This window comes from Zea mays, chromosome 10 (genome assembly GCF_902167145.1).
Source record: "Zea mays cultivar B73 chromosome 10, Zm-B73-REFERENCE-NAM-5.0, whole genome shotgun sequence".
Classification (NCBI taxonomy): Eukaryota; Viridiplantae; Streptophyta; class Magnoliopsida; order Poales; family Poaceae; genus Zea; species Zea mays.
This window is the reverse complement of record NC_050105.1, coordinates 141,296,277-141,357,224: the sequence shown is the minus strand read 5'-3', so window position 1 is coordinate 141,357,224 and position 60,948 is coordinate 141,296,277. Positions and strand designations below refer to the sequence as shown.

General features: G+C 45.2%; 4 protein-coding genes across 28 annotated transcripts; 1 reads left to right on the top strand and 3 right to left on the bottom strand.

Moving 5' to 3' along the window:
* Positions 1 to 22,650: 22,650 nt before the first annotated feature.
* On the top strand, positions 22,651 to 25,052 carry LOC100280060 (glutathione peroxidase). 2 transcript variants are annotated; one of them, XM_008663606.4, is made up of 6 exons: positions 22,651 to 22,906; positions 23,240 to 23,316; positions 23,471 to 23,532; positions 23,708 to 23,826; positions 24,118 to 24,285; positions 24,619 to 25,052. In XM_008663606.4, exons 1-6 carry the CDS (start codon positions 22,859 to 22,861, stop codon positions 24,631 to 24,633), a joined length of 489 nt encoding a protein of 162 aa, XP_008661828.1. In that variant the 5' UTR covers positions 22,651 to 22,858; the 3' UTR covers positions 24,634 to 25,052. The 2 variants fall into 2 exon arrangements, with proteins under 2 accessions (XP_008661828.1, NP_001146472.1); NM_001153000.2 differs by lacking the exon at positions 24,619 to 25,052 and adding an exon at positions 24,381 to 24,608 and having other exon boundaries at positions 22,734 to 22,906.
* Positions 25,053 to 26,257: 1,205 nt separating this feature from the next.
* LOC100280195 (uncharacterized) lies at positions 26,258 to 29,096 on the bottom strand. Of its 2 annotated transcripts, NM_001402116.1 has the most exons (4): positions 28,907 to 29,096; positions 28,747 to 28,824; positions 28,310 to 28,408; positions 26,258 to 28,000 (listed from the first exon to the last, which is right to left on the bottom strand). In NM_001402116.1, exon 4 carries the CDS (start codon positions 26,640 to 26,642, stop codon positions 26,328 to 26,330), a length of 315 nt encoding a protein of 104 aa, NP_001389045.1. In that variant the 5' UTR covers positions 26,643 to 28,000; positions 28,310 to 28,408; positions 28,747 to 28,824; positions 28,907 to 29,096; the 3' UTR covers positions 26,258 to 26,327. The 2 variants fall into 2 exon arrangements, with proteins under 2 accessions (NP_001389045.1, NP_001146599.1); NM_001153127.2 differs by having other exon boundaries at positions 26,258 to 28,014; positions 28,310 to 28,824; positions 28,907 to 28,930.
* On the bottom strand, positions 27,446 to 35,693 carry LOC103641991 (uncharacterized). Of its 23 annotated transcripts, none has more exons than XR_004853422.1 (13): positions 35,392 to 35,693; positions 35,003 to 35,074; positions 32,541 to 32,782; positions 31,989 to 32,109; positions 31,835 to 31,909; positions 31,616 to 31,742; positions 30,732 to 31,528; positions 30,456 to 30,577; positions 30,168 to 30,257; positions 28,903 to 29,960; positions 28,310 to 28,824; positions 27,844 to 28,000; positions 27,446 to 27,729 (listed from the first exon to the last, which is right to left on the bottom strand). XR_004853422.1 is itself a non-coding variant. In XM_035963525.1 (11 exons), exons 3-11 carry the CDS (start codon positions 34,671 to 34,673, stop codon positions 29,855 to 29,857), a joined length of 1,695 nt encoding a protein of 564 aa, XP_035819418.1. In that variant the 5' UTR covers positions 34,674 to 34,722; positions 35,003 to 35,074; positions 35,392 to 35,693; the 3' UTR covers positions 27,446 to 29,854. The 23 variants fall into 23 exon arrangements, 4 of the variants coding, with proteins under 4 accessions (XP_035819418.1, XP_008663523.1, XP_008663521.1 ...); XR_004853414.1 differs by having other exon boundaries at positions 27,446 to 28,000; positions 28,310 to 28,408; positions 28,747 to 28,824; XR_004853421.1 differs by having other exon boundaries at positions 28,907 to 29,960.
* Positions 35,694 to 36,282: 589 nt separating this feature from the next.
* Positions 36,283 to 39,159, bottom strand: LOC100279635 (uncharacterized). Its single transcript, NM_001152630.1, is given in 3 exon segments — positions 36,283 to 37,265; positions 38,040 to 38,094; positions 38,919 to 39,159. Coding segments are annotated over 3 exon segments (732 nt in total). The 5' UTR covers positions 39,129 to 39,159; the 3' UTR covers positions 36,283 to 36,798.
* Positions 39,160 to 60,948: the final 21,789 nt, after the last annotated feature.

Sequence of the window (60,948 nt, the reverse complement as noted above, 5' to 3'; positions counted from 1 at the left end):
TGATGATATAGATGAAGAAGATGTTCCGACGGCCGCTATACGAACCATGGCGATTGGAGAAGTGCGGCCACAGGAACAAGATAAACGAGATCAACCATCTTCCTCAACTATGGTGCTACCCCCAACTCAAGACGATGAACAGGTTCATCATCAGGAGGCGTGTGATCAAGGGGGAGCACAAGATGATCATGTGATGGAGGAAGAAGCACAACCGGCACCTCAAACCCAAGTTCGAGCGATGATTCAAAGGGATCATCCCGTCGATCAAATTCTGGGTGACATTAGCAAGGGAGTAACTACTCGTTCTCGATTAGTTAATTTTTGTGAGCATTACTCCTTTGTCTCTTCTATTGAGCCTTTCAGGGTAGAGGAGGCCTTGCTAGATCCGGACTGGGTGCTGGCCATGCAGGAGGCGCTCAACAACTTCAAGCGCAATGAAGTTTGGACACTTGTGCCTCGTCCGAAGCAAAATGTTATGGGAACCAAGTGGGTATTCCGCAACAAACAGGACGAGCACGGGGTGGTGACGAGGAACAAGGCTCGACTTGTGGCAAAAGGTTATGCCCAAGTCGCAGGTTTGGACTTTGAGGAGACTTTCGCTCCTGTGGCTAGGCTAGAGTCCATTCGTATCTTGCTAGCATATGCCGCTCACCATTCTTTCAGGTTGTACCAAATGGATGTGAAGAGCGCTTTCCTCAACGGGCCAATCAAGGAGGAGGTGTACGTGGAGCAACCCCCTGGCTTCGAGGATGAACGGTACCCCGACCACGTGTGTAAGCTCTCTAAGGCGCTCTATGGACTTAAGCAAGCCCCAAGAGCATGGTATGAATGCCTTAGAGACTTTCTAATTGCTAATGATTTCAAGGTTGGGAAAGCCGATCCAACTCTTTTTACTAAGACTTGTAATGGTGATTTGTTTGTGTGCCAAATTTATGTCGATGACATAATATTTGGTTCTACTAACCAAAAGTCCTGTGAAGAGTTTAGCAGGGTGATGACGCAAAAATTCGAGATGTCGATGATGGGTGAGTTGAACTACTTCCTTGGATTCCAAGTGAAGCAACTCAAGGACGGCACTTTCATCTCCCAAACGAAGTACACGCAAGACTTGCTAAAGAGGTTTGGGATGAAGGACGCCAAGCCCGCAAAGACGCCGATGGGAACCGACGGACACACAGACCTCAACAAAGGAGGTAAGTCCGTTGATCAAAAAGCATACCGGTCAATGATAGGGTCTTTACTTTATTTATGTGCTAGTAGACCGGATATTATGCTTAGCGTATGCATGTGTGCTAGATTTCAATCCGATCCTAAGGAATGTCACTTAGTGGCGGTGAAGCGAATTCTTAGATATTTAGTTGCTACGCCTTGCTTCGGGCTCTGGTATCCAAAGGGGTCTACCTTTGACTTGGTTGGATACTCAGACTCCGATTATGCTGGATGTAAGGTCGATAGGAAGAGTACATCGGGGACGTGCCAATTCTTAGGAAGGTCCCTGGTGTCATGGAATTCTAAGAAACAAACCTCTGTTGCCCTATCCACCGCTGAGGCCGAGTATGTTGCCGCAGGACAGTGTTGCGCGCAACTACTTTGGATGAGGCAAACCCTCCGGGACTTTGGCTACAGTCTGAGCAAAGTCCCACTCCTATGTGATAATGAGAGTGCTATCCGCATGGCGGAGAATCCTGTTGAGCACAGCCGCACAAAGCACATAGATATCCGGCATCACTTTTTGAGAGACCACCAGCAAAAGGGAGATATCGAAGTGTTTCATGTTAGCACCGAGAACCAGCTAGCCGATATCTTCACTAAGCCTCTAGATGAGAAGACCTTTTGCAGGTTACGTAGTGAGCTAAATGTCTTAGATTCGCGGAACCTGGATTGAATTGTAGCATACATGTGTTTATGCATTTGATCAGGTTCATTCTGCATTTTGTTGCTTACTGTGGTGCTCAAGTTGTACAAACACTCCCTGGACCTCACAAGTCTGTTGCAAAGTGATGCACATGTTTAGGGGGAGATGTGTTACAACTTGACCCTTTGAGACTAACCATATGCTTGAGTTTGATTGATTTAGTCTCGAAGGAGAATTGAAAGGGAAAAGGTGGACTTGGACCATGAAAGACTTCCACTGCACTCCGATGAGAGGGTAACTTATTCCAAGTTCATCTCTATGATCTTATTGCCTTCGTACTCTTACTTGAAGATTTTGGTGAGGCAATGGGGTTACAGGGCCAAGATTGATCCCGTTTTGGTGCTTGATGCCAAAGGGGGAGAAAATAAAGGCCAAAGCAATAAATGGATCAGCTACCACTTGAGAGATTTTGAAAACAGAAGAATAGAGCTTTTGTTTTGTCAAAACTCTTTCATTGTGTCTCTTGTCAAAAGTTGGCTTCTTGTGGGGAGAAGTGGTGATTATGGGAATTAGAGGGAGTTTTTGAAATCTTTGATCAATCTCAATCTCTTTTGGAATAACTCTCTTTATGCTTCAACATGTGTGTTTGACTTAGAGATAGAGATTTGAGTTTGATTTGCAAAAACAAACCAAGTGGTGGCAAAGGATGATCCATATATGCCAAAATTGAATCAAAATCAATTTGAGTTTCATTTGAAGTGTTTTTGCACTTGTTCTAGTTGCTTTATGTTGTGTTGGCATAAATCACCAAAAAGGGGGAGATTGAAAGGGAAATGTGCCCTTGGGCCATTTCTAAGTATTTTGGTGATTGAGTGCCAACTCAAGTGCTTAAAATGTGAATTTATGCAATGGATGAACAAAGTGCAAATCAAGAGCAAAGGTATGTTTCTAAGTCTTAGTACATTGGTTTTGTGTACTAATATATTTGTCTAAGTGGTAGAAACAGAAAGAAGAAGAGAAGAGAAGACATGGCTGTGTACAGCCAAGGGGCTGTCTCGGTCTGGGGCACCGGACTGTCCGGTGGTGCACCGGACAGTGTCCGGTGCGCCAGGCTGCCTCGGCCAAAGTGGCCACTCTCGGGAATTCGCCGACGGCGTACGGCTAAAATTCACCGGACTGTCCGGTGTGCACCGGACTGTCCGGTGAGCCAACGGTCGGCTAGGGCCAACGGTCGGCCGCGGAATCTGCGCGCGACACGTGGTCTGGCCAACGGTCGGAAAGCGGCACCGGACTGTCCGGTGTGCACCGGACTGTCCGGTGCGCCAGATCTGCTACGGTCGGCAACGGTCGGCTGCGCTGTTTAAGGAAATAAATCGGGCACCGGACAGTGTCCGGTGTGCACCGGACTGTCCGGTGCACTCGACGGCAGAAGGCAAGGATGGCCTTCCAGATTTATTCTCAACGGCTCCTAGCTGCCTTGGGGCTATAAAAGGGACCCCTAGGCGCATGAAGGACAACACCAAGCAACCTTAGAGCATTCTTGATCATCCACACTCAGTCTTTGCGCATTCGTTTGTCATTCTCAGCGATTCGAGCTCGTTCTAGTGTGAACTTTGAGATAGTCTCTTGAGCTCGTTTCTTGGCCGTGTGTGTGCGCATTCTGCTGTGGATTTGTGTGTGTTGCTTCCCTCCCTTACTCCGTGCTTCTTTGTGAAATCCAATTGTAAGGGCGAGAGACTCCAAGTTGTGGAGATTCCTCGCAAACGGGATTGAGAAAAGAAAAGCAAGAACACCGTGGTATTCAAGTTGATCATTGGATCACTTGAGAGGAGTTGAGTGCAACTCTCGTCCATTGGGACGCCACAACGTGGAGTAGGCAAGTTTTGTACTTGGCCGAACCACGGGATAACCACCGTGTCATCTCTGTGATTGATTTCTTGTGTTTTGACTCCTCTCTAGCCACTTGGCCATACTTGTGCTAACACTTAACAAGTTTTTGTGGCTTAAGTTTTTGAAGTTTACAGGGTCACCTATTCACCCCCCCCTCTAGGTGCTCTCAGTTTCTCACCAGGCCACTCACTCCCTTCCCAGATGATGAGGAAGACCCTGGCTATGAGGGTGGAGCAGCTCCTAATGTTGAGGGACAGCAGATGCCTCCTCCTCCACCTCCTCCTCAGCCTCAGCACTATTGGGAGCCTGCTCCAGGATACTTTGATCCTTATTTTCACAACATGCAGCAAGGGCTTGAGACTCATATTGATACTCGCTTTGAGGGCCTGATGACACATGTGGATCACCGCCTCGATGACATGCAGTCTCGCTTTGACAGTAACTGGGATGCGCTCAACTCTGAATTTTCTGAGTTTCGTGATCAGATTCACACTAATGTCACTGATCCCATCATGTCCAGGCTGAACAATATGCAACAGAGTTTTCAAGATAACATGGGTGCTCTCTCCAGTCAATTTGACAATCTTTCTACAAATGACAACATGCATGATATAAGTCAGAGGCAGCAGCAGCTCCAGCAGGATTTTAGCCAGTTCTCCTCCCTGTTTGACACCTTCAGCACTCACTACTACAACATGCATCCTCCGCCTGGTGATCAGTGAGGCCTCTCCTTTGTGGCAATTGATGCCAAAGGGGGAGAGAAGTGGAAGAGAAGTTGTTGGCGTCTCCTTCAGGGGGAGTTGGTGGTTCTATGTGGACATTAAGACCATGCATATGCATTTTACCTTTTCATGCCGCTTGCATTAGTTTATGTCTTACGCATTTGGAACTGTTTGATCTATTAATTGTCATGTGGACTATTATCTGTAATATTCTGTGGGATGAACTATGTTTTTAGTTCAAATTACTCTGTGTGTGGTTTATCGAGGTATGATTATAATTGCTGCGCTCACTCTACGGATCATCTCTTGTATGCCTCGATAACCATGATTGTAGGAAAGTCTCCATCAAACTCCAATATATTATGTGTGTGTTATATCTTCAGCTTCAAATAATCCTGCACACACTTAGGGGGAGCCTTTCTTACATACTGAGTTTTTATTGGGATTTGTCTATCTCTCGGACAGAACTTCAAATCAAGATAAGTCCTATGAAACTCATCTCCAAGATCTATCTTATACCTTAGGTATGAGAGAGACTTGGAGAAACTAAACTTCTCTTTAAAATACTATGTGGTGTTGTCATCAATTACCAAAAAGGGGGAGATTGTGAATCATCTAGGCCCCTTTGGTAATGTTTTGGTAATTAATGACAACTGTTTGTGGACTAACGATTCTTGGAGAAATAAGAATGCAGGGTTGGACCACATAGAACAGGAAATGTTGAAGAATCATACGCATTGGTTGTGGATCAGATGAAGGGAAAGGTATTATATAGGTTTCATTTTTGCCGGTCTTAAGGAGTTTAGAGAAGATACCTGACCGGATTAGTAGACTAGATAGCCGTACTATTAAGAGGGGTCAATGACTTAGATCTGTGTAAGACTTAGTGCCTCATAGAGCATCAAGTAGTTGCATTTGCATGAGGACTAACAGCGCTTCACATTTCGCGAGTCAAAAGTTCTTTCAAAAGCATGTTTGAAAAATTGCGAAGTCATGAACGCGCGGACTGTCCGGGCCTTAGGGGCGGACCGTCCGCGATCCACCAGAAGGGTCCGAAGTCTGACCATTTGTATTGACACTGTGTTCTATTGCACTGCAGACCGTCCGGGCCTTAGGGCCGGACCGTCCGCAGTCATGACCAGAGGAGGGTGGCTTCGGGCCAGTCCCTGAATTATAGGTGGACGGTCCAGCTGTGAGGGGCGGACGGTCCACAAGTGTCAAACTCGTTTTTGGACAGGGACTGTGTGTTTTTATAGATTTGTACTACGGACTGTCCGGGGGACCAGTCCGGACAGTACTGTCTCAGGTCGCGGACCGTCCGGGATTTATAGCCGGACGGTCCGCGTGTGCTAACTTCTGTTGATCCGAGACTCGGGTGTTTCATTCTGCCAGGTCGCGGACGGTCCGGCCTTGAAGGGCGGACTGTCCGGACCCACCTTTTGAGTCAACTCTGACATGTTTCAAACGGTCATTATAGCCGTTATATGTACGGCGGACCGTCCGGCCCTAGGGCGCGGACGGTCCGCGTGTGCGCAGAATTGCCCCCTTTTGCACATAACGGTTGGTTTTAGATGGGGGACTATAAATAGAAGGGTAGCTCGTGTGAGAGACCCCTCTTGGCCATTCCTTGCACACATTGAGCTCATTTGTGATCCTCCAACTCACTCTCTCACACTCTTTGCTTGAGATTGCATTCTAGTGAGAGATTGAGGGTTCCTAGTGCATTTGCATCATTTGGTGATTCTTGAGGCACTAGGTGGTACACCGAGCAAGCGTCGTTGGCTTGTTACTCTTGGAGGTTGCCGCCTCCTAGACGGCTCGGGTGATTGTCTCTGTCGAGCTCTCCAAGAAGATTGTGGAGAAGTCGCGGTGTTGATTGTGAGGGGTTCACGCCTACCTCGCCGGAGCGGCAAAGGTGACATTAGTGGAATCGAGGTATTGAGTGATTTCTTGTCCACTTGGCTCAAAGATCAAGTCGTGTCTTGATAGAGGAGCAAGTGAGAGCTTGAAGTCCACCTCAACGTGGATTAGGGGTGATCGGCAAATCACCGATACCACGGGATAAATTTCGGTGTCTATTCCTTCTAGCATTACTTATTGCCTTGCAATTGATTAGTGATTTGCTTATTGTTCTTCAAATATTCAATCTCCGTAGTTGTTTTTCATACATTGTTTACTTATTGACACTAGAGAATTTATTCCTCTTGTTGTATTGATTAAATTTATTTAATATTGTTGATTTTAGTCAAAACCGTCTATTCACCCCCCTCTAGCCGGTGTCCTAGATCCTACAGCCAGACGTCATGGTAAACTATCAGTCTTAAAATTAAGGAATTCTGGTATGCATAGCATACACCAATAGATCCTTCTTCCAGTATAAATCCATAAGCAGTAGAATTGAAAGGGCCACATAATCTGCATGACATGAGGGGAATAAGGCATCCAATGGGCCCAACAAGAAAAATGCAAAGAGAACCCACATAAAAAATAACCGAACCTCCAGCCATCAAAATTAACCATTTCAGGCAGCAAAGAGTCATTGACTCCATCAGAGTTAATTGTATCAAACAGGAAATAAACCTCGATTCCATCAGAGTAAGTTTCAGAAAAATCAAAGAGCGCCACATGCGCGCCAGCACCAACCGTTAACCAACAAAATAGTTGCCAAGCAGTGTACCAAAAACACCAAACGACCCAAAAGGGGGAGGCCAAAGCCTTACAACCCCGCCGAGGTATTGGCTTCATCATCATTGTCATTATTGAAGTAAGGGTCCCCCACCTGTTCATCAGAGAAGTCAGATTCCTCATCCTTGCTGTCGGTGGAAGCAACCGGCCTCTGAATGGCAGTACCAGTGGCCTTGGATCTGTTCAAGTCCTCCGGACTTAGCTTGGAAGGGGTCATTTTACAGAACTCAGCACCCAATTTCTTGATGACGTCAAGATGCATAGAAGGAGGGGTATATTGAGTGCAGCATGAGCAATTTTTCTTGCCAATCCCAGTGCAATTTTTGAAGCCCTTGGCCTTTGCCCTAAGCCTGGCACTCCTTCTGACTGTCGTGTCGACTGAGATAGGCTGCCTTTTTCTGGGAGTTGCCTCTGACTGGGGAGAGAGTTGAGGCTTAGCAGGGGAATCCTGACTGGGTGGAGGGGGAATTCTGATTGAAATGGTGTCCATGCTGGGTGCGACGAATGCCGAGATAGCTCTCGACAAAAGGAATTTCCTGGCCCAATCAAACGAATCTGGCCTCATTAAAAGGCCCATGAAGAAAGCAGCCCAAATCTTTGGAACAGAAACTGAGCCGTCATTGTCAGGGAACAAATCAGCCCAAGAGGAGGAACGCTTTCTGGCCAAGAAATCTTCAAAAGCAGGATCAAGGATGGTTCGATCCAAGTGCAACATGAGGCCCACATTGATGTTATCTTCAATTTGCATGTTGTCCTGTCCCTCGACATTGTTTCCCTCCAAATTTATGTTGTCAGAAGGGAAAGCAGGCAAGGCAAGAACCGCTTCAACCGGCGCCGGGGCTTCCTCCTGCTGGAGCTAAACTCCCTGAGGGATAATGATGTCGTTAAAATAGCCCACCGAATTGTCAGAAGGGAGATTGAAAGGGAATTAGGCTTACACCTAGTTCCTAAATAATTTTGGTGGTTGAATTGCCCAACACAAATATTGGACTAACTAGTTTGCTCTAGTGTATAAGTTATACAGGTGCAAAAAGGTTCACACTTAGCCAATAAAAAGACCAAGTATTGGGTTCAAATAAAGGAGCAAGGGTCAACCGAAGGCACCTCTGGTCTGGCGCACCGGACTGTCCGGTGTGCCACTGGACATGTCCGGTGCACCACAGGACTCCAACTCCGAACTGCTCACCTTCGGGAAATTCCAGAGGCAACTCCGCTATAATTCACCGGACTGTTTGGTGTACACCGGACATGTCCGGTGCTCCAAGGAAGAGCGGCCTCCGGAACTCGTCAGCCTTAGGAATTCACTTCGGCCCTCCGCTATAATTCACCGGACTGTCCGGTGTACACTGGACTGTCCGGTGTAACAGCGGGGCAACGGCTATTTCGGCGCCAACGGCTACCTGCGACGCATTTAATGCGCGCCAGAAGCGCGCAGTCGTCAGGCATGCGGGAGCAGGCGCACCGGACAATCTACAGTTCATGTCCGGTGCGCCACCGGACATCAAGGCGGGCCCAGAGACAGAGCTCCAACGGTCGAATCCCAACGGCTTTGGTGACGTGGCTGTCGCACCGGACATGTCCGGTGTGCACCGGACTGTCCGGTGCGCCATCGAACAGACAGCCTCACCAAACGGCTAGTTTGGTGGTTGGGGCTATAAATACCCCCAACCACCCACCATTCATTGTATCCAAGTTTTCAACATCCCAACTACTTACAAGAGCTCTAGCATTCAATTCTAGACACACCAAAGAGATCAAATCCTCTCCAAATTCCACACAACGCCCTAGTGATTAGAGAGAGAGATTTGCTTGTGTTCTTTCGAGCTCTTGCGCTTGGATTGCTTTCTTCTTTCTTGATTCTTTCTTGCGATCAAACTCACTTGTAATTGAGGCAAGAGACACCAATCTTGTGGTGGTCCTTGTGGGAACTTTGTGTTCCAAGTGATTGAGAAGAGAAAGCTCACTCGGTCCGAGGGACCGTTTGAGAGAGGGTAAGGGTTGAAAGAGACCCGGCCTTTGTGGCCTCCTCAACGGGGAGTAGGTTTGAGAGAACCGAACCTCGGTAAAACAAATCCGCGTGTCTCACTTCATTATTCGCTTGCGATTTGTTTTGCACCCTCTCTCGCGGACTCTATTATATTTCTAACGCTAACCCGACTTGTAGTTGTGATTATTTTTGAGAATTTCAGTTTCGTCCTATTCACCCCCCTCTAGGCGACTTTCAATTGGTATCGGAGCCCGGTGCTTCATTAGAGCCTAACCGCTCAAAGTGATGTCGGAAGATCACACCAAGAGGGAGATGGAGACCGGCGACAAGCCCACTACGAGCCAAGGGAGCACTTCATCGGAAGAATCCCGCACCAAGAGGAAGGAGAAGAAGAAGGACTCCTCCAAACGGAAGGAGAAAAGATCTTCTTCCTCACACCACAAAGAGAAGAAGGAAAAATCTTCTTCCCACAAGTCGCATCGGAAAGGCGACAAGCACAAGAGGATGAGGAAGGTGGTCTACTACGAGACCGACACTTCATCAACATCAACCTCCGACTCCGATGCGTCGTCCGTAACTTCTAAGCGCCAAGAGCGCAAGAAGTTTAGTAAGATCCCCTTACACTATCCTCGTACACCTAGACATACTCCATTACTTTCCGTTCCATTAGGCAAACCGCCAACTTTTGATGGCGAAGATTATGCTAGGTGGAGTGATTTAATGAAATTTCATCTAACCTCACTCCACAAAAGTATATGGAATGTTGTTGAGTTTGGAGCACAGGTACCATCCGTAGGGGATGAAGACTATGATACGGACGAAGTGGCCCAAATCGAGCACTTCAACTCTCAAGCTACAACCATACTCCTCGCCTCTCTAAGCAAGGAGGAATACAACAAGGTGCAAGGGTTGAAGAATGCAAAGGAGATTTGGGACCTTCTCAAGACCGCGCACGAGGGTGATGAACTCACCAAGATCACCAAGCGGGAAACGATCGAGGGGGAGCTCGGTCGCTTCCGTATTTGCCAAGGGGAGGAGCCACAAGATATGTACAACCGGCTCAAAACCTTGGTGAACCAAGTGCGCAACCTCGGGAGCAAGAAGTGGGATGACCACGAGGTGGTTAAGGTTATTTTGAGATCACTTATTTTCCTTAACCCCACTCAAGTTCAATTAATTCGTGGTAATCCTAGATACACACTAATGACTCCCGAGGAAGTAATCGGGAATTTTGTGAGCTTTGAATGCATGATTAAAGGATCAAAGAAGATCAACGAGCTTGACGAACCCTCCACGTCCGAAGCACAACCGGTGGCTTTTAAGGCGACGGAGGAGAAGAAGGAGGAGTCTACACCAAGTAGACAACCAATTGACGCCTCCAAGCTCGACAATGAGGAGATGGCTTTAATCATCAAAAGCTTTCGCCAAATCCTCAAGCAACGGAGGGGGAAGGACTACAAACCCCGCTCCAAGAAAGTGTGCTACAAATGTGGTAAGCCCGGTCATTTCATTGCAAAATGTCCTATGTCTAGTGACAGTGACAGGGGCGACGACAAGAAGGGAAAGAGGAGAGAAAAGAAGAAGTACTACAAGAAGAAGGGCGGCGATGCCCATGTTTGCCGGGAGTGGGACTCCGACGAGAGCTCCAGCGAGTCCTCTTCCGACGAGGACGCCGCCAACATCGCCGTCACCAAGGGACTCCTCTTCCCCAACGTCGGCCACAAGTGCCTCATGGCAAAGGACGGCAAAAGGAAGAAGGTTAAATCTAAATCCTCCACTAAATATGAATCCTCTAGTGATGATAATGATAGTGATGAGGAAAATAATCTTACCCTTTTTGCCGACCTAAACATGCAACAAAAAGAAAAATTAAATGAATTGATTAGTTCCATCCATGAGAAGGATGATCTCTTGGACTCCCAAGAGGACTTCCTAATCAAGGAAAATAAAAGGCATGTTAAGGTTAAAAATGCTTATGCTCTAGAAGTTGAAAAATGTGAAAAATTGTCTAGTGAGCTAAGCACTTGCCATGAGACCATTAACAACCTTAGAAATGAAAATGCTAAACTAATTGCTAAGGTTGATTCTCATGTTTGTATTGATTCAACTTCCAATCCTAGAAATAATAATATTGATTTACTTGCTAGGATTGATGAGTTGAATGTCTCTATTGCTAGCCTTAGAAATGAGAATGAGAAATCAATTGCTAAGGCTAAAGAATTAGATGTTTGCAATGTTACAATTTCCGACCTTAGAACTAAGAATGATATGTTGCATGCTAAGGTTGTAGAATTAAAATCTTGCAAACCCTCTACATCTACCGTTGAGCACACTTCTATTTGTACTAGATGTAGAGATGTAATATCAATGCTATTCATGATCACATGGCTTTAATTAAACAACAAAATGATCATATAGCAATATTAGATGCTAAAATTGCCGAGCATAACTTAGAAAATGAAAAGTTTAAATTTGCTAGAAGTATGCTCTACAATGGGAGACGCCCTAGCATCAAGGATGGCATTGGCTTCCAAAGGGGAGACAATGTCAAACTTAATGCCCCTCCAAAGAATTTATCTAACTTTGTTAAGGGCAAGGCTCCCATGCCTCAAGATAACGAGGGTTACATTTTATACCCTGCCGGTTATCCTGAGAGCAAAATTAGAAAAATTCATTCTAGGAAGTCTCACTCTGGCCCTAATCATGCTTTTATGTATAAGGGTGAGACATCTAGTTCTAGGCAACCAACCCGTGCTAAGTTGCCTAAAAGGAAAACTCCTAATGCATCAAATGAGCATGACATTTCATTTAAGACTTTTGATGCATCTTATGTGCTTACTAACAAATCCGGCAAGGTAGTTGCCAAGTTTGTTGGGGGCAAACACAAGGGCTCCAAGACTTGTGTTTGGGTACCCAAAGTTCTTGTTTCTAATGCCAAAGGACCCAAAACCGTTTGGGTACCTAAAGTCAAGAACTAAAATTGTTTTGTAGGTTTATGCATCCGGGGGCTCAAGTTGGATACTCGACAGCGGATGCACAAACCACATGACAGGGGAGAAGAAGATGTTCTCCTCATATGAGAAAAACCAAGATCCACAACGAGCCATCACATTCGGGGATGGAAATCAAGGTTTGGTCAAAGGATTGGGTAAAATTGCTATATCACCTGACCATACTATTTCCAATGTTTTTCTTGTAGATTCTTTAGATTACAATTTGCTTTCCGTATCCCAATTATGTCAAATGGGCTACAACTGTCTATTTACTGATATAGGTGTTACTGTCTTTAGAAGAAGTGATGATTCAATAGCATTTAAGGGAGTGCTAGAGGGTCAGCTATACTTGGTAGACTTTGATAGAGCTGAACTCGACACTTGCTTGGTTGCTAAGACTAACTTGGGTTGGCTCTGGCACCGCCGACTAGCCCATGTTGGAATGAAGAATCTTCATAAGCTTCTAAAGGGAGAACACATTTTGGGACTAACCAATGTTCATTTTGAGAAAGACAGGATTTGTAGCGTATGCCAAGCAGGGAAGCAAGTTGGCACTCATCATCCACACAAGAACATCATGACAAGTGACAGGCCACTGGAGCTCCTACACATGGATTTATTCGGTCCGATTGCTTACATAAGCATCGGCGGGAGTAAGTACTGTCTAGTTATTGTGGATGATTATTCTCGCTTCACTTGGGTGTTCTTTTTGCAGGAAAAATCTCATACCCAAGAAACCTTAAAGGGATTCTTGAGACGAGCTCAAAATGAGTTCTGCTTAAGGATCAAGAAAATTAGAAGCGACAATGGGACGGAGTTCAAGAACTCTCAAATTGAAGGCTTCCTTGAGGAGGAGGGCATCAAGCATGAGTTCTCTTCTCCCTACACCCCTCAACAAAATGGTGTAGTGGAGAGGAAGAATCGAACTCTATTGGACATGGCAAGAACCATGCTTGATGAGTACAAGACACCGGATCGGTTTTGGGCCGAGGCGGTCAACACCGCCTGCTACGCCATCAACCGGTTATATCTACACCGAATCCTCAAGAAGACATCCTATGAACTCCTAACCGGTAAAAAGCCAAACATTTCATATTTTAGAGTTTTTGGTAGCAAATGCTTTATTCTTGTCAAGAGAGGTAGAAAATCTAAATTTGCTCCTAAAACTGTAGAAGGCTTTTTACTAGGATATGACTCAAACACAAGGGCATATAGAGTCTTTAACAAGTCCTCAGGACTAGTTGAAGTATCTTGTGACGTTGTGTTTGATGAGGCTAACGGCTCTCAAGTAGAGCAAGTTGATCTTGATGAGATAGGTGAAGAACAGGCTCCGTGCATCGCGCTAAGGAACATGTCCATTGGGGATGTGTGTCCTAAGGAACCCGAAGAGCCTCCACATGCACAAGATCAACCATCCTCCTCCACGCAAGCATCTCCACCAACCCAAAATGAGGACGAGGCTCAAGTTGATGAAGGAGAAGACCAAAGAGATGAGCCCCCTCAAGATGACGACAACGATCAAGGGGGAGATGCAAATGATCAAGACAAGGAGGATGAACAACCAAGGCCGCCACACCCAAGAGTCCACCAAGCAATACAACGAGATCACCCCGTCGACACCATCCTAGGCGACATTCATAAGGGGGTAACCACTCGATCTCGTGTTGCACATTTTTGTGAGCATTACTCTTTTGTTTCCTCTATTGAGCCACACAGGGTAGAGGAAGCACTACAAGATTCGGATTGGGTGATGGCGATGCAAGAGGAGCTCAACAATTTCACGAGGAACGAGGTATGGCATTTAGTTCCACGTCCTAATCAAAATGTTGTAGGAACCAAGTGGGTCTTCCGCAACAAGCAAGACGAGCATGGTGTGGTGACAAGGAACAAAGCTCGACTCGTGGCCAAGGGGTATTCACAAGTCGAAGGTTTGGATTTTGGTGAAACCTATGCACCCGTAGCTAGGCTTGAGTCAATTCGTATATTATTGGCCTATGCTACTTACCATGGCTTCAAGCTTTACCAAATGGACGTGAAGAGTGCCTTCCTCAACGGACCGATCAAGGAGGAGGTCTATGTTGAGCAACCTCCCAGCTTTGAAGATAGTGAGTACCCTAACCATGTTTATAGGCTCTCTAAGGCGCTTTATGGGCTCAAGCAAGCCCCAAGAGCGTGGTATGAATGCCTTAGAGATTTCCTTATTGCAAATGGCTTCAAAGTCGGTAAGGCCGATCCTACTTTATTCACTAAAACTCTTGACAATGATTTGTTTGTATGCCAAATTTATGTTGATGATATCATATTTGGGTCTACTAACGAATCTACATGTAAAGAATTTAGTAGGATCATGACACAAAAATTCGAGATGTCTATGATGGGGGAGTTGAAATATTTTCTAGGATTCCAAGTCAAACAACTCCAAGAGGGCACTTTCATTAGCCAAACGAAGTATACTCAAGACATTCTAAGCAAGTTTGGAATGAAGGATGTCAAGCCCATCAAGACTCCCATGGGAACAAATGGGCATCTCGACCTCAACACGGGAGGTAAGTCCGTGGATCAAAAGGTATACCGGTCGATGATTGGTTCATTGCTTTATTTATGTGCATCTCGACCGGACACTATGCTTTCCGTTTGCATGTGTGCAAGATTTCAAGCCGACCCTAAGGAATCACACCTTACGGCCGTAAAACGAATCTTGAGATATTTGGCTTATACACCTAAGTTTGGGCTTTGGTACCCTCGGGGATCCACATTTTATTTGATTGGTTATTCGGATGCCGATTGGGCGGGGTGTAAGATTAATAGAAAGAGCACATCGGGGACTTGCCAGTTCTTGGGAAGATCCTTGGTGTCTTGGGCTTCAAAGAAGCAAAATTCGGTCGCTCTTTCTACCGCCGAAGCCGAGTATATTGCCGCAGGCCATTGTTGCGCGCAATTGCTTTGGATGAGGCAAACCCTGCGGGACTACGGTTACAAACTAACCAAAGTTCATCTTCTATGTGATAATGAGAGTGCAATCCGCATGGCGGATAATCCCGTTGAGCATAGCCGCACTAAACACATAGCCATTCGGTATCATTTTCTTCGGGATCACCAACAAAAGGGGGATATCGAGATTTCATACATTAACACTAAAGATCAATTAGCCGATATTTTTACCAAGCCACTTGATGAACAATCTTTTACCAGACTTAGGCATGAGCTCAATATTCTTGATTCTAGGAATTTCTTTTGCTGATTTGCACACATAGCACACAAGTATACCTTTGATCATATCTCTTTTATATATGCTATGACTAATGTGTTTTCAAGTGTATTTGAAACCAAGTCATAGGTATATTGAAAGGGAATTGGAGTCTTCGGCGAAGACAAAGGCTTCCACTCCACTCTACTACTCATCCTTCGCCGTCACTCCGAGCATCTCTCCATCTTTGGTATAATCTTTACTCATATGTTTTATTTATGACCAAAGGGGGAGAAAGTACTTCTAAGGGCTTATATCTCACTCAAGGTATCCGCTTTTGGCGATTCATGCCAAAGGGGGAGAAAGTATGAGCCCAAAGCAAAAGGACCGCACCACCGCCCTAATTTTAAAATTTAATGTTTTTCAATTGGAAAATTTCAAATTAGTATCTCTTTGTGTTCTAAAGGGGGAGCAAGTAGTATTTTCAAAACTTGATATCTTAAAACCCTCTTGAACACTAAGAGGAGAATTTATTTGAGGGGGAGTTTTGTTTAGTCAAAGAAAAAGCATTTGGAACAAGGGGAGAAAATTTCAAATCTTGAAAATGCTTTGCAAAAATCTTATTCATTTACCTTTGACTATCTTGCAAAAAGATTTTAAGAAGAATTTACAAAAAGATTTGCAAAAACAAAACATGTGGTGCAAATGTGGTCCAATATGTTAAAAACAAAGAAACAATCCATGCACATCATGTAAGTATTTATATTGGCTCAATTCCAAGCAACCTTTGCACTTACATTATGCAAACTAGTTCAAATTATGCACTTTTTACATTTGCTTTGGTTTGTGTTGGCATCAATCACCAAAAAGGAGGAGATTGAAAGGGAATTAGGCTTACACCTAGTTCCTAAATAATTTTGGTGGTTGAATTGCCCAACACAAATATTGGACTAACTAGTTTGCTCTAGTGTATAAGTTATACAGGTGCAAAAGGTTCACACTTAGCCAATAAAAAGACCAAGTATTGGGTTCAAATAAAGGAGCAAGGGTCAACCGAAGGCACCTCTGGTCTGGCGCACCGGACTGTCCGGTGTGCCACCGGACATGTCCGGTGCACCAGAGGACTCCAACTCCGAACTGCTCACCTTCGGGAAATTCCAGAGGCAACTCCGCTATAATTCACCGGACTGTCCGGTGTACACCGGACATGTCCGGTGCTCCAAGGAAGAGCGGCCTCCGGAACTCGCCAGCCTCGGGAATTCACTTCGGCCCTCCGCTATAATTCACCGGACTGTCCGGTGTACACCGGACTGTCCGGTGTAACAGCGGGGCAACGGCTATTTCGGCGCCAATGGCTACCTGCGACACATTTAATGCGCGCTAGAAGCGCGCAGTCGTCAGGCACGCGGGAGCAGGCGCACCGGACAATCTACAGTTCATGTCCGGTGCGCCACCGGACATCAAGGCGGGCCCAGAGACAGAGCTCCAATGGTCGAATCCCAACGGCTTTGGTGACGTGGCTATCGCACCGGACATGTTCGGTGTGCACCGGACTGTCCGGTGCGCCATCGAACAGATAGCCTCACCAAACGGCTAGTTTGGTGGTTGGGGCTATAAATACCCCCAACCACCCACCATTCATTGTATCCAAGTTTTCAACATCCCAACTACTTACAAGAGCTCTAGCATTCAATTCTAGACACACCAAAGAGATCAAATCCTCTCCACTTCCACACAACGCCCTAGTGATTAGAGAGAGAGATTTGCTTGTGTTCTTTCGAGCTCTTGCGCTTGGATTGCTTTCTTCTTTCTTGATTCTTTCTTGCGATCAAACTCACTTGTAATTGAGGCAAGAGACACCAATCTTGTGGTGGTCCTTGTGGGACTTTGTGTTCCAAGTGATTGAGAAGAGAAAGCTCACTCGGTCCGAGGGACCGTTTGAGAGAGGGTAAGGGTTGAAAGAGACCCGGCCTTTGTGGCCTCCTCAACGGGGAGTAGGTTTGAGAGAACCGAACCTCGGTAAAACAAATCCGCGTGTCTCACTTCATTATTCGCTTGCGATTTGTTTTGCACCCTCTCTCGCGGACTCTATTATATTTCTAACGCTAACTCGGCTTGTAGTTGTGATTATTTTTGAGAACTTCAGTTTTGCCCTATTCACCCCCCCTCTAGGCGACTTTCAGAGATCCTCAAGACCTGAAAGCTGGTAGCTGAACTGCTCTTCTTCATTGATCGCAGCGTTAACATTATTTGGTACAACCTCTGGCACAGGGGGTTGAGCCTGCTCAACAGGCCAAGGGTCCCAGTCATCATCAGCATTGGCAGCAACATTTTCCTCAGCATTGATTCCATCTTCAGGAGGAATATTGAGGTCGAACTGAAAATGGAAGTTGGGCATCGGCTGTCCCATACCAAAAAACTCAATAGGGAGCTGGTGACCATCATGGGGGTAGGGAGGCACGGGGTCCTCATCCTGAGGTTGGGCGCCAAGCATGAACTGTTGCACAATGTCACATTGAACCGTCCAAGAGACACCCTGAAAACCATCAGCCACCGAGAAGACTATGAAATGTGGCACTTCCTGCAAAGAAGTCACCCTTGCTCGGACCAACAGCCTAGTAGCATTGTTAGGATCAGGGTCCCACATGAGAACCCTTCCAAAGGCACCAACCGCATTCTGAATGTGTTCATGAGTCCAGAAATCCATAGGAAAACCAAGCAGAATCAGCCAACATTCGTGATTAAAGGTTAGGGCACGCTGGTTCCAGCCCTCATTGTGACGAATGACAGTAAAAGAAAATCCCAGGGCTTGCTGGGGGCCCAAAGCCACTAAGTTATCTCTGTCAAACGCGAACCTGAATCGCACCAAAGCCTGTCCCAGATGAGAGCGCTGGATGCTCCGGACTTGGACCCGCCGGACTTCCACCAAATACTCACGGATGATATCATCGAAGATATGGAAGTTGACCTCATGCTCCGGTAAAGGGTGAACAAGCACAATGCCCCAATCTTCATGCCCCGAAGGTTGAGGACGAGTAACGGTACGTACCATTATCTCGCGATGATCAACTTGCTGCGCCACGAAGCCATGGGGGAGGAACGGCGTAGGATCAACTCTGCGAAAAGCCATTTCTTTAGCAGCACCAAGAATGCTGGAAGGCGAAGGTGGCGGAGGCCCCACACTCGCAAGGGAGCACAACGACGACGGATTCTTCCAGGGCAGTGGAGCGGAGTGGGGTTTTGTGAACAGTGCAAGTTCCGTGGAAGGCGAAGCGTCGGCACTCGAAAGAACCGCCTGAGAGAACTCACCAAAGTTGTAAAAGAGGGCGGGTGATGGGGCCCACCTGTAAGCGAAAGCAGGGGAGGCCGAAACCATAAGCGCGGAGGAAACCCCCAGGAGGCATTCTCGAACTTATCGGGAAAAGAGTCAACCGGTCGATTACACTTCTAACCCGAGATACCAAATATGTGAGAATTATTTCCAGAGAGAGAAAGATCCCGGGAATGCTGGTCACCCGACGCCGCAGGGACAGAAGAGCCATTAATGCCGGGGGCAGAATCTTGTCCAAAATTCTCCGGGCACTGTTCCAAAATCTTCTTGCGCCTCCAAACCAACATTCGCGGGGCCCATGGGGAAACGCGAGGGGTCTCCAAAGAAGACCGAAATCCTGAGCGAACCATGCGTCCAATCCTGCGATTTGAATAATTTTGAAAATGCGGACGAGCAGCAGCTTCATGATCACGGATAGAACGACGGGGGAAGGAAATCCGATCAAAAACCGAATGCCGCTGCATCTGCATCAATCCTTCGGGAGCACGAACAGACCTCTTTCAATGACCTAAAGGGACCAAATTTGCACCTGACAGAGCTGGTTTACGAGACATAGTAGCAAACGGAGCCGGGGAAGAACGGCGATGAGAAACCAGTTTCCAGAAATTGGATTCCTCCGCAGAATAACGCTGCCACTCAATGAACCAATTAGGGCCGCCAGAATTCCACAGGTGCAAATACGCCTTGAAGACGGAGCAGGAATAGGAGCGTAGCTGATAAACTGCAAAACCAACAACTTTGCAAGAGATCGAAAAGCGGAACACCCGGTCCGCCAGCTGAGAAACTCTGAATAAGCCAGCCTCGCCACCAACAAACGATTGAAGCAGAAGACCCACAGAATCTGGGCACAAACGCATGGAACATCTGCCAAAGGAGACGACTAAAAAGAACTCATGACGATCAAATTTACCCGGAATGGGGTTGATCGGACGGTTAAACTTGTTGAAAATCCAATCCTAAAAGCGGAGACCGTCGGAGAAGACCAAGGACGAAACAGACGAACCCCCCAGGGGGCCCCATGGCCACGAGCAGGGGGCGCGCCAAGTGATGGCGCACCGGAAGACGCCGGGGCGACCAGCGCCACGTTTTCCACCTCTTGTGCCGTGCGTGCTTACCATTACCATTATTATTATTATTATTATTATTATTATTATTATTATTATTATTATTATTATTATTATTATTTATCTATGCATGTATTGCCGAATTGCACGCAGCTACCAACTTGAAAAAAAAAGAAGTTAACGATCTAACCTTGGCGGCCGACGCCCGAGTACCCGACGATCATCTCTGCATGCTGGTCGACGGAAGCCGTGTGGCGACGTGGCTGCACATGATGGGCCGGGGTAGGTGCGAGCGAGATTGAAGAGGGAATCGACAAATTCCGCAAGCGTCCAAGCGCGGCCGGTGACCATGCACGAACAGGTTACGGAGAGGAGAGCTTCCTCCGTCCGCCGCATGCACGGAAGGAGGGAGGAGAGTCCGGCCCGGAGCGGAGGAGCGCGCCATTGCTGGGAGAGAGAATAGTGAACGGCCAGCAGGTAAACACGAGAGGAAACGAACACAGCAGCTTTTGGCTATTTATTATTGTGTATATATACGGACAGGCGAGAGAGAGAGAGTACTGACGGTTTTCTATTGTCGGTTGATTATATTTATTCGCATTCGTAAATAAATAAAAGAACGTCGGTTTTGTCTATGTAATATTGTCGGTTGCAGAGCGAAGTTTAAAATATAGAATGTACTAGAGGATATGATATGAGAGATGTTGGGATTGCCTAAGGTTGGTTCTAATTCAGGGTATTACCCTCCGATGATACCGTGGACGGGCCTACGGTTGGCAGGGCTATCCATCGGTTGATAGGGTCAATATTGATCGTGTTGAGATGTGTGTCCATCGATATTTATGTGCCACTGAGTGACATATAGATACATTTTTTTTTGTGTGTGTGATATATGAAATCAGTGGCACTTAAAGAACGAGTATATTTTTTCAATGGCATACAGAAAATTGACCCGTAAATAATATAGTCTATAATATAAAATGAGATTTTGTATATCATCCTACACACGATATGGTGTCCGCAGCCTAATCCGCTGGCGGCGCGGAGACGCTACCGTCGCCGTCAGCATACCTCCTTGGCGTTCTGCACTGCGCACTGCCCACGGCGGAGCCCGTGCGCGGCTACCGGCCTCTCCGCGTCGTCGGCCACAAGTTATCTACGCGTTTCGTAGGGGCGCGATCGTGTGGCGCGCGGGGGCCGGCAAGCAAAACAACTCTTGGACGAGAGCGCGCGCACAGGGGGGAGACGGGAACCGGAAGGAATAATTACAGTTCGGCTGACGCAGTATCTATCTGCTTCTCTTGGCGGGGGACGAAAGGAAGGACGGCTCGTCGGCGAATTCCCAGGCAGGCTAGGCTAGCTAGTGGCGGACGCGGCCGGCACCGTCGCCGTCTCACTTGATCAGCTCGGACGGTGACGGCGGCCGATCGAGCGGGCAAAGGAGCCGGCCTTTTTTTATCCTCTTCCCGAACGGGGACGACAATGATATATACGTGCCTGCCTACATAGGCTGACATCATCTGAACGATTCGTACACAAGGCATGTGGGGACGGACAGACGAGTAGACGACGCAGGAGAATTTCATGGGCTACCGATCGGATAGTTCACCGATATGCGTGCGTGTGTGTGTGTGTTTTTAAAAAAAAAAACAGTGGAAACATGGCGTGGAGATAATTGGCGCGCGCGCCTAGGTCGTTAATTTGCAATATAGTAACAAGAGGAAGATCGGAACGGCACAAAGTGCGCGCGATCGAAGGAGAGGTAAAATCAGAACTTGGAGGTAAAATCACCTAAACCTTACAACAACAACAATCAGCTCGGTGCACACATATATAGGTGAATTTGTCGATCTTGCGGTAAATTCCAAGAGGTGCAACTTAAACTTAACCTAGACGTGCAAGACACTCGGAAGCTCACCGCTTGACGGCTTGTTCGTTTTACCGCGTGGATTGGCTGGGATCGAGTCATTTTAAATCCATAGAAAGGCAAAGTATATCTCCATCCCACCCAATCCACATGGAATCAAGGCCTGAGGTGGGTGCTATGCTCAATAATAAACCATTTGGCAGCTCAGGACCGGGCTGTCGATTTGTGGAGAACTAAATTTGGGCTGGTTCAAACAACTGTAAAGTTTTGATTCTATAAAAAGCATGACAAATATAACTCCTACCTATAACAAACAGCAACCTTCTCTCAAAAAAAAAAAAACAAACAGCAACCGAAAACAAAATTAACTCCTACTCCTTCCGTTTCTTTTTATTTGTCGCTGGATAGTGTAAAATTGTACTATCCAGCGACAAATAAAAAGAAACGGAGGGAGTACCTATAACTCGTACACAGGCTGATGGGAGCGAAAACATGAAGAAGGCCCAGCCCGTCTCAGCCCAAGCCCGCAGCCAGCGGAAGCAACGTTCCAACCGGCGGCGGTACCCATCGCCAAATAATAATAAAAAAGAATCGCCATCGGAGGATCGACCCTGTTTGTTTCGGCTTCTGACAGCTTCTGGTCACCAAAAGCTGCTGCGGACTGCCAAACGCTCAGCTTTTCAGTCAGCTTCTATAAAATTCGTTGGGGCAAAAACCATCCAAAATCAACATAAACATATAATCGGTTGAGTCGTTGTAATAGTAGGAATCCGTCACTTTCTAGATCCTGAGCCCTATGAACAACTTTATCTTTCTCCACACGTAATCGTAATGATACTCAGATTCTCCCCACAGCCAGATTCTCAACACAGTCAGATTTTTAGAAAAGCTGGTCAAAAAAAAGCTGAACCAAAGTGGCACAACAACCGCAGCCAGGACGGACGGTTGACCAAAGCGCGGCAGGATACCGTCCACGCGGGGCGCCCCACGATGCCGTAGGCGGTAGGCCGGTGGGACCGTTCACACTTCATCCGTCAGACTGTCACGAGGCACGACCTCCGTCGTCCACCCCAACCCACCCTGGGTCCCTGGCCATATAAAACCCTCGCCGGTGCGGTGACGTCTCGTCATCTCGGCCCACAACCTCAGCTAGTCAGCTCCGCCGCTTTTGCTTTCTCTCTCCAGGCTCTCGGCTTCGTCCACAAGCTACAGCCGCGCGCTCCTCCTTGACCCGGCCTGACCCCGCTAGTTCGCCGCCTGCCGTCTGCCGCCCCAGCATGGCCGCCGCGTCGTCCGCCACCTCCGTCCACGACTTCACCGTCAAGGTCAGTCCCTCCCGTCCCCCCTCGGTCGCCCTCTCAACCAAGAACTTCTCTGGGCGTAGATTCCATATATATAGGAGATAGGATGACCCCGTAATATTTCGCATGGAGCGCTTGCTTAGTCAGCGTGCACCGGAGCCGCAAGTTCGAGCCTGCTGTGCTTTTAATCCGGGCTTCCAGTGGTTCCTGATTCGTGCGTGTGAATTTCGCTGTCGATCCGGTTCATTGGCTTGCGAAATGACTGAAATTGCGAACCATTAGCTAGCTGTTCTGCCGAGTTTTTAGAAGAGCAATACATGCCACATCCTCTGATCCTTGCTGTTCGTATGTATGCAGGATTCGAGCGGCAAGGACGTTGACCTCAGCGTCTACAGGGGGAAGGTTCTTCTCATCGTTAACGTCGCATCCCAATGGTATGAGCCATTTGTCCCTCCTTGATATAGAATATTAGTTTTTATCTGTGCTACTTATTTCACCGTCAGAGACATAGACATCTTTTGTTTACGCTGGATAGAAAACATTATTGCTGTACACTGCTAATCGCTGCACTGTTTTCGATTGTTTCAGTGGCTTAACCAACTCCAACTACACTCAGCAGGCCCAGCTCTATGAGAAGTACAAGAACCAAGGCTTGTTCTTGATTCATTGCTCTTGTATATTCTTAGGGTTGTAGTGCTTATCTGGCCTTATGCAATATTGGCTTATCTTTATCCAACTATCGGTTGTTCACCAATTTAAACAATTCCAGTTGTTGGGGATGCTAATTGCTAAGTATAATTGTCAATTTGTGATATATATATGCAGGCTTTGAAATCCTCGCTTTCCCGTGCAACCAGTTTGGTGGGCAGGAGCCTGGTACCAACGAGGAGATTGCCCAGTTTGCCTGCACACGCTTCAAGGCTGACTACCCCATCTTTGACAAGGTAACGGTTTTTCCTCAACCAGAGGTCCAGAGCTATCTCAGTGCAAATATACAGTTATCTAACTTAGCAGGATGATGTGAGGATGATATCACTGATGGTCCTAACTCCTAAGAGCTTGTTTGGTTAGGGGTGGATTGAAAGAAATTGGAGAGGATTAAATCTCCTTCTAGTCAAAATTGAATAGAAGGGGTTTTAATCCCCCTCAACCCCCTCCGATCCCTGTCAAACCGAACAAGGCCTGAGGGTAGAATGGTCAGTTGTGGGGTAGTACTGACCTCTATCTCTTATCAGGTTGATGTCAATGGTAACAATGCTGCGCCCATCTACAAGTTTCTGAAATCTAGCAAGGGTGGCCTTTTCGGCGACAGCATCAAGTGGAACTTTTCCAAGTTCTTGGTTGACAAGGAGGGGCGTGTTGTGGATCGCTATGCTCCAACCACTTCACCTCTGAGCATTGAGGTAAACTGCCAGCGCTGCAATTCACATTTGCTATAAGCGCTTAACTAGTATGCTATTGTCATCGTTATAACGTTTTTTTAATATAATCTCTGTAGAAGGATATCAAGAAGCTGCTTGGGAGCTCTTAAACGATATCTGGCTGCAAAACTGTAGAAAAAACTGTATGAACATTGCTCTGAGAGCTGAAGTATATAACAATCTTGTCTTAATAAAGTAGTTTTAGTATTTGAGAGGTTGCAGTACCTGCTTTATTTCCCTTGCATGCACTCTGTACTTGTACTTGCGACACGATCCGATAGAAATGATATTCCTTTTCCTTGCATCAAACTGCAGGGACCTCGCGATTAGATGCGCCGCTAGACCAACCTCCTTGTCACCGTCCTAGTGCACAGCTCGCCGCCGCTTACTGATGATTCTTGAGCGCCTCCCTATCTTCCGCCTTCTCCTCTAACTCTGGTGAGCGAGAGAGTGGATACGACAGCGTCTTGCTACCACCCATGGGGCCCCCTCGTTGGTGTGTGCTCCCATTCAAGATGAGCATGCCACAGCCGAGCGGCCTCTCAGTGGTGCCCTAGTGGCCTGTTCGTGACATTGCTCCTCTTTGTTTCAGCTTTTTATAGCTTCTGGCCATCAAAATTTGTTGCGGACTGTCAAATACTTAGCTTTTCAGCCAGCTTTTATGAAATTTATTTGGGTAAAAACCATTCAAAATCAACATAAACACATAATCGGTTGAGTTGTTACAATAGTAGAAATCCATCATTTTCTAGATCATGAGCTCTATGGATACCTTTATCTTCCTCTGCACGTAATCCTAATGATACTCAGATTATCTATATAGCTAGATTCTTTTCACAGCCGGATTTTCAGAGAAACTGGTCAGAAAAAAGCTGAACCAAATAGACCCGTTATGTGCTAGGCCAACGACCATGCCACCTCCCTCCTTAGTCGACGACGAGCATATAAGATCTTACCCCTTTCATATTTCTCTTTGTGTGTTCATGATAGTGAGGGTTCTTTCTCCCTCACCTTCTGCTTGCTTTCTAGTGGATGAATTCAAGGCTTTAGGGGAATTTGCTAGGATTTATCCCTAAACCATAGGTTTAGACATATTTAAATTTAGGGTGTGTTTGGCATGGCTCTGCTCCACCCCAGAGCAGCTCTACTCTAAAACTCTGGGTGGAGCAGCTCTGCTCCAGAGTTTAGATTGTTTCTCATAACCAGTGGCAATGGCGGGTAAATAACTCAAAACTCCATGACTAGGTTGCTTTTTTGGAGTTTTCAGAGCAGCAAAAGAGGTACTCCAAAAAATTGTACTGCAGCTCCAAAAACTCCATAGAGTTTACAACTCTGGAGTTAGGGTGTTTGGCATGCTTTGGCCAGCTCCTCCTTGGAGTTTTGCTCTGGAGCCATGCCAAACAGGCCCTTAAGGTCTAAGCAACTAGATACATAGAAATTCATAGATATAGCTTCGAAATTTGACGACGACACTACTAAACGATGTAACTTCACTTCGAGGCATTGAGTTAGGGCACCGATCTTTTCTTTTTGTAGCTGCTCGAGTAGTGTACGAAAAGGAGAGTTTGACTCGGTACTGAGTGATATATGTTGCGTGCATCAGACAACCTCAAATAGTTCCATCACTCTGCGCCCCCTCACCGAATAGGGTGTACTAACGTGCCTTGAATTGCTCCAACCGCTCCCCCTCCCTCCCCCACTCACAAAGGGGAGCTCTAATCACACGGGGGAGCTCAAATAGTTCCACACATGGATATTGATAATAAAAAAAAGTACATCAGCAATGAGCTCCAAATGGTTCAGGGGAATGGAAAATTTCCATTGCAGCTCCGTAATAGTCAACATAGATAATAGTCACTGCAGGATTCATCTTGAGCGGTTTGTCTAGCTCCTCCAAGAAAAGCTTGTTGTAGTACTTTGAAAATTCGTTCATCCACATGAGGCAGTCTGTTTTCGGCTCATAATCTTCTTTGTCATCACTCTTGAATTTCAACATGTATTTTGGAACACACCCAGTTGGGAGGTTAACCCCCAGGAACTACCAGAGTCTTGGCTCCTAGCCTAATCAATTCCTGCAAACTCCAATCAGTTACATTACTATCTATATAATATGTCAGCTCAGCAGCAGCAACAACATATAAAATGACGTAGACATTCACGGTGTTTGTTGAAGAAACTTTGACAATGACACTTGGTGTGAATGAGCAAATCTTTTCAATCGGCACTTTGGAGACGAGAGGTAGGTTGTAGTCATTGCCCCCAATTTCTCCGACCATGAAGAGGGACTCGATCATTATGTCTGAGCAACATGTGCCATAAACAGAGTTCTGAATTACCATGTAAAATTACAACAAAAAATGTTTAAAGAAGTGACAGAACTACAACATTTCTAGTGGTTAGGCATTGTTAGTCCCATCAAGTTACTGTTATATTGATTTTAGCATGTGTCGTCCCATGTGATCAGTACAACGATGTTTGGTTTAACCTGTCATTAGCAAATTGATAAGTGTAGGCACTATCTGCTTATATTAGTGAACCATGAAAAACTAACTCAAAGAGTATTCATGAATATATGGACTTGAATGTTGTTCTTTCACCATTTTTGTTATCATTGAGGAAACAATATGCATGTGAGGTGTCAACCTAGAAATCATTTTCTATAAAGAAGAACTTCTTTTCGACATGAAAATATATGCAGAAAGTTGGTAGGTTGCACAAGCAGTATAGTTCTAAAAAATGTGAAGTGCAAGCTTAGATCACATACAAGTATCTTAGTTAATGTCAAATGATGACCTAAATGCTCAGCACTGCACCCAAATTGGTTGCCAACCTCCCATAACCCTGCCTTGTGGCAGATACTGTACAATGATTTTCTTTTAGGACATTTAAATTGACCTTCTTCTACTTCACCAAAAGGAAAATGTAACAGAATTTTGCATTAACACAAGAAAATATAGTGAATGTTAAGTTATTTAACACCTAACTACAAAAAATTACACTTACACCTTCACTGGATTCAGTTTAACATAGAAAGGTGAGGGCTGACCTAAGTACCAGCATGGCAGCATAATCCAGCAGCTATCATGTATTTTGAACTTGAAACAGAAAATCAGAAATCTTGGTCTTAGATGAACCACATCACCTTCAATCCCCAATTAAGTGGTGTTGCATTGCCGTCAACAAAACTTTATCTGACAGCTAAACTCAATATGGTACAAGATACACTTCCTACAAAACTTCATGGAAAATACCAGCTGAATCTCAATCTCCCTATAAAACATATAAGTTGATTTCAACACATTGTTGTCGTGATCAGGCAATCCAAGCATTAATGAAAAATCTAGATCTTGTTGGGAGCTATGACTTCATCTTGGACTCTAGATGAGTTTAGCCTCAAGATGTTTCAGCAGAATCCTGCATTCCCTGCTAAAAAAATTCATATATAGTGACTCCACTGTAACTCAACTTTGTATGATCTTTCTAGATCAATTAGGCTAGTAAGAAACAAGGGCTCTGATAATGACATGTAGGGCCTGGTACCAGAAGTCATGAACCCAGATAGTTATTTTTGGTAAACTTTTGACTTTAGGGGCATGACTTGCTCTTGTCAAGCCATCCAAGTCCCCTAGAAAGCAGGTTGATTCTCTTGTTGACGTATCTTGGTTTGGTTCTTGATTTATCTTCCCAAGAACATGGTCTGCACGAGGTGAACTGAATTACAGAAGGTTACAAGTAAATGAAGTATTGTAGTATCAAATTAGATTTCAATCTTATTAAATTAAAAGTAGGAATACCGAGAAAATGTTAACAGGGCACATGAAAAAATAATTGGAGAGGAAAAGAAACCAACTCAAGGAATAGTTAGTGGGACACATGAAAAGTAGTCATGCCGCGGTTGAAGTAATAGACTTCGAATAATATCTCGTAAGTGATCTAGATGCTTGGAAAGTGGAAGTAAAATGTAGCCAAAAGAATAACTTGAAGCGAAAGATTGGTTGTCTTTAACCTGTCCAGCCTGGTATTGCTTTGTAGCTTCCAGCATTGTTTTTGCCATTACATCTCTCTTCTCCATTTGTGAAAGTGCTGCCACTGTTGCTTCATACTCCTGCATATAAAAGGTACGAAAAATAGGCGCCTGCCTTCTTAGACATAAGAAACTGTGTTGACCAATGTATCTTGAGGCATGTATTGTTCGTGGTCAGCACTTTCACAATAGATATGAACCCAGTTAACAACTTAGCATAGGGAACATATTGTAAATCTATCTATGAAATAGATATGTTTCTTTATCTTGTTTAAGAGAACTTTTGTGTTGAAAAAAAATCTTATTCTTATTGCATTCTTATTTATAGTGAGCGTAGGTCATGCGCTAGCAGCATCAAGGCTATGTTAGCTTAGGTAGTAGCAGCAGCAAGAAATGGCTAGAGGAGCAGCGGGAGGTACTGTCGAGTGAGGGAGTTTGTTGCAGCTTGAATCGAGCATCGCGATATTCCACGCTCCTCGCCTCACCGACTGGGGCAGCTGTGAAGAATTAGAAATCATCAATTAAATTCACTTGTAGGCTATAAACATAAATCTTCAATCAAGATGACGACGAACTGACGCAAAGGCGAAGGAGAGAGCGACGAGAGGGAGGAAGAAGAGAGATGGGTGGAGAACTCGTCGTCAAGGAGAGGGGCTCGGGCACGGCTTTGGCGGCCAGATCAGATCAGAGGCGACCCGCGTTCACAACTAAATTTGATGAAGGATTCGGATCCGGGAACACACGTCGGCAGGAGGTGGGCGAGGATGCCGTGGATCGCAGGGAGACGCCAAACTCCATGGGGTTTTAATAAGAGACTTGCTCTAGTGGCATATCGACACGACTGCCATCCTAGGTCTGTCTTCAATTTTTCATAGCGGCCAATCAGCAGCCAAAACCTGCAAAATAATAATGTTGTCTACGAAAGGTGCAGCATCCCCTTTCCCGCTTCCTTCGATTGGCTCCCGGCCAGAAGCGCATCTCTGTGGACCGTGGTGCAGTGATCGCCTGACAAAGCTCAAAATCATATCCGAAAATTCGAACATCGTTTATTACAACACTATTACACCCGAAAAAGATATACAAGAGGGGCACTTGTATTACGCATCCTTATATAGGCTTGACTGAAAGAATCAGTATATCATATGAAGAAACAATCTGGTGAGGCGCTGCAACAATGGAAACCTTCTGCTATCCAAACAATCTGACGAGAACTTAAATATAGTCCATGTCAGCTTCGAGAACTAAACCACTACAACTACAGTCTGCTGTTACACGTGCCCAGTGTTGGTCACCTGTCGTTTTCCCTTGATTTGCCTCCAGATAATCATCGTGGTAAGGGTAAACAGGACTGCAAGAGAAGTGCCTGTCTGATCCGCCATGGGGCTTCGTATTCAGGCAATCAGGCCTGCCAGATACTCCTGCGTTCTTTTTTATTTGTCACGGTTTAGTTCAAAAATGAACCAGCGGACGACAAATATTCGAGAACGAAGGTAGTATATTATAACATCCAAATAGGAGTGTATTCGACTATCGGCCTCGTGCCATCTTTCGCCTCTTTCTCTCCTGCTCGCGTCTCTCTTCTTCCTCAATCAAGCGAAGTTGTTCTTCATCCTCCTGCCTAGCAATCCTCGCGCTGAAAGAAACCAATACCAAATGTGAAAAACACAGAATGCTAAGTATCCACATGCATCCAACGTGTACTGCCAGCTTTTGAACCATGGATAAACATAGCACAGGAACTTGACCCTAGCAAACAATTGAATGGTACGTACGGTAGAGTACAAAATTCAAATGTTTCATTTGATACTAAAAAAGTTATCTTGATCGTCTGTGCAAATACCTCCTTTTCTCTTCCATTTCTATAGTAGCAAAATCGGCTTCCATGTCACTGACATCTTCATCTCTGCCTGCATATCTACTAGGATCATACCTGCAAAGTATGCCAAAATTAGAATCCAAATATCTATAAGCAACATCTTCAAAAAGCCACTGCGATCAAGCAATGCTTGGTTTGCTCAGCTTGAGAACCATGTTACTAAAACATGCTAACTTATATAAAGGCTGATGCTCACAGACACTGACCAAAGTCCAAAACAGAAAGGATAGAGTAAGCTTGTCTAGACAATACCCAAACATATTTCTGATCATTGCTAAGGGGTCTTCATCATCTTCATCAAATCTTCTTTTTGCCACTTGCTTCCTTTTTGCATGATCATCACGAATTCCATTGGAAGAGACTGGCCGTGATGGCTACAAGCACAAATAAAGAGACAATAATGGAACAAATGAAACATCAGCAAGCCTAGCCAAACAAAGTCAACCCATATACAGGAAATATGTGTGGCAAATAACTCCAGGCAAAATGGTAGACAGCAGAAAGGTGGTACTTTCTGCTAAGTATTACCATGGACTTGGAAGGAGGCCGAATCTGCCTTTCAGCTTGTTTGACTCTGTCACTTGCATGTACTCTTCTTTGCTCCGGATATTGACCCTGTGAAGAAAGAGGCCTTTGTCCTTGTAAAGCCTGAGACCTGTTACTTAATGACTGTGGTCTGTGTGCTTGTGAGGATTGCGATTTCTGAATATGTGAGGACTGCTGTGGCCTTCGATTCTGCAAGGACTGTTGAGTCCTTTGACTCTGCAAAGACTGTTGTGGCTTCTGACCCTGTGTCATTTGTTGTGGCCTCCGACTCTGCAATGACTGCTGCGTCCTATGCTGCATGGATTGATGTGGCGTCTGACCATGGGAAGAATGCTGTGGTCTCTGACCAGCTGACTGCATCCTCTGACTTTGCGAGGATTTTGGTCTGTCAATCTCTAAGGGATGGTGCTTTGAGGCTACACTGCTCTTCCTCAGAGTTGCATCATTCGAATCCTTGGACGGTTGCTTATTAGCAATGGGACCCCTGCTTGGATGCTTTTGGATTGTGGTTTTGCTAGTACTTGCCTGGTTGGATCCATTTCTTGCAATACTATGCATCCTCTCATTGTCACGTGAAACAACCCTTTCATACATCCTCTCATTGTCACGTGAAACAACCCTTTCTGTATTCGAGAAATCCTCCCTTCTCATGGAATTTACCTTACCTTCAGCATGCCTTTGAGTTGACATTGTGTTCTTAGGTCCATATCCATTTGACAAGCGTGCAGGTTGACTTGTTGGTGCCTTCCTCTTTACTGTTGATTGTGTCACCTCACGATCTTCATTGTACAGAAATAAACAGTTAGCAATTCCAATTTGAAGACAGAGGGAAGACCTTGTTTAATAGAATTACAGTTCCAACTCACCAGCCCTTTGAGTCAAGGAAGATCTAGCAGCAGGTTTCTCCTTTGGAGAGGATGACAGGTCAGCATCATCCGAGAGTAGAAATGAATAATCCCGGTTATCCTTAAGTGCCTCAGCCTTCTTCTTTACCTGAAAATTGCAACTGCGATGTTGTGAATACATTATTTTAAGTTCGTTGTACCGAACATGCAAAAGAATGCAGTGAATAAAATTATTTATACCTGATTAACAATCTTTTGTTTATGCTGATGTCCATTTACTCTACTTTGCACTTTAGAGGACGATGGAATATCCTTCTGGTAAAAGCAAAAAACAACATAATTATTTAATGTTGGTTTAATGCTAATCAAGATTAGCATACTGGTGCAGTATTACATGTACTCCAGAAGGCCTTGGCTCCCTTGCAACCGTGCTATGCAGTTCTTTCAATGATTTTCTTTCTTCTATCACTCGACGAGAAATCACCGGCTTGGATGGCCCAAAAAAAGAGCCAAATCTAGCAGGAAAAATAAGTCAAACACATCGAAGAACACTCTATACAACAGTAAGGTATGAAATGCAGAAGAAATATCAACTGCAAAAAGTGTAGAAGTACTGCCAGACTATTTTGTTGGAAAAGAAAAGATCACTTATTCATCAAATACTGATTGTCCTTTATTTGAAAGAAATTTGGTTTACCAACATCACAACCACACTTAAAAACAAACAAATATAATGGTGAAATAAATCTTCCAAGCAGCATACATTCCAGAAGTGTATAATGATCAACACGCTATGAAAACTTTAGTTCCACAATAGGAGACATTTTCAAAGGCGAGAAGTAATCTCCCATAGGTCCTATTATTTCTCAATGGAATGAGCTCGAAGAGAAATCTTTTTAGAAAGACAGAAAATGCTGCTGAGAATCAGTATGTCAAACATGCTTACTTGTCCCTGGCTTGAGGTATTTGTGAAGAAGATGATCGACCAGCTGTGCAGGCAGCAGCAGCCTTTGCCTTTCGCCTAATCTGCTCTTTTAATCTTTCTCTCAATTCAAGGATCTCCTTTTGTCCCTCTGTAGGCTCTTCCTCCTCAGCATACCCATCCCCAGCACCCGAACCTTCCTCCTCATACTCATCTTGATCATAGTACTCATCTCCGTACTCATCTTCCACTTCCTGGTGGTAACCCTAAACAATAGTAGTTGTCATCGACCAAGACAAACATGCATTGCTTTTTTCATGATAGTAAATAATAAAGTTCCCTCTGTTTTATTACACTTATTTTTTTGAATAAAACACTGTCCCAGTCCTTAAACTTGAGTCAATTCGCCAATCCGGTCCATTAACTAATAAAAGTAATTCTATTAAGGGTGTAATCACTATTCAGGTTTCTGTTACGCCCTAATGAACCGAAACTGACCCAGTTGAACCACTTAGGTACATATCCGATGCAGAATCCATAGCTCGTGGCCATGGCGAAGCGGCTGGGCAGGGCAATGATGCAGGACCCCGCCATGTCCACCATGCTCGGGGGCCTCACCAACCTAGCACACAAGGAGCAACTGGAGGCCCACGTAGAGGACCTTTCCCTTCTTCCTTAAGCCGACACAGAGGAGGGTAAAGCTCAGTCAACCAGCACAGCTTCACATGGGATGCCGATGATGTGGGGTCCGCGGTGCCCACCGACGACAGGTTGGCTGTCAGGAATGTCCCCCACAATGGGGAGTCGATGTGGTCTGTTTTCCCCCGACGGCGGGGCTCAAGGCTCGGGAACGCAGATGACGACAGAGTGATCAGAGCACGGCAGCAAGGTCGGGCCCAGCGGTGTAGGCAAAGCCAAACAACAAGATGGGCGCTATAGCGGCACAACGACATGGCGAGTTCCATGGTGGAGGTCTCGATGCTGGAGGCAAGAGGTCCTGCCACAGTGAGGCTAGCCGGCGGCAAGGACCTCTTGCTAGGAGGGTCTTCTGGGTGATGGCGGAGGACAAGAAATGGTGCACCATAACGATGGCGTCGAGGTGGACATCACACACACGTTGATCCGAGAGGGGGTGGCGCGAAGCAGAGGAATCACGAGCGGCAGCGCGGTGTGGCAGAGATTGGTAGCACAAGCATGGCGGCTACTTGAGGCAGCGATAGTGGACTAGAGCTGGCGAGGAGGACGGATGGTGGTCGGGCGAAACCCGATGCGAGTGTTAGGGGAGCGGGGGAGGCAACCAGGTGATGAGCTTGGCCGAGCGGTGACAATGTAGGCCCAGCAGCTAGAGCACACACGCACGTGCGAGAGCGAGCGAGTGAGGAGTGGGGCGGAGAGCGCGGGATAGGTGAGTCAGGGTCATGTGTGGTCGTGTCGTGGCGGTCGGCGGGGACGCCACGCGCTGTGTGTGAGCGCGCGTTCTGCGCCCAGTGTGGCGTGGCGACATGGGAGGAAGGTGGGAGAAGGGTGACATGGTCCAACAAACCACGACGACTAACTCAGAACACGGAAAAAAGACTGCGTAGGGAGCGGTTCAAGTGTCGAGACATAGACCAAAGAACAAGCAAGTGATCATTGTCGCCTTGTCGACATTCGCTCGAAGCTGCATCGGTCGATCGACCTTCCCCCTCCCTCGCGTCTAGGCCGGGCCACGATGTCCACCATGCTCAGGGGCCTCACCAAACTGGCGCACAGTGACAAAGCATGCTGGCCAACGCTCGTGGTTGTAGAGGCCACGCTTCCCGTCAGCCACGACCACGCCATCCCCCAACCCTGCACATGGGTCCGCGCCATGGGGAGCACGAGGGAGTCCACCTTCCTGGACATCTGGGGCTTGACAAGGGAGCAAGCAAGGGGTCGACAGCGCACCAGCAGCTGCACCATCACCAGGAGCTCCTTCGCGCCCTGCACGCTGATGTCAACACCCTCAACACTGCAGATCAGCAGCAAGTGGGGAGCTCTACGGCACGCTCGACTGGGACGTCTTGTTGAGCTCGTCAGACGGAGCGCTCCATGGCGAGCTTTAACTTCGACAGCGGCGCTCCATTCTACAACTCTTACCGAGACCAAGATCAAGCTCTCTACCTCGCTCTCCGTCATTAGCAACTAGCGCAGGCTCCCTTCCCTTCTGCGGTCTGTCCACAGCAACCTGTTAGGACGTAATATAGACCCAAACAAAGATTGGATCTTAAGAGACATACTTTATTAGTTAATGGACCGGATTGACACATTGACTCAAGTTTAAGGACCAGAATTGCATTTTACTCATTATTTTTGCACATTTGAGCAAATAAAAAAATGAAGTTACCATAACCTTCTTACTATCTAAGTTTTCATCCATTTAAAATTTGATTTGTGGCCTTTAAAAACTTTAATGGTCATACTTGGTCGAAATTAAACGGAATTTAAGTGCACAAAGCAAAGCTTACATTGGTCTCGTACACGTAGCCCCGCATTATCGACAGGATCCCGACTTATCAGTCTCAAATTCCCCGAATACCCTGAATCAGAGCAAGAAAACTTCCATAAGTTTACACAGGCCGCCATTAATTTTTCAGACAATGCCCACGTCGAACCAACCAAGCCTACAATCGGGACCAAATACACATCGAACCAGGATCGGTTGACCCTAAAATTCCTTGGCGAAGACGCTCAATTCATGGGGCAGGCACATAATTGCTCAAAATCCGCCCCAGACGCGACACAAGGATGGCAAATCTAGGGTTTGGACGAAGAATACGGGGCGACTCTGGGACGCCGCCACGGGAAAGCAACCATAGAAACAAGGCGGATTCGCACCACCGGTCGGTGGACTCACCTCGGGGACCGGAGACGCCTCGTTCCGCCGCGGTGGCGGGGATCCGAATCGGACGACGAGCTGTCGCGCGATGCGACTGGAACAGAAATCGCCGAGGGGGGCGGACCGAGCCTGCTGCGGCCGAGGCGGCGGCTACGCCCGCGCCCGGGTAGCCATGGGGCGGAGGCAATCAAGGCTTGGTCGCCGGTCGCTGCGGGAAACGTCCTCCGGGGCGTCGCCGCCGGGGCGGGCGCGTCGTGGGGCGGGAGGCTTTTGGCTCTCGTTCGGTGGCAAGGGGAGCACAGGGGCCAGGGCCCAGGGAGGAGGCAGGGGTTGAGGCGGGCGCACAGTTAAATAGGCGCGTTTCGCCTGCGCCGGTTAAAATGCCTGACGTGGACCTGCCTCAGAGGCGTGAGATGTCTGTGGAACCTCCGCACGGCGCATGGGCTAGGCTTTTCTTGTTTTGGCAGGTGCTGCGAGGGCCCAATCGCGAGTTGGGACGCTGCAGGCCCGTTTCCATGCCCCAAAAGCGTTGCTTCCGTCAACAACGGAGCACGCTCCGACAAGAATGGAAGACACAGAAGCGGGGCCTTGGTGGCTTGGTCCCCTACGCCCTTGTTCTGACTAGAAAAGTGAAGTGATGTTCAGGCCGTCCAGATTCCGAACAGATCCTCCTGTTTATCCTGAGGTTTTCAGTTGGATTGCCGAATTTTTTGCTGTTTTCTGTGCTTTTCGTAAAAATGAACTGATTTCTGTGAAATTTATATATGATTCCTCTAAAATTCCTGCATTCTAAAGGGGCTCAAATGTTTCAAGGTTATGGAAGTTAGAAAATCTAGATCTCATCAGACCAAAAGAAAAAGACAAACAAGGCAGAAAGCCAAACTAATAAAAAGGACAGGCAAGGTAGAAAGCCAAACTAATACCACTAGCATTTCTGCGCTTGAACAATAGCTGCAAAAACAAGCAACTAAACACAAATTTTCACAAGCATTCTCTCTGGTCTCTCCACAGATAAAGAGAGGCAGGCAAGATACAGAAATTACGGGAACAAAGTCACATAGAGCAGGGAGTCAGAAGCTCCACCAGTTGATTTGAAGTGTGCATCGGCGCTAATGCGCTGTCATGTGTTTAAATTCTTCCTCGTATCCACTTCTGAACAGAAGACATAACATGGACACTTGGCCGGCCCATCCAGTTTACAGTACCAAAATTCTCCGTATATCTATTATCTAGTATTTACTGTTGATTACCCCTATTGAGCAACAAAACCAATATACCTCAGTACCTTACCAAGCTACCATGCTCTGGTGTCAGAGGTTACCTTCCTGGTGCGTCATGTACTATTTGGTTCTACTTATATCACAATAACTAGGGATTAGGGAATACTATGTTATCTTCTAAAGATCGATCCATGTAGCTGTTAGATCACTGGGACAGCATGTTCGAATTTCTATTTGCAGATTGACGAGCCAACCACTCTGCTTTGGTCAAACCATAGTAGACTGCTTTGCTTCCAGGCCACACAAGAAAATTCCAGCCAATGGGAGATCCACCGATGACATAAGAACCTTGAGGAAGTCCACCCTGTCGCTTTGTAAAACCTGTTATCTTACTTAGTCCGGGCCACTTCCTAATCTTCACCGGTAACCCATGTGCTGCGGTGTCTGAGTTATCAGGCTTGAGTGGTACACCCCCACCTGTATTGTGCACAAAATGTCCAGCCAGGCCCAGGCTTGTCGGAGGAACTAAACTCTTCTCTGCAGACAGAACTTTCCCAACACGCTTATCCTCAGGAGCTCTAGCTGCATGTTTGTTCAACGGTTTCACAGGTTCAGCAGAAGCGGACAGATCAAGCCGTGTTTTCTTGGATAATTCCATCACAGATTTCATCTCTGTAAGGCAAAAGAAGAGCAGAGGGCAGACAAGTTAGATTTAATTCTCCAAATATTTATGCATACATATGTACATATGCATGAAAAAGAAGTCATTATATATCAAAAATGTGTAAAATCGTTTAAACATAAGACCCATGCGCTCATGCCCAGGTAGTATTTACATACCACAAAACAAGAGGCAATCTAATAGCAAAAAGAAAAAAGAAAGAGTATATGCATTTTGAAAGAAAGCTGCTGACCAGTGTATTTCATAATAACTGATAATATGATGCACAGTTCTATTATTTCTTTTGCATTTCGAATAGATTACAGAACATAGCGGCTTGTTTCCAATAAAAGCTGCTTCTGAGTAGAGAACATAACCAAAGAAGTATTCCATACATGTGTACAGCAAACACAAAACTATAAGGCAGGACTCAGGTGGAAGGCTTTCGAACGCGGTCTTATTTTTACATGATATATAACAATTAACAAACCCAGAAATGTAATACACTGATAGTCATAGACGGGTTAACCGGTTAACCATGCTGAGGTTTCAATATTTGAATGGTAACATTTGAGAAGAAATGTCACGGCGTCTCTGTCATATTATGTTACAGCCCACAGAGAGGAATGTGTATTGAAGAAATATGGTTTTTTATAAAATGGAACTACAAAAAACTGGATAAGTTCGAAATCAGCTGCTGTAACACTAATTTCAGTGCATATTTTGATTACTGAAATACATTAGAAAATTACATATTGCTCCAACATAATGGACCAACCACTTACCATTCAAGATTCCTACAGCAGTATCTTTCTTTTCTGAATCAGTTCCTTGGCAAACCTTCATGACAACAAATGCAAATAAATTAATAACTGATTACAGTTTTAGCCATAACCAATAACATAACAAAGAAACAAGACACCACAGATACATTTCTCAAAAATAAATGTAGTACAATACCACATATTGGCATCGAAAGGCACACAAACAGGGCTGGTCAAACCTGACTAGTTAGACCTACACCACCTCCATCCCTTGAAATCTTATTTCGATTTTGTTTTCGTACTTGTCCACATCATACCATTAACTTCCACTTGCAAGAAAACACCAGTCTAAACACTATTATTATGAACTACGAACCTCAGGGGTCAGCACACTGTTTTTCTGTTCAAGCGTCAATGGAAACTTCCAGGACTCCATTCAGAAGCACAGTACTACGGCCAGCTATATAGATTATAGACAAATATGACAGCCAAAAAATATTTCTGTATGTTGAATTAGGAACATGTACTGCTCACATGCGTGTTGGGCTAACCTGATCAGTTAAGATCACATACATCCCAGGAACTTCAATTTTCATTCTGTATCAGTACGTACTTGTCCTCATCAGACCGTTAAATTTTAACCACAAATGGGCACCCGCCTAAGGAAGAGTATGAACTACGAACCGCTGCACAAACATTTCAGTCCAAGCGTCGATAAAATATTCCACAATTTCATTCACAATCGCAATACAATCTCCAGTGCTCTAACATGAAACATCGCAAGTAAAAACATTCATAAATGCTATAATAGGAATATAGTGATCGTGCTAGATAGCTAGCGGCTACTGCTGCCGCTATTGTTGAATGGAACTCGAGGATGTTAGGGTTTTGAGCGGAGACCTGAAGGAAGCGGACGCGGAGATTTGCAACGGTTTCTCTGATCGTGTAATAGGGCGAGCGCTGAAACCCCACCCCCTCCAGCTTCCGCTTCTTTGGCGGCACCTCGGACTCGGCGCCGGAAGGAGGAGGAGGTGGCGGCGGCGGTCTAGTGGTGGTCGTCGATTCCCAGGGCGGAGGCGGATGGGTCGGTGCGGTGACTGGAGGGAGCATCGCGAGTGCGTAGAGGGAAAGATAAGGGTTTTAGTTTTGGGAAAGTATAATGCGCTCACGAGCTCTTGTGCTCATATGAGCACTTAAAATCTGGTGTCTTTATTTCTTATCTAGGGGTGAGGACAGCAGTGGCATACAGAAGAGATAGACGGTACGGCGTAGCAAGGGTAGCTCACAGAAGAAACTAGGAAATGTCTATTCACATTTGGATGAGAAATGGAGGCACCAGATTTAAAGTGCTCATATGAACACAAGAGTTCCATGAGCACAGGATACGTTCCCGTTTTGAGATCACGTATTGATAGGATTAAGTGAGTTTAAATCCTAAATAAGTCAAAAAATCAATCTCAATCAATCCATATAGAATATGAATAATCGAGTAAGTGGAGTTAAATTGAAGACGAAATTATGCAAAGTAGAAATCTTGCTCTTAATTTTATAGATTACAACTTGCTACATTATTTTACAACTTGCTACGGCTTTAATCCGACTGCGGCTGCGGATTCTACATTATTTTATCTCTATAGATTACAGTTGCGGCTGCAGCCGACACGAGATGACGAGGAGAGAAATTTGCTATTTTGCCACTCTCGGTTTTGAGTTTTTGACTCTTTGTTATTATGTCATCATGTGTTTATGACTTATTGTATCATCTCTGTCTATGATTTGTGGACCCGGTTGAAAGTCGTCTAGAGAAGGGTGAATAGGGCGAATCTGAAATTTATGAACTTAAGCACAACTACAAGCCGGGTTAGCATTAGAAATAAGAACGAGACCGAGAGAGAGGGCGCAAAACAAATCGTGAGCAAATAAAGAGTGAGACACGATGATTTGTTTTACCGAGGTTCGGTTCTTGCAAACCTACTCCCCGTTGAGGTGGTCACAAAGACCGGGTCTCTTTCAACCCTTTCCCTCTCTCAAACGGACACTTAGACCGAGTGAGCTTTCTCCTTAATCAAATAGGTCACTTAGACCCCACAAGGACCACTACAAACTTAGTGTCTCTTGCTTTGATTACAAGTGCCTTGAAAATAAGAATGGGAAGGAAGAAAGCACGATTGCAAAAGCCAAGCGACAAGAGCGACAAATAACACACGGATCACTCTCTTTCTCAAGTCACTAATCACTAATGATCACTTGTCTCAATTGTGGAACTTGGAGAGATTGGAGGCTTTGATTGTGTCTTTGAATGGATTGCTAGCTCTTGTATTGAATGTTGAAGATTGGAATGCTTGGATGATGTGAATGAAGGTGGTTGGGGTTGTATTTATAGCCACCAACCACTTCCTAGCTGTTGCTCCATTCTGCCAACCGCGGACGGTCCGCCCGCCTGGACCGGACGGTCCGCCCCTGCAGATCAACGACTGAAAACGCAACGGTCAGCAGTAACGGCTATATCAACGGCTATATTGCATTTAATGCGTCGTCAGATGTCAGATAAAGCCAGTCGCGGACGGTCCGGTCGTGCACCCCGGACGGTCCGCGAGGACGCTATAATTCATTTGGCCGAACCCGTCACCTTCGGGTTTTTCGGTTCCTCACCTACCGGACGGTCCGCGCCTGAGCCCGGACGGTCCGCGCGTGGTCTCGGACGGTGCTTGCTCTTCCATCGGACGGTCCGCAGTAGAGACATGTGTTTTTGCATTGGTTATGTCTGCGGGTCATTTAGGTGTCGCGGACGGTCCGCGCTTGGCCTGATTTTCAAAAAGCTTCTCCTGTCCGGAATAATTTACGGTATTTCGGACAGTCGATTTAGTATAGTTGTAGATGAACCTTTGGCACCTGTAGAACATATAATCTAGAGCAAACTAGTTAGTCCAATTATTTGTGTTGGGCAATTCAACCACCAAAATCAATTAGGAAAGGTGTAAGCCTATTTCCCTTTCAATCTCCCCCTTTTTGGTGATTGATGCCAACACAAACCAAAGCAAATATAAAAGTGCATAATTGAACTAGTTTGCATAATGTAAGTGCAAGGGTTACTAAGAATTGAACCAATAAATTCACATGAGATATGCATGGATTGTTTCTTTATTTCTAACATTTTGGACCACGCTTGCACCACATGTTTTGTTTTTGCAAATTCTTTTGTAAATTCTTTTCAAAATCCTTTTGCAAATAGTCAAAGGTTAAATGAATAAGATTTTGAGAAGCATTTTCAAGATTTGAAATTTTCTCCCCCTGTTTCAAATGCTTTTCCTTTGACTAAACAAAACTCCCCCTCAATAAATTCCTCCTCTTAGTGTTCAAGAGGGTTTTAAGATACCAATTTTTGAAGGTGCTACTTTCTCCCCCTTTGGATATAATAAGATATCAATTAAAGAAGTCGTCATTTTTAAAACCCTTTTTTTTTTAAAAAAGAGTGGTGGTGCGGTCCTTTTGCTTTGGGCTAATACTTTCTCCCCCTTTAGCATGAATCGCCAAAAAGGGATACTTGAGTGAAATATAAGCCCTTAATACTTTCTCTCCCTATGGTAAATAACATATGAGTGAAGATTATACCAAAGTTGGAGAGTTGAATAGAGCGACGGCGAAGGGTGAGTAATTTGATGGAGTGGAGCGGAAGCCTTTGTCTTCACCGAAGACTCCAATTCCCTTTCAATCTATGACTTGGTTTGAAATACACTTGAAAACACATTAGTCATAGCATACAAAAGAGACATGATCAAAGGTATATTAATGAGCTATGTGTGCAAAACATCAAAAGAAATTCCGAGAATCAAGAATATTTAGCTCATGCCTAAGTTTGTTAAATGTTTGTTCATCTAGTGGCTTGGTAAAGATATCGGCTAATTGTTCTTTGGTGTTAATATATGCAATCTCGATATCCCCCTTTTGTTGGTGATCCCTTAGAAAATGATATTGAATGGCTATGTGTTTAGTGCGGCTATGCTCAACGGGATTATCTGTCATGCGGATTGCACTCTCATTATCACATAGAAGAGGAACTTTGGTTAATTTGTAACCATAGTCCCTAAGGGTTTGCCTCATCCAAAGCAATTGTGCGCAACAATGACCTGCGGCAATGTACTCGGCTTCGGCGGTAGAAAGAGCTACGGAATTTTGCTTCTTTGAAGCCCAAGACACCAAGGATCTTCCTAAGAACTGGCAAGTCCCCGATGTGCTCTTTCTATTAATTTTACACCATGTCCAATCGGCATCCGAATAACCAATTAAATCAAATGTGGATCCCCTAGGATACCAAATCCCAAACTTAGGAGTATTAACCAAATATCTCAAGATTCGTTTTACGGCCGTAAGGTGAGCTTCCTTAGGGTCGGCTTGGAATCTTGCACACATGCATACGGAAAGCATAATATCCGGTCGAGATGCACATAGATAGAGTAAAGAGCATATCATCGACCGGTATACCTTTTGATCGACGGATTTACCTCCCGTGTCGAGGTCGAGATGCCCATTGGTTCCCATGGGTGTCTTGATGGGCTTGGCATCCTTCATCCCAAACATGTTTAGAATGTCTTGAATATACTTCGTTTGGCTAATGGAGGTGCCCTCTTGGAGTTGCTTCACTTGAAATCCCAAGAAGTACTTCAACTCCCCCATCATCGACATCTCGAATTTCTTTGTCATGATCCTACTAAATTTCTCACATGTAGATTCGTTAGTAGACCCAAATATAATGTCATCAACATAAATTTGGCATACAAACAAATCATTGTCAAGAGTTTTAGTGAATAGAGTAGGATCGGCCTTTCCGACTTTGAAGCCATTAGTGATAAGAAAATCTCTAAGACATTCATACCATGCTCTCGGGGCTTGCTTGAGCCCATAAAGCGCCTTAGAGAGTTTATAAACATGGTTAGGATACTCACTATCTTCAAAGCCGGGAGGTTGCTCAACATAGACCTCTTCTTTGATTGGTCCATTGAGGAAGGCACTTTTTACGTCCATTTGGTAAAGCTTAAAGCCATGGTAAGTAGCATAGGCAAGTAATATACGAATTGACTCAAGCCTAGCTACGGGTGCATAGGTTTCACCGAAATCCAAACCTTCGACTTGTGAATATCCCTTGGCCACAAGTCGGGCTTTGTTCCTTGTCACCACACCATGCTCATCTTGCTTGTTGCGGAAGACCCACTTGGTTCCTACAACATTTTGATTAGGACGTAGAACTAAATGGCATACCTCATTCCTAGTGAAATTGTTGAGCTCCTCTTGCATTGCCACCACCCAATCCGAATCTTGTAGTGCTTCCTCTACCCTGTGTGGCTCAATAGAGGAAACAAAAGAGCAATGTTCACAAAAATGTGCAACACGAGATCTAGTGGTTACCCCCTTATGAATGTCGCCGAGGATGGCGTCGACGGGGTGATCTCGTTGGATTGCTTGGTGGACTCTTGGGTGTGGCGGTCTTGGTTCTTCATCCTCCTTGTCTTGATCATTTGCATCTCCCCCTTGATCATTGTCGTCATCTTGAGGTGGCTCATCTTTTTGATCTTCTTCTTCATCAACTTGAGCCTCATCCTCATCTTGAGTTGGTGGAGATGCCTGTGTGGAAGAAGATGGTTGATCTTGTGTTTGTGGAGGCTCTTCGGATTCCTTAGGACACACATCCCCAATGGACATGTTCCTTAACTCGACGCATGGAGCCTCTTCATCACCTATCTCATCAAGATCAACTTGCTCTACTTGAGAGTCGTTAGTCTCATCAAACACAACGTCACAAGAAACTTCAACTTGTCCTGAGGACTTGTTAAAGACTCTATATGCCCTTGTGTTTGAATCATATCCTAGTAAAAAGCCTTCTACAATCTTAGGAGCAAATTTAGATTTTCTACCTCTTTTAACAAGAATAAAGCATTTGCTACCAAAGACTCTAAAATATGAAATATTGGGCTTTTTATCGGTTAGGAGTTCGTATGATGTCTTCTTGAGGATTCGGTGTAAATACAACTGGTTGATGGCGTAGCAGGCGGTGTTGACCGCCTCGGCCCAAACCCTATCCGAAGTCTTGTACTCATCAAGCATGGTCCTTGTCATGTCCAATAGAGTTCTATTCTTCCTCTCCACTACACCATTTTGTTGTGGCGTGTAGGGAGAAGAGAACTCATGCTTGATGCCCTCCTCCTCAAGGAAGCCTTCAATTTGAGAGTTCTTGAACTCCGTCCTGTTGTCGCTTCTAATTTTCTTGATCCTTAAGCCGAACTCGTTTTGAGCCCGTCTCAAGAATCCCTTTAATGTCTCTTGGGTATGAGATTTTTCCTGTAAAAAGAACACCCAAGTGAAGCGAGAATAATCATCCACAATAACTAGACAGTACTTACTCCCGCCGATACTTATGTAAGCAATCGGGCCGAATAGATCCATGTGACGGAGCTCGAGTGGCCTGTCAGTCGTCATGATGTTCTTGTGTGGATGATGAACACCAACTCGCTTCCCTGCCTGACATGCGCTACAAATCCTATCTTTCTCAAAATGAACATTGGTTAGTCCTAAAATGTGTTCTCCCTTTAGAAGTTTGTGAAGATTCTTCATTCCAACATGTGCTAGTCGGCGATGCCAGAGCCAGCCCATGTTAGTCTTAGCCATTAAGCAAGTGTCGAGTTCAGCTCTATCAAAATCTACTAAGTATAGCTGACCCTCTAACACTCCCTTAAATGCTATTGAATCATCACTCCTTCTAAAGACAGTAACACCTACATCTGTGAAAAGACAGTTGTAGCCCATTTTGCATAATTGAGATACGGAAAGCAAATTGTAATCTAAAGAATCTACAAGAAAAACATTGGAAATAGAGTGGTCAGGAGATATAACAATTTTACCCAATCCTTTGACCAAACCTTGATTCCCATCCCCGAATGTGATAGCTCGTTAGGGATCTTGGTTTTTATCGTAGGAGGAGAACATCTTCTTCTCCCCTGTCATGTGGTTTGTGCACCCGCTATCAATGATCCAACTTGAGCCTCCGGATGCATAAACCTACAAAACAAGTTTAGTTCTTGGTTTTAGGTACCCAAATGGTTTTGGGTCCTTTGACATTAGACACAAGAACTTTGGGTACCCAAACACAAGTCTTTGACCCCTTGTGCTTGCCCCCAACATACTTGGCAACTACCTTGCCGGATTTGTTAGTTAAAACATAAGAAGCATCAAAGGTCTTAAATGAAATGTTAGAATCATTTGATGCCTTAGGAGTTTTCTTCTTAGGCAATTTTGCATGGGTTAATTGCCTAGAACTAGATGTCTCACCCTTATACATAAAAGCATGATTAGGGCCAGAGTGAGACTTCCTAGAATGAATTCTCCTTATTTTGCTCTCGGGATAACCGACAGGGTACAAAATGTAACCCTCGTTATCCTGAGGCATGGGAGCCTTGCCCTTAACAAAGTTAGACAATATTTTAGGAGGGGCAGTAAGTTTGACATTGTCCCCCTTTTGGAAGCCAATGCCATCCTTGATGTCAGGGCGTCTCCCACTATAGAGCATGCTTCTAGCAAATTTAAACTTTTCATTTTCTAAGTCATGCTCATTGATCTTAACATTAAGTTGAGCTATGTGATCATTTTGTTTCTTAATTAAAGCTAGGTGGTCATGGATAGCGTCAACATTAATGTCTCTACATCTAGTACAAATGGAAGTATGCTCAACGGTAGATGTAGAGGGTTTGCAAGATTTTAATTCAACAACCTTAGCATGTAGTATATCATTTCACTTCTAAGGTTAGAAATAGTAACATTGCAAACATCAAAGTCTTGAGCCTTAGCAATCAAATTTTCATTTTCATTTCTAAGGCTAGCAAGAGAATCATTCAATTTTTCAATCTTAGCAAGCAAATTAGCATTATCATTTCTAAGATTGGAAATCGAATCATCACAAACATTAGAATCAACCATAGCAATAAGTTTAGTATTTTCATTTCTAAGGTTGGCAATAGTATCATGGCAAGTGCTTAGCTCACTAGATTATTTTTCACATTTTTCTACTTCTAGAGCATAAGCATTCTTAACCTTAACATGCTTCTTGTTTTCTTTAATAAGGAAGTCCTCTTGGGAATCCAAGAGATCATCCTTCTCATGAATAGCACTAATTAATTCATTTAATTTTTCTTTTTATTGCATGTTAAGGTTGGCAAAAAGGGTGCGCAAATTATCCTCCTCATCACTACAATTATCCTCATCACTAGAGGTTTCATATTTAGTGGAGGATTTTGATTTTACCTTCTTCCTTTTGCCATCATTTGCCATGAGGCACTTGTGGCCGATGTTGGGGAAGAGGAGTCCCTTGGTGACGGCGATGTTGGCGGCGTCTTCGTTGGAGGAGGAGTCGCTAGAGCTCTCGCCGGAGTCCCATTCACGACACACATGGGCATCGTCGCCTCTCTTCTTGTGGTACCTCTTCTTTTCTCTCCTCTTTCCCTTCTTGTCGTCGCCCCTGTCACTGTCACTAGATAGTGGACATTTTGCAATAAAATGACCGGGCTTACCACATTTGTAGCAAACTTTCTTGGAGCGGGATTTGTAGTCCTTCCCCCTTCTTTGCTTGAGGATTTGGCGGAAGCTTTTGATGATGAGCGCCATCTCCTCATTGTCGAGCTTTGAGGCGTCGATTGGTTGTCTACTTGATGTAGACTCCTCCTTCTTCTCCTCCGTTGCCTTGAATGCGACCGGTTGTGCTTCGGGCGTGGAGGGGCCATCTAGCTCGTTAATTTTCTTTGAGCCTTTGATCATCAATTCAAAGCTCACAAAATTTCCTATCACTTCCTCGGGAGTCATTAGTGTATATCTAGGATTACCACGAATTAATTGAACTTGAGTAGGTGATAGTCGCCTAGAGGGGGGGTGAATAGGGCGAAACTGAAATTTATAAATATAAACACAACTACAAGCCGGGGTTAGCGTTAGTAATAATAAATGAGTCCGCAAGAGAGGGCGCAAAACAAATCCCAAGCGAATAAGCAAATGAGACACGGAGATTTGTTTTACCGAGGTTCGGTTCTTTCAAACCTACTCCCCGTTGAGGAGGCCACAAAGGCCGGGTCTCTTTCAACCCTTCCCTCTCTCAAACGGTCCCTCGGACCGAGTGAGCTTCTCTTCTCTAATCAAAGCCGGGAACAAAACTTCCCCGCAAGGGCCACCACACAATTGGTGCCTCTTGCCTTGATTACAATGGAGTTGTGATCTCAAGAACAAGTGAGAAAGAAAAGAAGCAATCCAAGCGCAAGAGCTCAAATGAACACGGCAAATCACTCTCTCTAGTCACTAGGGTTTTGTGTGGAATTGGAGAGGATTTGATCTCTTTGAATGTGTCTAGAATTGAATGCCTAGAGCTCTTGTAGTAGTTGAGAAGTGGAAAACTTGGATGGCAATGAATGTGGGGTGGTTGGGGTATTTATAGCCCCAACCACCAAAAGTGACCGTTGGCTGGAGGCGTCTGCTCGATGGCGCACCGGACAGTCCGGTGCACACCGGACAGTCCGGTGCCCCTGCCACGTCATCACTGCCGTTGGATTCTAGCCGTTGGAGCTTCTGACTTGTGGGCCCGCCTGGGTGTCCGGTGCACACCGGACATGTACTGTTTGATGTCCGGTGCACCGGCATGGGCGATTCTGACTTCTGCGCGCGCTGCGCGCGCATTTAATGCACCGCAGGGAGCCGTTGGCGCCGCAGGGAGCCGTTGCTCCGCTGGCACACCGGACAGTCCGGTGTACACCGGACAGTCCGGTGAATTATAGCGGAGCGGCTGCCGCGCGAACCCGAGGCTGGCGAGTTCAGGAGGCCGAGCTTCCTTGGAGCACCGGACATGTCCGGTGCACACCGGACAGTCCGGTGAATTATAGCGCGCCGTCTTCCGAGAAATCCCGAGGGTGAAGAGTTTGAGTCTGAGTTCCCTGGTGCACCGGACAGGTACTGTTCACTGTCCGGTGGCACACCGGACAGTCCGGTGCGCCAGACCAGGGGTGCCCTCGGTTGCCCCTTTGCTCCTTTATTGAATCCAACACTTGGTCTTTTTATTGGCTGAGTGTGAACCTTTTACACCTGTATAACTTATACACTAGAGCAAACTAGTCAGTCCAGTATTTGTGTTGGGCAATTCAACCACCAAAATTATTTAGGAACTAGGTGTAAGCCTAATTTCCTTTCAATCTCCCCCTTTTTGGTGATTGATGCCAACACAAACCAAAGCAAATATAGAAGTGCATAATTGAACTAGTTTACATGATGTAAGTGCAAAGGTTACTTGGAATTGAGCCAATATAACTACTTACAAGATATGCAAGGAATGTTTCTTTCTTATATAACATTTTGGACCACGTTTGCACCACATGTTTTGTTTTTGCAAAACCTTTTGTAAATCCATTTCAAAGATCTTTTGCAAATAGTCAAAGGTACATGAATAAGAGTTTGCAAAGCATTTTCAAGATTTGAAATTGTCTCCCCCTATTTTAAATGCTTTTCCTTTGACTAAACAAAACTCCCTCTAAAAGAGATCCACCTCTTAGTGTTCAAGAGGGTTTTGATATACCATTTTTGAAATACTACTTTCTCCCCCTTTTGAACACAATAGGATACCAAATGATAAAGACTTTTGGAAAGCACTAAGTTTTTGAATTTGGTGGTGGTGGTGCGGTCCTTTTGCTTTGGGCTCATTTCTCCCCCTTTTTGGCATGAATCGCCAAAAACGGAATCATTAGAGCCCTCGAAGTGCAATCTTCCCCTTTGGTCATAAATAAGTGAGTTAAGATTATACCAAAGACGAAGTCCTTTTGCGTTTGAGCTTTTACTCTCTCCCCCAAGGATGAAGTCCTTTTCCTTGATGCTCATTTCTCCCCCAAAGACGAGAGAGTTGCTCGGAGTGATGGCGAAGCATGAGTTACGGAGTGGAAGCCTTTGTCTTCGCCGAAGACTCCAATTTCCTTTCAATATACCTATGACTTGGTTTGAAATCGACTTGAAAACACATTAGTCATAGCATATAAAGGAGATATGATCAAAGGTATTCAAAAGAGCTATGTGTGCAAGCTTAGCAAAAGAAATTTCTAGAATCAAGAATATTGAGCTCATGCCTAAGTCTGGTAAAAGATTGTTCATCAAGTGGCTTGGTAAAGATATCGGCTAATTGATCTTTAGTATTAATGTAAGAAATCTCGATATCCCCCTTTTGTTGGTGATCCCTAAGAAAATGATACCGAATGGCTATGTGCTTAGTGCGGCTATGCTCGGCGGGATTGTCGGCCATTTTAATTGCACTCTCATTATCACATAGCAAAGGGACTTTGGTTAATTTGTAGTCGTAGTCCCGCAGGGTTTGCCTCATCCAAAGCAATTGCGCGCAACAATGTCCTGCAGCAATGTACTCGGCTTCGGCGGTGGAAAGAGCGACCGAATTTTGCTTCTTTGAAGCCCAAGACACCAAGGATCTTCCCAAGAACTGGCAAGTCCCCGATGTGCTCTTCCTATTGATTTTGCACCCCGCCCAATCGGCATCCGAATAACCAAGTAAATCAAATGTGGATCCCCGAGGGTACCAAAGCCCAAACTTAGGGGTATAAGCCAAATATCTCAAGATTCGTTTTACGGCCGTAAGGTGGGATTCCTTAGGGTCGGATTGGAATCTTGCACACATGCAAACGGAAAGCATAATGTCCGGTCGAGATGCACATAAATAAAGCAATGAACCAATCATCGACCGGTATACCTTTTGATCCACGGACTTACCTCCCGTGTCGAGGTCGAGATGCCCATTAGTTCCCATGGGTGTCTTGATGGGTTTGGCATCCTTCATCCCAAACTTAGCAAGAATATCTTGAGTGTACTTCGTTTGGCTAATGAAGGTGCCCTCTTGGAGTTGCTTGACTTGGAATCCTAGAAAATACTTCAACTCCCCCATCATCGACATCTCGAATTTCTGTGTCATGATCCTACTAAACTCTTCACATGTAGACTCGTTAGTAGACCCAAATATAATATCATCAACATAAATTTGGCATACAAACAAGTCATTTTCAAGAGTTTTAGTAAAGAGTGTAGGATCGGCCTTGCCGACTTTGAAGCCATTAGCAATAAGGAAATCTCTAAGGCATTCATACCATGCTCTTGGGGCTTGCTTGAGCCCATAAAGCGCCTTAGAGAGCCTATAGACATGATTAGGATACTCACTGTCTTCAAAGCCGGGAGGTTGCTCAACATAGACCTTTTCCTTGATCGGTCCATTGAGGAAGGCACTTTTCACGTCCATTTGATAGAGCTTAAAGCCATGGTAAGTAGCATAGGCCAATAATATGCGAATTGACTCAAGCCTAGCTACGGGTGCATAGGTTTCACCAAAATCCAAACCTTCGACTTGTGAATACCCTTTGGCCACGAGTCGAGCTTTGTTCCTTGTCACCACACCATGCTCATCTTGCTTGTTGCGGAAGACCCATTTGGTTCCTACAACATTTTGGTTAGGACGTGGAACTAAATGACATACCTCGTTCCTCGTGAAATTGTTGAGCTCCTCTTGCATTGCCACCACCCAATCCGAATCTTGGAGAGCTTCCTCTACCCTGTGTGGCTCAATAGAGGAAACAAAAGAGTAATGTTCACAAAAATGAGCAACCCGAGATCGAGTAGTTACCCCCTTATGAATGTCGCCGAGGATGGTGTCGACGGGGTGATCTCGTTGGATTGCTTGGTGGACTCTTGGGTGTGGCGGTCTTGGTTCTTCCTCATCCTCCTTTTCTTGATCATTTGCATCTCCCCCTTGATCATTGCCATTATCTTGAGGTGGCTCATCTTCTTGATTTTGCCCTTCATCAGCTTGAGCCTCATCCTCATTTTGAGTTGGTGGAGATGCTTGCATGGAGGAGGATGGTTGATCTTGTGTACTTGGAGGCTCTTCGGATTCCTTAGGACATACATCCCCGATGGACATGTTCCTTAGCGCGATGCATGGAGCCTGTTCTTCACCTATCTCATCAAGATCAACTTGCTCTACTTGAGAGCCGTTAGTTTCATCAAACACAACGTCACAAGAGACTTCAACTAGTCCAGTGGACTTGTTAAAGACCCTATATGCCCTTGTGTTTGAGTCATAACCAAGTAAAAAGCCTTCTACAGTTTTAGGAGCAAATTTAGATTTTCTACCTCTTTTAATAAGAATGAAGCATTTGCTACCAAAAACTCTAAAATATGAAATGTTGGGCTTTTTACCGGTTAGGAGTTCATATGATGTCTTCTTAAGGATTCGGTGAAGATATAACCGGTTGATGGCGTAGCAGGCGGTGTTGACCGCTTCGGCCCAAAACCGGTCCGGTGTCTTGTACTCATCAAGCATGGTTCTTGCCATGTCCAATAGAGTTCGATTCTTCCTCTCCACTACACCGTTTTGTTGTGGCGTGTAGGGAGAAGAGAACTCATGCTTGATGCCCTCCTCCTCAAGGAAGCCTTCAATTTGAGAGTTCTTGAACTCCGTCCCGTTGTCGCTTCTTATTTTCTTGATCCTTAAGCCGAACTCATTTTGAGCTCGTCTCAAGAATCCCTTTAAGGTCTCTTGGGTTTGAGATTTTTCCTGTAAAAAGAATACCCAAGTGAAGCGAGAATAATCATCCACAATAACAAGACAATACTTACTCCCGCCGATGCTTATGTAAGCAATCGGGCCGAATAGATCCATGTGGAGTAGCTCAAGCGGCCTGTCGGTCGTCATGATGTTCTTGTGTGGGTGATGGACTCCAACTTGCTTCCCTGCCTGGCATGCGCTACAAATTATGTCTTTCTCAAAATGAACATTTGTTAATCCTAAAATGTGCTCTCCCTTTAGAAGCTTATGAAGATTCTTCATCCCAACATGGGCTAGTCGACGATGCCAGAGCCAACCCATGTTAGTCTTAGCAATTAAGCAAGTGTCGAGTTCAGCTCTATCAAAATCTACCAAGTATAGCTGACCCTCTAACACTCCCTTAAATGCTATTGAATCATCACTTCTTCTAAAGACAGTGACACCAACATCAGTGAATAGACAGTTGTAGCCCATTTGACATAATTGAGAAACGGAAAGCAAGTTGTAATCTAAGGAATCTACAAGAAAAACATTGGAAATGGAATGGTCAGGAGATATAGCAATTTTACCAAGACCTTTGACCAAACCTTGATTTCCATCCCCGAATGTGATAGCTCGTTGGGGATCTTGGTTTTTCTCATATGAGGAGAACATTCTTTTCTCCCCGGTCATGTGGTTTGTGCACCCGCTGTCGAGTATCCAACTTGAGCCCCCGGATGCATAAACCTACAAAACAAATTTAGTTCTTGACTTTAGGTACCCAAACTGTTTTGGGTCCTTTGGCATTAGAAACAAGAACTTTGGGTACCCAAACACAAGTCTTGGAGCCCTTGTGTTTGCCCCCAACAAATTTGGCAACTACCTTGCCGGATTTGCTAGTAAGCACATAAGATGCATCAAAAGTTTTAAATGAAATGGCATGATCATTTGATGCATTAGGAATTTTCTTCCTAGGCAACTTAGCATGGGTTGGTTGCCTAGAGCTAGATGTCTCACCCTTATAGATATAAGCATGATTAGGGCCAGAGTGAGACTTCCTAGAATGAATCTTTCTAATTTTGCTCTCAGGATAGCCGGCAGGGTACAAAATGTAACCCTCGTTATCCTGAGGCATGGGAGCCTTGCCCTTAACAAAGTTAGATAAGTTCTTTGGAGGAGCATTAAGTTTGACATTGTCTCCCCTTTGGAAGCCAATGCCATCCTTAATGCCAGGGCGTCTCCCATTATAAAGCATGCTACGAGCAAATTTAAATTTCTCATTTTCTAGATTGTGCTCGGCAATTTTAGCATCTAATTTTGCTATATGATCATTTTGTTGCTTAATTAAAATCATGTGATCATGAATAGCATCAATATCAATATTTCTACATCTAGTACAAATAGATACATGCTCAACAATAGATGTAGAGGGTTTGCAAGATTTTAATTCTACAACCTTAGCATGCAGCATATCATTTTTAGTTCTAAGGTCAGAAATTGTAACATTGCAAACATCTAGTTCTTTAGCCTTAGTAATCAACTTTTCATTTTCTACTCTAAGGCTAGCAAGAGAAATGTTCAATTCTTCAATCCTAGCAAGCAAATCATCATTATTATCTCTAGGAGTGGAAATTGAAACATCACAAACATGAGAATCAACCTTAGCATTTAAAATAGCATTTTCATTCCTAAGGTTGTCAATTATTTCACGGCAAGTGCTTAGCTCACTAGATAATTTTTCACATTTTTCTACTTCTAGAGCATAAGCCTTTTTAACCTTAACATGTTTCTTGTTTTCTTTAATTAGACAATCCTCTTGGGAGTCCAAAAGGTCATCCTTTTCATGAATAGCACTAACTAATTCATTTAACTTTTCTTTTTGAGCTATGTTAAGGTTGGCAAAAAGGGAACGCAAATTATCTTCCTCATCACTAGCATTGTCATCACTAGAAGATTCATATTTAGTGGAGGATTTAGATTTAACCTTCTTTTTGCCGTCCTTTGCCATGAGGCACTTGTGGCCGACGTTTGGGAAGAGGAGTCCCTTGGTGACGGCGATGTTGGCGGCGTCCTCGTCGTCGGAGGAGTCGCTTGAGCTCTCGTCGGAGTCCCACTCGCGACAAACATGGGCATCGCCGCCCTTCTTCTTGTAATACCTCTTCTTTTCCTTTCGTCTCCCCTTCTTGTCGTCACCTCGGTCACTGTCACTAGATATCGGACATTTAGCAATAAAATGACCGGGCTTACCACACTTGTAGCAAACTTTCTTGGAGCGGGACTTGTAGTCTTTCCCCCTCCTTTGTTTGAGGATTTGGCGGAAGCTCTTGATGACGAGCGCCATTTCCTCATTGTCGAGCTTGGAGGCGTCGATTGGTTGTCGACTTGGTGTAGCCTCCTCCTTCTTCTCCTCCGTTGCCTTGAATGCAACGGGTTGGGCTTCGGATGAGTCGCCAAGCTCGTTGATTTTCCTCGAGCCTTCTATCATGCACTCAAAACTTACAAAATGCCCGATAACTTCCTCGGGGGTCATTTTAGTATATCTAGGATTACCACGAATCAATTGAACTTGAGTGGGATTAAGAAAAATGAGAGATCTTAAAATAACATTTACCACTTCGTGGTCATCCCACTTCTTGCTCCCGAGGTTGCGCACTTGGTTCACCAAAGTCTTGAGCCGGTTGTACATGTGTTGTGGCTCCTCCCCTTTTTGAAGCCGGAACCGACCGAGCTCCCCCTCGATCGTTTCCCGCTTGGTGATCTTGGTGAGCTCATCTCCCTCGTGCGCAGTTTTGAGCACATCCCAAATCTCCTTTGCATTTTTCAACCCTTGCACTTTGTTGTATTCTTCCTTGCTTAGAGAGGCAAGGAGTATGGTTGTGGCTTGAGAGTTGAAGTGCTCGATTTGGGCCACCTCATCCTCATCATAGTTTTCATCCCCTATGGATGGTACCTGCGCACCAAACTCAACAACATCCCATATGCTTTTGTGGAGCGAGATTAGATGAAATCGCATTAAATCGCTCCACCTAGCGTAATCTTCACCATCAAAAGTTGGTGGTTTGCCTAGTGGGACGGAAAGTAAAGGTGTATGTTTGGAAATGCGAGGGTAGCGTAGAGGGATCTTACTATACTTCTTGCGCTCTTGGCGCTTAGAAGTGACGGAGGGCGCATCGGAGTCGGAGGTCGATGTTGATGAAGTGTTGGTCTCGTAGTAGACCACCTTCCTCATCCTCTTGTGCTTGTCGCCTTTCCGATGCGGCTTGTGGGAAGAAGATTTTTCCTTCTTCTCTTTGTGGTGAGAAGAAGATTTCTTCTCCTTCCCTTTGTTGGAGGAGCTCTTCTTCTTCTCCCTCCTTTTGGTGCGGGACTCTTCCGATGAAGTGCTCCCGTAGCTTGTAGTGGGCTTTTCGCCGGTCTCCATTTCCTTCTTGGCGTGATCTCCCGACATCACTTCGAGCGGTTAGGCTCTAATGAAGCACCGGGCTCTGATACCAATTGATAGTCGCCTAGAGGGGGGGTGAATAGGGCGAAACTGAAATTTATAAATATAAACACAACTACAAGCCGGGGTTAGCGTTAGTAATAATAAATGAGTCCGCAAGAGAGGGCGCAAAACAAATCCCAAGCGAATAAGCAAATGAGACACGGAGATTTGTTTTACCGAGGTTCGGTTCTTTCAAACCTACTCCCCGTTGAGGAGGCCACAAAGGCCGGGTCTCTTTCAACCCTTCCCTCTCTCAAACGGTCCCTCGGACCGAGTGAGCTTCTCTTCTCTAATCAAAGCCGGGAACAAAACTTCCCCGCAAGGGCCACCACACAATTGGTGCCTCTTGCCTTGATTACAATGGAGTTGTGATCTCAAGAACAAGTGAGAAAGAAAAGAAGCAATCCAAGCGCAAGAGCTCAAATGAACACGGCAAATCACTCTCTCTAGTCACTAGGGTTTTGTGTGGAATTGGAGAGGATTTGATCTCTTTGAATGTGTCTAGAATTGAATGCCTAGAGCTCTTGTAGTAGTTGAGAAGTGGAAAACTTGGATGGCAATGAATGTGGGGTGGTTGGGGTATTTATAGCCCCAACCACCAAAAGTGACCGTTGGCTGGAGGCGTCTGCTCGATGGCGCACCGGACAGTCCGGTGCACACCGGACAGTCCGGTGCCCCTGCCACGTCATCACTGCCGTTGGATTCTAGCCGTTGGAGCTTCTGACTTGTGGGCCCGCCTGGGTGTCCGGTGCACACCGGACATGTACTGTTTGATGTCCGGTGCACCGGCATGGGCGATTCTGACTTCTGCGCGCGCTGCGCGCGCATTTAATGCACCGCAGGGAGCCGTTGGCGCCGCAGGGAGCCGTTGCTCCGCTGGCACACCGGACAGTCCGGTGTACACCGGACAGTCCGGTGAATTATAGCGGAGCGGCTGCCGCGCGAACCCGAGGCTGGCGAGTTCAGGAGGCCGAGCTTCCTTGGAGCACCGGACATGTCCGGTGCACACCGGACAGTCCGGTGAATTATAGCGCGCCGTCTTCCGAGAAATCCCGAGGGTGAAGAGTTTGAGTCTGAGTTCCCTGGTGCACCGGACAGGTACTGTTCACTGTCCGGTGGCACACCGGACAGTCCGGTGCGCCAGACCAGGGGTGCCCTCGGTTGCCCCTTTGCTCCTTTATTGAATCCAACACTTGGTCTTTTTATTGGCTGAGTGTGAACCTTTTACACCTGTATAACTTATACACTAGAGCAAACTAGTCAGTCCAGTATTTGTGTTGGGCAATTCAACCACCAAAATTATTTAGGAACTAGGTGTAAGCCTAATTTCCTTTCAGTAGGGTTAAGGAAAACAAGTGATCTAAGAATAACCTTAACCACTTCGTGGTCATCCCATTTTTTGCTCCCGAGGTTGCGCACTTGGTTCACCAAGGTTTTGAGCCGGTTGTACATGTCTTGTGGCTCCTCCCCTTGGCGAAGTCGGAAGCGACCGAGCTCCCCTCGATCGTCTCCCGCTTGGTGATCTTGGTCACCTCGTCTCCTTCGTGCACGGTCTTTAGCACGTCCCAAATCTCCTTTGCGCTATTCAACCCTTGCACCTTATTATACTCCTCTCGACTTAGAGAGGCGAGGAGTATAGTGGTGGCTTGAGAGTTGAAGTGCACAATTTGGGCTACTTCGTCCTCATCATAGTCTTCATCCCCTACGGATGGTACCTGTACACCAAACTCAACAACATCCCTTATACTTTTGTGGAGTGAGGTTAGGTGATATCGCATCATATCACTCCACCTAGCATAATCTTCACCATCAAACGTTGGTGGTTTGCCTAATGGGACAGAAAGTAATGGCGTATGTTTAGGAATGCGAGGATAGCGTAGGGGGATCTTACTAAACTTCTTGCGCTCATGGCGCTTAGAAGTTACGGACGGCGTGTCGGAGCCGGAGGTGGATGGCGACGAGGAGTCGGTCTCGTAGTAGACCACCTTCCTCATCTTCTTCTTGTCACCGCTCCGACGCGACTTGTGTGAAGAGGATTCCTTTTCCTTCCCCTTCCCTTTGTTGTAGGACTCTCCCGATGGAGCCTTCCCGTGGCTTGTAATGGGCTTCTCGCCAGTCCCTGTCTCTTTCTTGGCGTGATCTCCCGACATCACTTTGAGCGGTTAGGCTCTAATGAAGCACCTGCTCTGATACCAATTGAAAGTCACCTAGAGGGGGGTGAATAGGGCAAATCTGAAATTTATGAACTTAAGCACAACTACAAGCCGGGTTAGCGTTAGAAATAAGAACGAGTTCGAGAGAGAGGGCGCAAAACAAATCGTGAGCAAATAAAGAGTGAGACACGATGATTTGTTTTACCGAGGTTCGGTTCTTGCAAACCTACTCCCCGTTGAGGTGGTCACAAAGACCGGGTCTCTTTCAACCATTTCCCTCTCTCAAACGGTCACTTAGACCGAGTGAGCTTTCTCCTTAATCAAATGGGTCACTTAGACCCCACAAGGACCACTACAAACTTAGTGTCTCTTGCTTTGATTACAAGTGCCTTGAAAATAAGAATGGGAAGGGAGAAAGCACGATTGCAAAAGCCAAGCGACAAGAGCGACAAATAACACACGGATCACTCTGTTTCTCAAGTCACTAATCACTAATGATCACTTGTCTCAATTGTGGAACTTAGAGAGATTGGAGGCTTTGATTGTTTCTTTGAATGGATTGCTAGCTCTTGTATTGAATGTTGAAGATTGGAATGCTTGGATGATGTGAATGGAGGTGGTTGGGGTTGTATTTATAGCCACCAACCACTTCCTAGCCGTTGCTCCATTCTGCCAACCGCGGACGGTCCGCCCGCCTGGACCGGACGGTCCGCCCTTGCAGATCAACGGCTGAAAACGCAACGGTCAGCAGTAACGGCTATATCAACGGCTATATTGCATTTAATGCGTCGTCAGATGTCAGATAAAGCCAGTCGCGGACGGTCTGGTCGTGCACCCCGGACGGTCCGCGAGGACGCTATAATTCATTTGGTCGAACCCGTCACCTTCAGGTTTTTCGGTTCCTCACCTACCAGACGGTCCGCGCCTGAGCTCGGACGGTCCACGCGTGGTCTCGGACGGTGCTTGCTCTTCCATCGGACGGTCCGCAGTAGAGGCATGTGTTTTTGCATTGGTTCTGTCCGCGGGTCATTTAGGTGTCGCGGACGGTCCGCCGCAAAGGCCCGGACGGTCCGCGCTTCGCCTGATTTTCCAAAAAGCTTCTCCTGTCCGGAATAATCTACGGTATTCCGGACAGTCGATTTAGTATAGTTGTAGATGAACCTTTGGCACCTGTAGAACATATAATCTAGAGCAAACTAGTTAGTCCAATTATTTGTGTTGGGCAATTCAACCACCAAAATCAATTAGGAAAGGTGTAAGCCTATTTCCCTTTCAATCTCCCCCTTTTTGGTGATTGATGCCAACACAAACCAAAGCAAATATAAAAGTGCATAATTGAACTAGTTTGCATAATGTAAGTGCAAGGGTTACTAAGAATTGAACCAATAAATTCACATGAGATATGCATGGATTGTTTCTTTATTTCTAACATTTTGGACCACGCTTGCACCACATGTTTTGTTTTTGCAAATTCTTTTGTAAATTCTTGAAGGTGCTACTTTCTCCCCCTTTTTGAAGGTGCTACTTTCTCCCCTTCGTGTGAAAAAGGACTACATTGTATCACTCCATAAGCAATGTATTACAATATAAAATAGTGTTTTGCATGTTTATATACACGTTTTTATTAAGGGTACCCTTGGGATAGAATCAACTTGGTCTAGAACCGAGTCCTTACTTATACTTACTTTTTTATATTTAAAACTTACTTTATCTGTTCATTGATTTCCTAACTTATAATTCTCACATGTTAATAAACCAATACACTAAGACCAAAGTATTACTTCATCCGTCCCAAAATATATTCTATTTTAGACTAATCATGTATTCATTAAGTAACATATAAATGTAGTTTCCATGTATGTCCATAGTCATTATCGTTTGAATAATGTGGACGGAAAAAAGTAGCTAGAAATAAATATATTTTAGAATGAAGGGAATACATCAGATTGTTAGACACTACTAAACTCAATGGTTATTATGCATATTTCTATCTCAAAGAAGAGAGCTTAAAAACTTAAGAGAGATTAGTTACTGTAGCATCCCAAAAATTCAAATCTTGGAATTTTCTCAAACTCGCTCTAAATTCAAAATGAATTTCAAATTTTATTTCAAAATGTTTGTTTGCGAGTTGATATCAGCAAATAAAATATAGTGGTCTATATTCTCTCCAAAATCCTCCTCAAAATATCCTACAAATATTTCCCCAGGGATCACCCTCAAATTCTTTCCAGAAATACCACCCAGATATTTCCCGAGTAATCCCCTTCAAGTTCTTTCCAGAAATACTGTCCAAATATTCCACCGATATATCTCCAAGTATTTTCCTCTTGAGAAATACCTTCAGAATCATTTTTCAAGTCCCTATAAATATTTTCTTCATAACTTTCCTCATGCTCATACGTATATGTATGCCTCCAGTGTCATACGGTGAGCTCTACAAGCTAATCTCACTTATACAAGACAAATACATGCTAATCTTCCACTAATCCTCTCATCCTCCCACTAATCCTCTCATCCCTCCCCTAATCCCCCCACCATGGCTATAAATAGAGGGGCAAGGGCCTCCTCTCATCCCACCCCAAGCCATTTCATGGCAACTCTCTTCCTCCCCCCACACCCACTCCATGTTCCACACAAGCACATACTAGCACACGGATCGTTCGGTCGTTCTTCGATCGTTCGTCCCCCTGTTATTAGTTTGTTCGTTTGTTCGTCCGATCGTTCGATCGTTCGTCTGATCGTTCATGGTTCGTTCGTCCGTTCGTCCGATCGTTCGATCGTTCGTCCGTTCGTTCGTCCAAATAACCTTTTTCCTGCCGTTATGCTGACGAAATTCCAATCGTTCGTTCGTTCGATCATTCGATCGTTCATCGTTCGTTCATAGTTCCTATTCATCGTTCATCGTTCGTTCATAGTCCCTATTCATCGTTCTTCCAGATAATCTTTGTCCTGCCGTTATGCTGCCGAAATTCCGATCGTTCGTTCGTCCGATCATTCGATCGTTCGTCCGTTCGTTCATAGTTCCTATTCGTCGTTCATCGTTCGTTCATCGTCACTATTCATCGGTTATCGTTCGTTCATATGACTATTCACCATTACTATTCATCATCGTTACTATTCATCATCGTTACTATTCATCGATGATATCTATGTCAACCTTTTCGCCGTCACTATTCACCATTACTATTCATCGTTACTAATCATCGTTACTGTTCATCGATCATCCGATCATCCCAAATTTCAACTACTCATCCGTCATGATGCTGTCCAGTCCACTTACGACCAGCCAGACCAATATTTCAGTCATACGAACTCCGGTGACTGTGATTTTCCTTCCAGTGGGAACTTCTCATCTGGTCACCCATCCCAGGTTTCTCCAAGTTGAGCACGCTTAACTTTGAGATTCCTTTGAACCAGGCTTCCAAACTCAGATTCTAATAATTCTTGTTTCTAAATTCTTATCAAACTATTCCCTATCCAACCATGTCATCCCTTAAGCCTGGTCCATATTCCAGAAAACTCCCAAAATACTCTTGTCTCATATTCTGCCTATAACTCTCTTGTTCATACCAAGTCAGACGATTCATTCGTCACTATTCTCACCAACAGTGAACTTCACTGTGCTACACCACATACACTCAACTATAAATACACCCAGCTACCCTCTCCCTCTCCACACACACTCAACACCCTCAGCCAAGG

What these genes read in the sequence shown, in the direction of transcription:
- LOC100280060 (NM_001153000.2), top strand. Translation starts at nt 22,859, where the DNA reads ATGGCCGCCGCGTCGTCCGCCACCTCCGTCCACGACTTCACCGTCAAG. An exon ending in TCCACGACTTCACCGTCAAG is followed by an intron (nt 22,907 to 23,239) that starts GTCAGTCCCTCC and finishes GTATGTATGCAG; the next exon opens with GATTCGAGCGGCAAGGACGT. An exon ending in GTTAACGTCGCATCCCAATG is followed by an intron (nt 23,317 to 23,470) that starts GTATGAGCCATT and finishes CGATTGTTTCAG; the next exon opens with TGGCTTAACCAACTCCAACT.
- LOC100280195 (NM_001402116.1), bottom strand. Translation starts at nt 26,642, where the DNA reads ATGGTAATTCAGAACTCTGTTTATGGCACATGTTGCTCAGACATAATG.
- LOC103641991 (XM_008665299.3), bottom strand. Translation starts at nt 35,029, where the DNA reads ATGCGGGGCTACGTGTACGAGACCAAT. An exon ending in AACAAAAGATTGTTAATCAG is followed by an intron (nt 31,743 to 31,834) that starts GTATAAATAATT and finishes TGCAATTTTCAG; the next exon opens with GTAAAGAAGAAGGCTGAGGC. An exon ending in TTCCTTGACTCAAAGGGCTG is followed by an intron (nt 31,529 to 31,615) that starts GTGAGTTGGAAC and finishes TGTACAATGAAG; the next exon opens with ATCGTGAGGTGACACAATCA.